The sequence below is a fragment of the Hibiscus syriacus genome, unplaced genomic scaffold (assembly GCF_006381635.1).
Source record: "Hibiscus syriacus cultivar Baekdansim isolate YM2019G1 unplaced genomic scaffold, ASM638163v2 tig00111792_pilon, whole genome shotgun sequence".
In the NCBI taxonomy this organism is placed as follows: Eukaryota; Viridiplantae; Streptophyta; class Magnoliopsida; order Malvales; family Malvaceae; genus Hibiscus; species Hibiscus syriacus.
The window spans coordinates 559,444-631,532 of NW_024063179.1; the positions used below are offsets into that span (position 1 = coordinate 559,444).

The following is a 72,089-nucleotide window of genomic DNA, read 5'->3' on the forward strand; positions in this document are numbered from 1 at the left end:
AGAGATCGGGGGGAAGAAGGAAACCACAAGGAAAGAAAGGATAGGATTCAAATAATAATAAAAAAAAAGTGAAGAGACTCACTTCGTTTGTCGTTCGTCAGAAAATTTCAAACATCGTCGGAGTTGGAGTGGCTGAGAGGTAACTCTTTAGATCTAGGCTTCTAGGGTTGGTTTAAAGTAAAATCGATCTAGGATTTGTCTTCTAGAGAAAAAATAGGATCGTTTAGGGCTTCTTATCTCGAGCACCAACCACCGTAGACTGTTGATGAGGGCGGCGGCGCTCGGTGGCTGTAGAGAGGCTTTATCTCTCGGTTGAGAGAAAATGGAAAAAAGAAAGTGAGATGGGAAGTAAAGAGAACAGCTGAAGAGAAGAAAATGAGGGCTAGGGTTCTACAATTTTTATAATGGGGTATTTATGCTAATCCCAAAATGACGTGGTTCTGGGGTTATGGTTTCTGAACCCTTATGCATAGGATAACCCCTTTGCTGCCCATCTTGGTTTTGTAAAGCTTTGTTTTAGTCACTGATAATGCTTAAAGGTTTAAATTAGTGTATTTTAGTCCTCTCTCGTGGCTTTTACATTTCTAAAGTTTGCTCCTTTATTTTTCCTACGCTTCATTTTGGTCACATTAGCTTATTTAATTCTGCTTCTGTTCATTTAATCTCTGGCGTGTTATTTTTAATACTTTAATTTTAGTCCTAAATGTTTACTGGTTTATTTCCATTCCTAGTGCTTATAATATATGTTATTCACATTTATATCCTTTTATTTTATGAATATTTTAATTTTTGTTCTTTAATTTCATGTATTTACATTTTAGTCATCTAATTTTCTGTATTTTTATACACTTTAATTTTTTTATTTCTTTTATTTTTATTTGTTGTATATATTTGTGTTTGTCTTTATTTTATGTTTATGTTATTTATTTCTTGTTCATCGTTGTGATGTGGAATTTTTATGGTTTGTTTATATCATTTTCCCTTATATTTATTATTCAATCATTTTAGTCCTTATACTTTTTATAAACGTGCTTGTTATATATTTTTAAAGATATTTTAACTTTTTAAATACTATATATAACATATATTATACAGTGTCGTATACATATATTTTGTTTATAAAGCTTTTTGTATATATGTGTAAAATATATTTATATTATTTTCTAGTATTCAATTGTTTTAATTATCATATATTTTTAGTATGTAATACATATTATCTATCATATTTCAAACCCCACTGTATGTTAAGCATAGTATAATATTTATGGATATTATAATGTTATTTTGCCTGTCTAAATATCATGTATACATGTTTGTACATATTAGTTTAGGTATTGATTTAGGGTACTGTGGGGGTGCTAATCCTTCCCCACGCGTAACCAACTCTCAAACTCAAATTTTAGGTAACACTGACCGTATTTGTTGTTTTAATTAAAATTAATATTTTATTAAAATGAAAAATATGTTTGAGTGCCCAAACATACCCTAATCAAAGATTGTTGGTGACTCCACGAACCAATTTTATTGTTTTTTAAACTCGAGTCACAAATTATTCGAGGCAAACGTTTTTACAAAATCTCGATTTTTAATTGACATAGATTTTTAAAAGGAATGTCTCGACATCTTGGTGACACCACTAGGGATATTTAAAGAGATAAGCCATTAGTTAATTAATTAGTTGTCTTTGCAATGAAAATTATAAACTCGCCTTAATTTAATTTTTGATCCCTTATGTTTTTGTATAACTTTGTGTTTATAATTTGATTAACCACTAAATAGTTGTATTGATTTGTTTGCTAATATTTTCATATTAAATAAAAGAATTGATAACTATGTTTTGTGTTGCCAGCTTTTATTGTATTTTTTTTGTTTTTCGCTTTTCCTCACACACTGCACAACTGCATTTTCATGACATTGAGCTAAAACTCCGCTCCGTCCCATTTAAGTGGGAGTGATAAACTATTCTCTCGTGATGGTTTTCACCTCCGTATGGGATAACATATTGCTCATGGGGAACACGCCTTATGGTCCTTGTGATGGTAATTAACTCCATGTAGACATAAGGGAGGTGTACTCCTCGAATTGAACTCGATCCAAATAAGTATGTGATGGGCCAAGATTGAGGGTCTGGCAGCCCAAGGGGCACCAATAAGGACAATTCGAGTACCTTTTTCCCTAGAGATGAAACTAGAATATAGTGAGCCCAGGACTATAGAGCTTGACCTACCCTTAGAAATCCTATGAGGAGAGTACACAAGGAAAAGTTTTTACGAATATTGAATAAATGCTTGAGAACTAGATATCATGCGGTTATGATTTTAAACAACGCATAGAGGTAGAAAGCATGTTCGGAGATAAATCCCATGAAGACAACTTCACATTGGAAGTAGAAATAGAGATCTCGTGATTAAACAACAAGTAATCTAAGGACAATAAGTGTCATCAAATGTGATAAAGTGTAGCAACAAATTTGGGTGCAATATTAGATCCCATGAAGAATACGACTCAAATAAACGAAGAAATGAATAATCATAAGTTTATTTTGACTACCTGTTGAAATAAAACCTTGTTGTCTAAATGAAGGTTGTTCTATGGTGGTCACTTTTGGAATTAACACCTTTTGTATTTTCATTTTGCATCTGTATTTGCATTCGCACTGCATTAATTTAAGCATTTTTACATGCATCAATCCTTGAGTATAGTGTAATTTATGGAGGACTCTATGACCCGTTCATACCTAGAGAAGAATTTGATAGCCATGTATATAAAGCTTGGAGCATGCCACTAAGAACTGTGGGGCTCCGAAGAGCAAGTTTTAGAATCTGATCGCTTCAGGGGCATGGTCCTTTCATGAGTAGTGGGTCATTTTGATGCTAATCAAGAAGAAATTATTCCATCTGCCATGAAACTTTTTTGTACTTGCATTGTTTTGTTTGAACTTATTTTTGTTCTTCCTTTCTTATTCTCTCAAATATTTGTAAAAATTTTGATGTCTAAATTTATTAAATAAAATCATACCTTATGAGTTTATGATCAATGAAGGAATTTTAATCTTGTAGCTCTGTAAATATCATTTGAATTAAAAGCTCTTTTGAGAATCAAGGTTATGGTCTCTAGGCAAGTGACAAGATTGAATCCTCGTAAAACAAGATCCCTTGATCCTACTCAAGAAATTACACCCGAAAATCATAACATTTTCTTGTAGGGGCCAAACTAGCCTTCTCCTCACATGAAAAGATGACCAAATGGCTCGACATTCAGGTATGTATAGGATAGGGGAAAATGGGGAATATTGCATATGAGGTTGCAAAATTGATTAGACCATACTTCTATTTAGGTGTTCAATGGTGACCATGATCTTCTCAAATGGAATTGTGGAATAGATGAACTTAGTTTAGGCCAGTTGCTTGGGAAGTGAACTCTAAAGATAATGTTTTTCTGACTTCCAACGACACCTAGGCTATAACATGTACTTCTCGATAAGCTTAAGAAATATTGAAGCCGGATACACAAAAGTTTAATGAAATAGTGATAGGTGGGTATAATAAAACGGGGCCACTCTGCTGAAAGTATTAAGTTGATAACTTGAAGGTAATTTCAAGCAACTATTGAGGTAAGTCTGAGCTTCATGAAGTAGTTATATTCAAACCATGACATTAATTGTGACGCAATGAATTCTTCGAGGTAAGGGAAAGAAAAGAGAGAAAAATAAAAGAGAAAAAAGAAAAATAAAAGAAAGAAAGAAAAATGAATGAAGAAAGATGAATTTGGGTAATTCAATAAAGGTGGCAATGCCTAAAGTTTAGATTAAGGAGTGTCGATGGATAATGGACTAAAGGAGTTGAGGAACACCTATTATAGTCAACTTCACACGAACACTCAGGAGTTTTTTCTTTAGATCGATACCTTAGGGCTACCTCTGCTAAAAGAGTCTACGAAACTTAAACAAATGGAAGATTTCAGACAACCGAAATAGAACTATTCTTAAAGGTCTAGCAATTGAGTATGTCAACTGCATCATTTTGTCTGTATCCAAATAAAATGTCAATCCAAAAATGGGGAATATGCCACAATGTTTACATGAACAGAAAAGAGAATGACAGCTCGATGACACAAACCATAGAACATTTAGGAAACCAACCTAAAATCAACCTGCCAAATCTTGCCACTTGTCAAAGAGCCATAACTTTGAAAGATTAAAAGCGTAATTAATTCTTTGATATTCTAATGAATTATTGTTTTATGATTTGTCTCAATTGCTATAGTAAGGGGCAACATTTTTCAAAATTCTTTCATCAAACATTTTTCAAAATTTCTTTTATTAATCATTTTCAGAACTTCTTCATTAATTTTTTTCAAGTTTTGAAAATAAAAATAGAGGAATAAAAACATTTTCAAACAAGATAATTTCTATGGAAGTATGTCTTGGAAGTTGTCGAATTCTCTTATACATAGAAGCTCAGAATCAGAATTTGGGGCAAAGAAAAGCGAACCTTGGGGGAAAAAGTCGTTGGGACATGAAGAACAAGCTATTGGGAACCAAAAATTGAGAAGATGCACTCTAATGTGAAAAAATGAAGAAGATTGGAGAATTCAAGAATGAAGACTTCCCACATACCTCTACATCTTGTTCTTTCATCATTGACATATTAGCATCAATCTTTCAGCATTCATTATTTTCCTCTCATGAGGATATTCTCAAAATTTTTGTTTCTTAAGACCATTTTTCTCTCATGAGAATAATTTCAAATTGTGTCTTCCTTAAGACCATAAGACTATATTCCCTGTCTTAAGGTTACATTAATTTTTGTTTCCAAAAAGTTGTCTTCCTCAAGATCATTTTCCTTTCTCAATGACATCTTTAAATTTTCAAAGAATCTCAACTTTCTTAAGATAATTTTTTCCTCTCTTGAGGATATCTTTAAAAATTTTCTAAAATGTTTGTCTTTCTTAAGATTGTTTCTCTTTAAACATAAATTTTATCTTGAAACAAAATTTCATCTCACTTTAGATATTTTCCCTTTGAAAATTTTCCATCTCATTCAAGACAGTTTCTCTCGAAACAAAATTCCTTCTCCCTTTAGATATTTCCCTTGAAAATTTTTCAAGATAGTTTTTCTTGAAACGAATATTTTATCTCCCATGAGATATTTTCCTTTGAAAATTTTTCGTCTCGCTCGAGACAGTTCCTCTTGAAACAAAAAATTCATCTCCCTTGATATATTTTCCTTTGAAAATTTTTGTCCCACTCGAGACAGTTTTTCTTGAAATAAAAATTTCATCTCACTTGAGATATTTTCCCTTGAAATTTTTGTCTTACTCGAAACAAGATTTTATCTCGCCTGATAATTTTTCATTAAAACAAAATTTCATTCTTCTCTATTAAATCACTTAAGGATTTGGATCAGCATTATCTCACTCAATATAGTTTTCCTCAAAATCAAACTTCAAAATCATTTCAGTTAAGATTTTATCTATCTTGAGATTGTTTTTCTTAGAACAAATTTCTTCTCACTTAAGGTTGTTTCCTTCGAAACTCAAACTTTGTGATTGTTTTTCTTAAAAAAATCATCTCACTCAAGATTGTTTTTCTTCAAACAAAATTTCATCTCAATTGAGATTGTTGTTCTTAAAACAAATTTTGTCTCGGTTGAGATAGTTTCTCATGAAACTCAAACTTTGAGATTGTTTTGCGTAAAACAAAATTTCATCTCACTTGAGATTATTGTTCTTGAAACAAATTTTCTCTCCCTTGAGACAGTTTTCATGAAATTCAAACTTTTAGATCGTTTTTCTTAAAACAAAATTCCATCTCGCTTGAGAATGTTTTTCTTAAAACAAATTTTGTCTCGCTTGAGATAGTTTCCCTTGAAAAACGAACTTTGAGATTGCTTAATTCAAAACAAATTTATATCTCCCTTGAGATAAAGATCATTTTCAGTCTCACATGAGACAACATCAAGATGGAACCGGACAACAACGCATTGTCTTTTTATCTTTGCCCTATTCTTGTTAACACAATAATTGACAAAGAGGGGCAGTTGTAGATGCCCACTTCGTTCGAGTTTTAATTCTTTATTATTATTATTATTATTATTATTATTAATTTTATTTACATCAATTTTGCAAGCCCAAATTACAAGATTGACCCAACCAAACTGACCCAGATAACCAGACCAAGCCCATAACCTAAACCCTAACCAAATCTAACCCTACCATCCCACGCCACACTGCACAGCCGATGAAGTTACTACCGGAGACTAGTCATCACCGAAGAGTCAATACTGCTACCATCAACTATGGTTACTATTCCAACAACCAAAAAAACCAAATCCCAAAAAAATCAATCCAAAATAGAAAAAACTAAAATAGTAAAAAATAATCCCAAAACATTTGAGATCCCCACCAACTAAGCCATGTCCTCATACCTTTGCCAACAACTTTCCGTCCATATCCTCACCAAATTGAGCCACCATCAACGATTTTAAAAGGAAGCATGCATGAAGAAAAAAAGATGAGAGATCGGGGGGGAGAAGAAAACCACAAGGAAAGAAAAGAGATTATTCGAATAATAAAAAAACAAGAGAAAATAAAGGAGAAGAAGAAGAGGAGACTCACTTAGCCCGTCGTTCGCCAGAAAATTTCAAACGTCGCCGGAGTTGGAGTGGCTGAGAGGTAACTCTTTATATCTAGGCCCCTAGGGTTGGTTTAAAGTAAAAACGATTTAGGATTAGACTTTTAGAGAGAGAGAAAAGATCGTTTAGGGCTTTTTATCTTGAGCACCAGCCACTGTAGACGGTTGATAAAGGCGGCGACGCTCGGTGAACGTAGAGAGCTTTTATCTCTCGATTGAGAGAAAATGGAAAAAAAGAAAGGGATATGTGAAGTAGAGAGAACAGTTGAGGAGAAGAAAATGAAGGCTAGGGTTTTAAAAATTTTATAATGGGTATTTATGCTAATCCTAAAATGATGTAGTTTTGGGGTTAGGGTTTTTGAACCCTTATGCATGGAATAACCCCTTTGCTAGCCATCCTGGTTTGGTAAAGTTTTGTTTTAGTCACTGGAAATTCTTGGATGTAAAGCTTCAAGGTTTAAATTAGTGTATTTTAGTCCTTTCTCGAGCCTTTTACATTTCTGAATTTTGCTCCTTTATTTTTCCTACACTTCATTTTGGTCACATTAGCTTATTTAATTATGATTCTATTTTTTTAATTTCTGGTGTGTTATTTTAAATACTTTTATTCTAGTCCTAAATTTTTAATGGTTTATTTCCATTCATAGTGCTTGTATTATCTGTTATTCACATTTTTACCCTTTTATTTTATGATTATTTTAATTTTTGTTCTTTAATTTCTTGCATTTACATTTTAATCATTTAATTTTCAGTATTTAATTTTTAGTATTTTATGCACCTTAGGTTTTAATTTCTTTTATTTTGATTCCTTTTATATATTTATGTTTGTCTTTATTTTATGCTTACGTTATTTATTTCTTGTTCCTCGCTATGTTATTACTTTTATTCGTTTTGCTCTGATAAATTATGCTTTAGTTCTTAGATATAGGTCCTATTTATTTATGTCATTTATTAATTTAATATGGATTTTTTATTGTTTATTTATATTTTTATCCCTTATATTTATTATTCAATAATTTTAGTTTCTTATACTTTTTATAAATTTGTTTGTTATATATTTTTAAAGATATTTTAACTTTTTAAATACTATAAGTAAAATATATTATACAGTGTTGTATACATATATCTTGTTTATAAAACTTTTGTATATATGTGTAAAATATATTTATATTTTTTTAGTATTCAATTGTTTTAATTATCATATATTTTTAGTATGCAATACATATTATCTATCATATTTCAAACCATACTGCATGTTAAGCATAGTATAATATATATTAGGTTATTTATGAATATTATAATGTTATTTTGCATGTCTAAATATCATGTCTATATGTTTGTACATATAAGTTTTGATTTTAATTTTAGTTAATTTGTATGATATCCTCATAAGCACTACTTGACTCGAATCAAAATAATTTGACTAAGGGTAATACCCATTTATTTTAGAATTGTTGTGAAATGATTGTCTTAAGGTATAAGAAGATCATTTCTGATGATTTTAAAATAAGAGGGTATCATATCAAGCGAAACTCTAAAAAATTATTTTACTTAAAATTTGGGAACGAGAGAAACAAATTATGTTCTCTTAATTAAATTCATCGAGAAAAGACTGTTAGATTGGATCTAAGGTCTGGTCTCGATGTCTTTAAATAATTGAACATCCTTATTCTTATTAAAGGTTGGTAAGATAATTAATTAGTTGTATTTATTTCATTGTGTACATTAGAAATAGATGTTAGCTTGCATGTGTTTAAAAGGGGTCCTAAATTATATTATATTTAACTTTATAAGTTTTATTGCAAGGACAACTAATTAATTAATTTGGTATCGATTTAGGGTACTTTTGGGTTGATAATCCTTTCCCACACATAAACGGCTCTTGGACTCAAATTTTTGGTAACATTGACCGTAAATTCTTGTTTTAATTAAAAATAATATTTTATTAAAATGACAAATATTTTTTGGGTGCCCAATCACACCCTAATCAAAGAATTTTTGCAACTTCACAAATAAATTTTGTTGTTTTTTAAACTCAAGTTGCAAATTATTCGAGGTGAACGTTTTCACAAAATCCCGATTTTTAGTCGACATAGATTTTTAAAAGGAACGTCTCAACAGTCTCTTTTAAAACAATGGAAAAAACATGTTGTATCGTGTAATCAATCCCAAAGGAAGTCTTAACAAAAATTGTTATACATGTTTTGCCTAATTCTATCGTTAATTTCCGCAATATTCGATTGAGTTGCAAGGCTTTTCATGAAGCCTCGAAGGAGGACTACATCTATCGCAACATTTCGATGAAGAATATTAGTATCATTCCACGGACTGAAGCCAAGAAAAGTTTTCAAAGAAGATGCAAAGCTAGTAATAATCTTGAAGCATTATACAGAATATGCATGTATGCTATTTTAGTAGAAATAACTCAGACTGCGGTCTAAATTGGTTGAAGGAAGTCATCGATAATAGCAATAATAAAGCCATATATGTGTATGGTATATTCCAAATCTGTTATGGGTTTGAAGAAGTAAGAGAAGAAGGAATTAGAGTCATGAAAGCTTTCAATACCGTCAATTATAAGAAAATAATTTTAGAAATTATGTATTCAGATATTCGAAGGTTTGTACGGTTAATGTGGTGGTGTCGTAACAATATCGAGGTTTGTGGTCCAAAACTAATCGGCTACAATTGTGATAAGAATTATCCTCGTAAATCAGTCAACCAAGGTTGACAACCAAGGACGGACGCAAGATTTTACGTCAGGGGGTGCGAACTTTTATATTTAGTAAAACTATATTGACATAACTAGTAAAAGAAATATGCACATCAAATAACATTCTTCCTCATTATCCTCTTTTTTGTTCCAAACAAACAACGATTTACAATTTGCACCAATATACTAGAGTTTTATATGTTAGAGAGAAGAAATATTAGTAACTATAGAAATTGAAGTTATAAGATAACTCTTAAAAAACTTAAAAACAAAGTAAAAACAACTTCCTGATTACGTAATAATTAGAAACCTATAAAATATTACAAATACTATATTCTTACTTATCAAAAGAAGGCATTCAAAATTACGTCGACCCTCTTTCATTAGTTCATAGTCATCAATAAGAGAATATATTAATAAACCATGTGCAATTTCCTTTTCAATATATGATATTAAGTAGCTTGAAAAAAACTCAATGTCCATTTTGCAACACAAGTGAGTCTTCACTAGATTCATGGCCGAGAAAGCTTGTTTCGTGGTCGTAGTAAAAGCCGGAAGAGTCAAAACAAGATGAACAAGTTGGCTAAGAAGAGGATAAATAAATGACTTTTGAGTCTTTACTAACAATTGACAAAGTTATGAAATTGTTGACGTCTTTCTCAATTCAAGGCTCCCTCGAGCTTCTAATTCAAAATATCCTAATTGAACTTTTAAGTGCAATCTTTCTTGCTCCGTAAAGTCTCCTGGGTAAAATTTGTCTGCAAGCTTGCATATATCATCAATGTAAAATGATTTAAAACCATCCCTTGAATCCAAAGGAGAACCAAGCTCAAGTAACTCAACCATGACATCTTTGAATTTAATGTTCATCTCATGCATTTGAGAATCAATAACAGAGAAAAACATATCAACACAATAGTGATGTCTACTGAGATGAAGTTTCATTGAATAAGAGACCTTCCTCTTCCACCTTTATACAAAGAATTCATATCAATTATTTCTATATATATCTTGTTTATCACAAAATGATGTTACTTTTTCAAGTAAAGGATCCCACCCTTCTTCTCTGAATTTTGTAAAAGCTTTTTTGAACTTGATACTAAATGTAAAGCATTTAGTATATATTGATATTTTCTTTGCAAAGCTTGACTAAGATCATCAGTGATGCTTAGAGTGTCTATCATGAGATGTAAGATGAATACAAACTCAAAAGATGTCATCACATCATAAACACTATCTGCTTCGCTTCTCTAAGTCAAATTTCTATCATTTATAATGTTATTCAGAACAAAACAAGTGGCATCAAACATCTTGAGCAAGCTACGAAGAGAAGTTAAATGTGAACCCCACCTGGTATCTCTCACATGTTGTAAAGTGCCAATATGATTTTTTTTCCATTTCCTGGATCTAACCCTTCAATAGCAATCATATTTGCAATATGACTTGCTTGTGCATCTCTTAATTGATCTTGTCTCTTGCACAAAGAGGTAACTAAATTTATGATGATAGTCAAATATGAGAAAAATTGTGTTACTGGAATCACTTCTTTAGACTTTGCTACCAAGGTCAATTGTAATATATGAGCAAGGCAATGGATGTAAATAAGAAAATGTACATTCTTTAAGGGGTAATTCTTGCAAACCATTGAATTCTAGGTGCATATTGCTAGCTCCACCATATCCTTGACCTCTTATATCTTTCACATTGAAACAACAATTTAAAAGAACATTACAAATTTCTTTCTTCAATGCGGATGAAGTAGTTTCCTTCATATGGACTAGGTCAAAAAAATCTTTCACGTATAAAACCTTCTTTATCAACATATCTTATCAAAATTTTCATTTTCTCCGTTTTTCGATTCATCACGAGCTTCATCAACTATGACACAAAAATTTTGTTCTCCAATTTCATCTCGAATATGCTTTTGTATTCGAGATCAAAAAAGACAAAGAATCTCAGTTTGGATTCTCGGAGAAACATACTTTGAATTCTTTAGAGCATTATTTAAAACCATAGTAACATCATCATTATAAGAAGCCAAGAAACTTACTAATTCAAGAAAGCTTCCAAGATAAGTTTCATTTTCCATTTCACCAAGACTCTGTAAAGCACAACCTTGAAAAATTAACCACTTCACAACTTCTATAGAAATTTTGAGTTGCAATCGATTTCTTGAAACTTGTTGAGATGTTTGTTTCTCAATCACCTTTCGATATGTTGAAGAGAGGTTATCAAATCATGATAAGTTTTCATGGCCTTCTTGTGGATAGAGTTAGCATCTTTCCCGACATGAAGAAGGAAAGAACAATTAGATCCTTTATTAACTTTCTTCGAAGATCGAAAACCATTACGAGTAAAAGCATTTGATCTCGGGTGTTCAAGAGGCTTATTAAAAAGAAAATATGAAAGACAATAAGTGTCATCATTGGTTGATAAATATTTCAACCAATCGGGAAATAACTTATTCCATGAAGTCAAAATTCGACGTCCATACTTATCAACATATTTCAGAGAAGAAATAGGTTGATAAGGACCTTTTCCAATATATGCTCTTCGAACTTCATCTTGTTTATTTGGAGGAAAATTCCAAATATAATTTAATATTCCAGGATCACGCTCAATAGCAGATGCATCAAAGGTTTCTTGTTAAACTTTTGGAGTTTTACTCGGACGACTATCTATCGTCGGAGAATTAATGGGTGTCGAACTTGGATTTGGAGAACTCTCACTAATATGAGGATAATTACTATTAAGTTCGAGATTCTTTTGATCAACCAAATTTTCAGTATATGAGAAGAACCAATATTACTTTCGGAATATCCCTTTCTTTTAAAAAGAGAATCAATTTTTCGATTACCCATATCGAGCTTCAGAGGTTATTCAGTTCTCCGCTTCTTGAAAGAAATGTCATATTCCACTCATTAATATCTTAACAATTATATTGTAATATTCAAATTATAAAAAATTATTTAATCTACATTGGATCATAAGTACTAATTTAGAAAGAATAATCTACTTAGTAACCATAGTCCCTAAAGATCATACTAACCCAAAGTCAAGAATTATTAAAAAAGAATTTTCAAAAATGATTAAAATATGGTAATTTTAAGTTAATAATAGGTCATAAATCTCTTATTGAACATATAAGATAACTTATAAAGTTCTAAAATCAAAGAAATTTAATAAAACTAAGATTTCACCATGGAAGCTCCTAAAGTAAACTTAAGGTTGAAGATAACAAACACATTTGAAAATATAAATGAAAATAGAATTTTAAAGTTTCAAATAACTTGAAAATACATCAAGAAACAAGTTTCTTACCTCAATTTTGTACTTCCTCTTATTGAAATTGAAAAATCAAGGAAAACTAGTCTATGAAAAGATTAAGAAAAATGGGGATTTGAGGGGTGATTTGTGATGCTCTCAATAATAATTTTCAAAAAAAAAAGTAAGATTTGATTCATTGATGTTTGAAATTTAAGAATCAATCAAGAAAACACAAGAAATTTAAGAGAAAGTTGATAGAAAATTAGGGCAAAATATAGGTCAAGTGATTTTTTCTTTTGTCGTGAAAAGTAGAACCCAAGTGCAATTTGCATTTGATTGTATTTGAAAAGTAGAACCTATAATGTTATACTTATAAACCCATTTTGTTTTAGTGTTTCTTAATAAAATCGGTTGCGAAAAATATAATATTAACAGTTGAGAATTGAAGAAATGTGCATCATATAGTGTTATACTTATAAACCTGATTTGTTTTATTTTCTCATAATATAAAAATTGTAAACATATAACGTAAAAAGTTGACAATTAAAAAAGGTGTTACCTATAATGCTAGAGTTATCAACTTGTTTTGTCTTATTATTTCATAATAAAATGATTTGAAACAAATAATCGTAATGGTTGCTAATTAATAGAATGTGCAACCTACAATGTTATACTTATAAACATGTTTTTCATGTATTTTTCATAATATAAAAGGTTTCGTGCCTATAATGTTAAAAATATTTTTCTTTCGTTCAAACATAAATAAACATGATTCTAGGGTAATGTTTTGTTTTCCAATTATTTTTTAATATTTGTTGTTGATTCAGTCAGTTAAAGGATGTCATCTACGTATTCTTTAAACAAAAAGGGAACAAACTATCCAGAAATTTTCTATGATTGTGGAAAAAAGGCTATAATTTGTACTTCCAGAAATGAAGCAAGCAAAGGCCAGCAATTCTTTGATTGTCCAAATTGGTTCCAAGTTAATGATTCTTCATGGAATGATGAAATGTGATGCAGTCATGAAATTTTATGTTATGGTTACGTCTTCTTTATTTTTAATGACTTTGTTAAATGGGATGCAGGAGGATGGATGTAGCTTCTTTTGGTGGGTTAATGAAGATGTCTAAAGAGATTGTTATGTAAATGATGGTTCAAAATTTTTGGAGGTGGAGGAGAAGTTGAGGAAGGCCAAGTGTGAAGATGGTATATACAAGTTTGTGATATTGTGCTTACTATTTTTGTTTTTGGTCTACTGTTTTCCAAGATGTGTGTCCCTGTCGTGTAATTGATACATAAGATATGCCCAGTAGTTGATCCCTCTCTTGTTCTATGATTAACTTTCATCTAGCATGCATATTATGTTTTGAAATTTTTAGTATTATTTGAAGAACTCATCCGGGGAAATATGCAGTAAGGTATATATGTATTGACATTGATAGTAAAAGTATGGAACATTTTAAGCCAATGTATTATCTAAAGTAGTAGTAATTTAAAAATGTATTGATATTTTTAAGGACAATTTATTATTTAAAAATGTATCGTTACCGATAGGAAATGTAAATGGAAACAACTTATTTAACATTTATGCTTCTACAACATTTTCGTATCATTATTTTGAGGAGACAAATTATTTAAGAAAATAGTTTGAAATAAAAAAATTAATAGTTTATCTATTTTGATAGTTACTCCTTACACAAATGATACATGAATCACAAGGCTCACATCAAAGGAAGATGGATTAACGCCTACAATTGATCCACATGACCAAGCCTTGGCAAATAAGAATGGAATAACAACATACTTGTGACTGCTTTTTGAATCGTAACTTGATGTTATTTGGTCAACATGACTTCTATAGTTACAATTGGATGTCTCTTACCTTTTCAACGGTTCTTTAACCGCATCAATCCGATATCGGGAACTCAATATACGCTCATTTTAGTGAAGATGATGCATGAAGAAATTCCTATACGGGATTTTGTAAATATTACGAATTTTCAATATTTCTATTGATTATTTGTAATATAATTTAATATATGATGATACAATATCTTTTAGTATTAGATTTATTATCTTATTAGGAATTAATATAGAGTTAAAACAATTATCTTTAGTTTATTATTGTTATTAGGAATTAGGATAATATTGTTATTGTTATTATTATTATTATTATTATTATTATTATTATTATTATTATTATTATTATTATTATTATTATTATTATTATTATTTTAAAGCAGTAGTCATACTACAACAAGGACTCATTCACCCTATATAAAGGATGTTACTCCCACTATTGCAATCATCAAGTTTTATTCTTTTTATTCAATATAACGAGAGATCGTTTTCCAAGAGTTGATTGCCTTGTTCCTTTGAAGCTTCTTTTTCTTTTAATTCTTCTGAGTTCTTGAGAGAGAGAGATCTTCACACTCCGGTTTGTTTATTCATTATGATTAGGAGGGCTGGTTAGAGTCATTTATTGAGTTTTCCTTTTCATTGCAACTATAAGGGTTCAATAGGATAATTATCCATATATTTTCATCTTCCACAACTCCTTCTTCATCACCAAATTACCATTATCACTCATCACCACCAAAACCCTAATTTTGGCTTATTATCCATATCCTATCCTATCCTATCCTATCCTATTTGTTTCTTTTTTATTTTCTTATTATATTTTTATTATCTTAATCTTATTTCCTTTGATCAATTTTTATCAACCCAAATTGTCATCCCCCTTCAATTTTCTTTTTCATCTCATTCTTTGATCGAGTCTAGAGTTTTCTAGGTTTGATTCTAGACGAGAACAATATATATATATATATATATAGAGAGAGAGAGAGAGTGATGTGGTAAAGATCCACAATTTTTCTTTTTTACCATATGCAACTTCAGTCTGATGTACGGTGAATGGCTGAACTTAGAGGCGTAAAACAATTTGAATAAGCTATTGATGTGTCTTGTATTTGTTAGCATATTGGTCCAGTAATTTTTCCATTAGAAGAGGATACCTTATGATAAAGAAAGGGATATGAACGCGCTACAGAAACCCAAAGGGCAATGCCAACCGTTAGTAAAAATGCAGTATGATTGGACTATTGCCATTTATCACGTGAATGTCACTAGCGCGAGAGCTTTGGTTCAAACCTCCCGTTGTACATTAAGAAAACAATGCAGATTGAATGCAAGGCAAAAAGCAAAGAATACAGAGAGATATTGTAGAAGATATTGATTTATAAGGACTTCAGCCTTATTAAGGTATCCTCTTCTGGTGGCATAATTTCTAGCACTGATATTGGTACAAGTGTGTAACAGAGTTGCGCTATGTTTCATGCCACCAGATGAGGATCTCTTTATAAGTAGGAGCCACGTTCATGCCACTAGAAGAGGATGCCTCATGTTAAGAAATATATGGAATAGAACTGCAAGACAATCTTTGGCTTATGGATTGAGTTTAAGCAACCTATCGATGACAACTACCTCAAGTTTGTTCTTGCCAACAGAAGAGGATGTCCTGTGGAACCCATACATGTATAGGAAAAGAGGTTAAGAGAAAACAAAGAAGCATTATTGTGAAGAGAACATAAGTTTGAAGGAAAATTTAATTAAGTTCAAAGCAAATAGTATTCCACAATTGCATGCCAGTAAAAATTCATGTCTCAAAATAAGTTTGTCATGGATAATTTTAGTTCTAACTAATTTTTAATCTTTTCACTCTAACAAAAATTGCATCCCACTAAACTTTGGCCCATAATCTACAACATGCACAATTAAATTTTTATTAGACTAAACTACAAGAAACATAAATATAAATTTCATGTACTACAATTCATCTTACCTTTTGCTCTTTCAGCGGTGTACGACACTCAGAATCAATGTCATCAATAATGAATGTATTAGGTGTCCTCAATTCAGTCGTAGATGCCTCCCCAACTTGTTTATAATTCAGTGCTTCTTCTTCCTCAGCTTCCCCCTCTACTCCTTCTAACAATCACTTCTCGATTTTACACATATCATCAATTTTCTTGTCAATTGATGCAAAAAACTATTTATCTCACCCATTTCTTCCCTCAATTCCCTAACCCCATCCACACTTTTTTTTTCAATTTCACCAATATAAATAATCACTTCATTTATTTCAGTCCTCATCTTATCAACTTCTTCCAACATGCCATCAAAAATTTTTTCTCCTCGGACTCTTTACCATCAAATTTTAGGCTAGCCATCACTTCCTCTATTATTATTTGTCTTTCACAAACCTCTGAAACAATTCATTTTATTTGCAGCAACTCAGACATGATTGCATCAGGTTTGTTCCTCCACGTTTCATTCGAGGAAGTCTCATTACCAAAATCTTTCTTTCCAATGTACTCTTCCTCCATAAGAGGACCATGCAAAAATAGAGTATAATGTTTAACAAAGTTATTTAATGCTTAATAAGAAAACCTCACTATTATTACCTTTTCTTTCCTTCTCGGTCTTTTTTATTTTAGTTTGGTCATAATTTTCACCACCTCTTCCTTTCCCCATGCAAGGATGCATGGAATCCCAGTTTTTTTAACGTCATAACACTCGCAAAATTCGACTAGAAATCAAACAAGACAACCTGGATTCCAAAGGAAATTAATCAATTTATCACTACAACTCTATTTATTTAAATAAATATTTTTAAAAAATACATCTTCAATACTCAATTACCTCTAATACTGTAATGCAACCTTGTAAGTATCTATACTTTTCAAACTTTTGGAAAATCACTAATGTATCTATCAATTTGTCTTCAACAAGTTTCGCCCAATTTAATTCACCTTTCATCCTTTCGTCACACAACAACTTCATATTTTCCGTTCTTAGGGATGTATCACCCGTTGGAAAATGAAATATTTCAACGACGTACAACAAAACTCTCACCTTCATATCATCACAAGCAAATTTATCGCTTTTAATCTCTACCTCCACTTCAAGTAACATAACTTTTGGCCTTATATTATACCTCCTACTATGTTCTTTCCACTCCTCCCTCTCAAACACTTCTTCCACACAAGTCCTTCATTTTTTAGCCCTAACACAGTTACAACTTGTTCAAACCCTACAAGAGAATGAAAGTCATCGAATCGAATCCAATGATTTTAAATATCAAAATTCTCAAACAACTCTCGACACAACTCCCTACGAATTGGTCGTGTCGTTACATCGATCAAACTCTCAAATTCTAATTCTTTAACAACATTGAGGTTTCCCCGTGCTTTCAACTCCTCCATCAATTCACACATTCTTATCAAGCTATATCTTATGGACATTGCCTACATTTATTTAAAAAACAAAAATATTGTTATTTTATGTTCTACAAAACATTTAAAAAAATGTTACCATTTTATATAGACGTGAAAATATGTGGAATACCTTCTTTTCATGTCCACTCCTCTATGCGTTATATAATTCTTTTTGTTTCTCAGTCAATTTTACATAGGGTTCTTTCTCCTCTTTGCTCATCAACTTCCATTTCGTCGTCTCTTCTTTTCTCACATGCGATCAATGTTGCTTTATCAATAATGTTTATAACACTCCTTCTCTATAACCTTATCAATTCAATTCACATACACATAGAACCAACCTTCATATCTAAAACTCCTTTCAACCGTCTACATTCTATCTCACTGTAAACATTTCAATTTTCTCATCAATACAATCATCTCTTATACTTTTATTCAATAACCATCATTCAAACAAGTTTCAGACAAATACATGGTTACTTACTAAAATTGCATATATATAGAGACATTGGTTTCTTCAGCCTTCCCTTTGTCTCAGTAGTCTCCTGCTCCTCCAAAACATCTTGTTCTTGAATAACAATTGCTATGTCACAGCCTCTCATTTTATTCATTTCATCCACCCTCAGTTTTTCAGCCACTGATGGCATCTTTTTCTATATATTCATTTTCATTCAATTATTGCAATACAATACAATACAATACATATTCCAGCAACATTTGTTGTAATAAATTGTTATGTAAATGTACATGTAATTGCTTCTCATGATCGATTATATCCATAACAGTTCATTACAGTCACTGATCGTGTACAACCTATAAAATTGTCTACAACCCAATTTTTTTCTTTCAACCTATAAGATTACATTTTACTTGTTTTACTAACCACAATAATTTGTCATTCCTTCAACCTATAACAATAATCGATCCTCTGTACTACATCTTTACCCTATACAATAAAACCTAGTCACTAAATCCGAAAAACTTAATTGAAGATATTGCAAACTAGGGTTTCGACAATGTACCTCTCTATTCTTCAAATTGCAATTTCAGTTATGTTCTTCTGAATTAATGTGTATTTCTCAGATGGAAAACATATTCTAAAGACGAAAACCCTCCTTTTGTTCTCTGATTCTTGCCTGTACCTTCACTAAATTGCTTATATTATGCATAAATACTTGGTATTTTTCCCTTTGTATCGAAATATATGCACATATCCGATACTTTTAAATATCATTCTCCTTTTCCTTGTTTTAATAATTCAAAAATATCGATACTCGAGGAAAAACTATCGATATAATCAGTTTGCAAAAAAAAAGTCTACCTAACAATAGGAAAAGTTATACGTTATTATAATAATAATTGTTGCAATTTAAAATTTTACCTTCTTACAATCACAACATAAGTAAAAAAATCGTTAATGTTATTGATTTAATTAATGTTTTAGGTTATGCCTTCAAATGTTACCATAATTTAAGCTTGTCTTGCCCTCTTCCTTCACAAGTTAATGTTATAAGTTGGTCGTTATCTGAAAATACAGTTTCGATCTGAAATGTTATAAATATAAAATATATCGATGTTCTTCTTAGTAAGTATCTATACTTGGTGGGAACATAAATTACCCGGTTAAGCCTTTTTTTAAACTGCATGAAACTTAATAGATTAAACTTATTTTAACATTTCTGGTATCGCTTAACCTATTTTATTAAGTTCCATTACATATTTTTGGTTGCACCGTTTTTTAGTCTTATATTATTTTGTCGTTCCTTAGAATTCCCTATAAAATTTATAGAAAATATGTATTCTAGTGTGTATCGAAGATACATATTAATATTAATATAAATAAGAAATAGATGATGATAATAATATTTGTATATAAAATATATATAAGAAACAAAAGAGTAATAATGATATGTAAGTATGAACGTTATCTTTTTTTATAGAAACAATTAATTTTATTCAAAATAAGAAATATGTCAAATTACAATAAGATTTGCAATTGCAATCGTAAATTAAACACATAATTAGAAAAATTTCCCATAATCATTGAAACAAAACTAGTAATTTAATATCACAAAAGGACAATACAAAGAAAGATTAAACCTAACCAAGAAACTCGAACAGAGATAGATACAAACATATCTGATTGCATCGGCAAACGAACCACAAAAGGAGATCAAACTATTGAAAGACCACCAACAAATCGCAAATCAAATTCGAGCGACGTGAAAAGCTATCCACGAACACAAATCTGGTACCCAAATCCAATTCGGGGGTCCAAAGCAGGGAATATCACAAGATATTAGATAAGCGTCATCTTAATCAATCGCAACGATGTCAAATCAACCCTTAGAAAAAAAAATATAAATGAAAAAAGGCCAAAGAACCGAAGAACATACCAAAAAACATAAGAAAATGTGCAATAAAGGCAGATGAAAACGTGCAACACATGCAAACTTATTGAAAATCAAAAAACAAAAAAAAAATATATGATATAAAAAGACAATAAAAAATATCGGCGGTCGACAACCAACATTAAAATTTGTGTCACTGCCGATCAACAAAGACGAAAAATAAAAGAGATAAGCGACACATCAATAAGAGAAAACTAGATTTTTTTTTACTTAGCGATCTTTTTTTAAGTATGAACGTTGTCTTTAATTACTCAATAAATGAATGAATACATACTACACATATTTTTTCTTTTTAAACAAAGTTTGTATAATTTAAACTCGTAAAATACATTTGATCAATTACGTTTCTATATCATCTAATAAAATTTATATCATACATAACGATAAAAAATATTATTTTAATAACTAATAGACATTATATATGTCTTTAATTACTCAATAAATGAATGAATATATACTATACATATTTTTTCTTATTAAACAAAGTTTGTATAAATTTAAACTCGTAAAATACATTTGATCAATTACGTTTCCATATCATCAAATAAAATTTATATCATACATAACAATAAAAAATATTATTTTAATAATTAATTGAGAATATATATATATATATATATATATATATATATTTAACTTTTAACGGTGAAATTTTAACAAATTAACCATAGCTTCTTCTCCTTTATTCTCTCTTACTAAGCCAACATCCTTTGGATCACACCATTGCGATGGTGTCACCGCGCCTCACCTTCTCTTCTTCATTGGAGCTTTTAGCCCCAGTTGATAAAACGTGGATCAGCGAGGGGATGTTTCCTCTTTCACCCAATGTTAATAATGTTGGTCTTGCTCTGTGTTCGGCTTGTAGTTTAACTCAAGCTATGGTTGCTTACATATTTGCCAAAGGATCGGATATCAATGCTTGTATGATAAAAGATCGTTTCAGATATCCAAACATTTTACGGAACAAGTAATGGATTTCATGAGCAGAGACGGATGCAAGATTTTATGTTACGGGGTGAACTTAAACTTAAGGGGATGAATTAAAATTCGGGATGGAGGCAAAACAATTTTTTAATAAAAAATACATAGAAAAAATTTAAAATATGAGAATATCTACTCAGTCGCATCATTGTGCAATTACAAGGATTTATCCCCTGCAATTTGTTATTGTATCCAGAACTTCATTCCTAAAGATCAGCCACAATCACATTCAATCAAAACTATACAGCAGAGAACCAGAAAACTAGACATGTTGGTTTGAAGGTTAACTAAGGCAACAAGGGAGGAAAAGAGAAACTATGCTTATTCACCAAAACATCCCCGGGACAATGTCAGCCAATAATTGCATGCCTGCAACTTGATGAATCTCCTTGCAGACTATTCAGTTAATAATTTATTGAGGTATAACTTATATTCATAATTTATGTTTTTAAACCTGTTGGGCCCAGAAACAGCTCCGAACTAACGCTTTCCTTTCCCTCGTCCATGTGGCTAGCCAACCGGAAGCGGAGGAGAAGGTTACGGAGTTAGAGACTATGCCATTGAGCTTGGTTATTTTATAGTAGCTTCACCAGGCTTACTGTCGGATGGATTTAGCGGCTTCTCCTCTGAAGGACCAGTTGGTGTTTCATCGTCATCATCTTTACAGAGCTCGAGCTGCAGTATGTGTATAAAAACATCATTTGCAAATTGCAAGAAGACAGAAAGCGAATGACTAATCTTTCCAATTCAATAGAATAAATCAACCTTGTAACCACAGCCAGCTAGACAAGCACTATAGCATTCCTGCATAGAGGAAGAAAAATGAAATTACTAGTCATGGTTGTCCAAAAATAGCGTTACTTTCATTATTTCTGATTATACATTCGCCATGTGATACAAAGCCCTATTCGTCATGCATCTGCATACATCCTTGTGCATTGAACAGAAGCACTTTAATCACCTAGTTTGGTGGGGAATTAGAAAACGTCGTCATTGTAACGGAGTTTCCAATTTTTGCACACTGAATTCAAGTATATATCCCACATTCTGTTTGAATTCATTGCACTTCCGAAAACATTCCAAACCAGGGACAGCGTTAGAGGGAGGCAGGCAGTGGCCTTGGACCCCAGAATTGGAAAAAATATGCTTTAGTCCCTTCAGAAATTATAAAACCTTTAATTAATATAATGATTATATTGTATGTTCGCCCCTCCTAAGAAATTTAATTCGGTTTTGTCCCCTCCAAAGTGATTTCTTGCTTCATCTCCTTCCGAATATAATCAAGTGGCATCAATAGTTATCAACTCCTAAGTGACAAAAATGCATCAAAGAAAGAATATTACCGCATTACAACCAAAATATGTGTGCCTCAACCTGTCTATATCAACAATCAATTGCAACCCTATAAGCTTCTAGTAACAGAAGGGGAGAAAGGCTACACTTGAAAACTGCAATATAATTTTCCTAGTACCAGTTTGGCATCGACTAAGTTGGCATAGCATCAGACTTCCAGAAGTTCATAAAAGATTAGCTCTCATTCTATTAAACAAAGCTCATGAAGAGAAGACATAATCCAGCTCATCACAATCTAATGGCTCACCAAACGGCAGTTAAATCATACTAAGCATGGAAACTAGAAGCAAAAGACAAACCTCAGGGTTTCTATGAGTAAAAATATGGGGTAAAGAAGGACTAAAAGATTAAATACCTCAGATTGTTTGACAGCTCCAGGAGAACGATCAATATAAGAACTCCATTGCTGATCCTTTAATACAGGAGCCTTATAGCATAAATCGGTGCACTCTGATATACCTGAAAAGCCCATGGTGTTTAGCACTTTTAGATATATAATCAGCTTCCAATGCATATATTACTTTGCTACTGCATCTTATTAACGTACAGCTCTGTCTATAGAGGTTGGTTAAAGAATTCTTCCATTGATGAAATAATTCTAAACAGAATAATCCAGATGAAACTGAATGCATGACACATTAATCAGTAATGAACAATAATTCTCAATAGCCTATAATAACAGTGCTATCTAGTGTCTGCTGTCACTGTAGCTCCAATGATCTGCTGTCTTTAACTTGCCTCATCTTTGGTGTAAGAACTGATGCTCAAAATATAATCAGAAAATCAACTTAATGAGACATTTTGAGACTAATTCTTAGCAGATACGAATTAAGCATTGGAATGCCAAACATGGAACTTCAAAACACTGATGCTATGTTGCTCGGACTCCATCTTTCTAGAAGAAGCTATGTGCGTTACTTATGTTTGACACATGAATATGGGGAAATGGCCTCCAAGGATCCTCAATATACACAAAATCAGAAAAATCTAATGATATCCATGTCGGATACACACCCGCATCCGACACTCACATCGGATACCGAGTAACATTGCACTGATGTTTGAAAATTATTTTACTAAACAAAACCAAATCCAATGTAACACGGAATTTTTCTTAGGAAACAGCTTAGAAATTTCAAGCACTACAGAAACAATACTGCTTACATTCTTCCCACGTATCAGCATCGTTGTCACACCCTTTTTTGCAGAACACTCTCCCTACAAGAAACTCAGCATAGGTAGTAGGATGAATGGACAACTGACACACAATAGATCTAAGTAAACTAAAAATCAAATATGTTGCAGCTCTATGAATATAATGTCATAATTCAATAATAGGTGAATTACAACAATTACAATTACAGCCAATACATCAGAACGACTACAACCACAAATCAATTGTTACAATGCATGATCAAACTTATAATCGGAATATGGCAAGCATAGGTTAATCAAGCAAAGTAATATTGACATCTTATTGAAATTAATAGACAATTCATCGTACTATATACACACACATCATACTATCATCACATTATCATTAATTAACACCGAAATTAAGGAACACACATACATTACTTTAATAAAACCAACAGATGCCATGCCAGAGCTAAAATGCAACCTATTCCAAAACTAAGTTAATTAAAAACAAATTAATAATCAAATAAATAAATCCATTTTAACGGATATTGAAAAACTCGTACAATTTAAAAGGAGACAATGAAGAACGATAGGAATTTTACAAGGAATTTCTGTAAGACTGGTGTATTTCTTAGTGCAATGATTTCCACATTGCGAACTCCATTGTTGAAGTAGCATTTTCTCTTTCGTTTTATCTTGCTTGCTTTCTTTTCTCTGTATCCAAACACGGCGTCTCCGATGATACAAATTATAACTGTTTTTTGTTATAGAGAGGGGGTAATTAGCGACAGTTGGTTTATTTTTATTCGTGGCAAAAACTATGCGTTTTCTGTTAGCCTCTGGCCTATCACCACGTAATATAATATTTAATCTATTATTAAATAAATATTTTAATAATAATAAGTGTTTAAGATAATGGGCAAAATCAAGTTATTAGCTACTTCGCCCTTTGTAACGATCAAGGCTAGTAAGCCCATCGGTCCACACGGTTGTCCATGAAAGATATATTGATAAAATTCATATTTAACATTTAACGAAATAGTTGTTTTGGTTCTTATATATTTTAAGTGTGTTGATCTTAACATTTTATTTTGAGACAAATTATCTCATGATTGGATAAAAATTATTAGTTGACTAATAATCAATGAATGTTATTGATGTTGGGTTGTCACATGTCCAAAGTGATGAAGTGATATATGTTAAATGTCAAAGAGTGACAAACTAACATGTCACGTGTCCAAAAAATAATGTGACACATGTTTTAAAGTGATATGTAACACATGTCGCATGTTGAAAGAGATTACATAACATATGACATATGTTAAAAAGTGTATTGTGGTATATGATTATCGAAAGTGATGTGATGGTGTGACACATATCATATATCGAAAGTGGTTACATGGCAGTCTAATATAAAAAAATTGATTGTTAGTCAACTAACAATTTTTATATAGCTAGGGATCATTTTTTCCTAAAATAAAATATAACGTTGAGGTCAAAGTACTCTAAAAAAATATGTAAAAAGTTAATTTAATTAATTTTAATATTTTAATTAAATAAAATTTTCCACCAATCAGATAGTGACACATGTCACCACTATATAAAGAGAAAACAAATTGAGATAAAATATTAAACTCGTTTTTATGTATATATACTTGTGTGAAATAATCTCAAACACAATATATAAAATATTGTACACTTTATAACTAAATAGAAGGCTTAACTTAGTGGCAGAGGGTTGCTTAAGGGACTTTTAGGGTTCATTGTATGAATCCCCTTAGCAGTTTCTTTTTATTTCAATTTGTTTTCCATTTACATTGGTGATGACACTTGTCCCACCAGATTGATGAAATTTTTATTTAATTAAAATATTAAAACTAAGTAAATTAACATTTCAATTATATAGTGACACATGAAACTTCTAAATTGGAGGGTTAAATTTTTATTTAGTTTAATTAAAATAGTGATTAAATTGATAGAATGCGTAAATATTAAGGATCAAATATATAATTATGTCAATTTTATTAATTATTACTTCATCACCTCCGTTAAAAATTAACTGTGATTGACTTAATTGAACGATTTAAATAGTTGGTGATCTGATTGATTACTTTTAAAACTTTGATGGTCAAAATGGTTTGTGATCATAGTTCGATGGTCACCAACATCCTCGCACATATAAGGGGATGGAAAATAAATTTCCTCGTAAAAATTATTATCAAATTATTTTTTGAACTAGGGTGTTATCTACAATCTCAAGGAAGAACTTATGAATTACCACGTAACTTTTTTTTTCATACCATGTGTCTTCGACTTTGTATAACAAAAAAAAAAAAGTTGGTAGGATGAATCTAGCTTGAAGACATGAAAATTTTGATGTCTTTAACAAGAAGTATAGATTATACGGCCTCTTCACACTCTATTATAAAATTTGATCTATCCTGATAAATAATTTGTCGGATGCATTATTTGGGAAATAAAAAAATCTGGTACACATTATCTCAGTAATTTTGTCGTTTACCCTATAAATTATTTAAACCCAATTTTAATCACGATTTCAGATGCATCTACAAGTGTATGAAGGCGTGGATCTCTCTCTCTCCCTCCCTCCCTCCCTCCCTCCCTCCCTCCCTCCCCTCACTAACAAAAACAAGATAGAGGAAGTGGAAAGCGGGGAAGCAGGCAGAGATATGGACTTGCTAAAATGGAATCTCTTTCCTCTGTTAGCGCTGCTCGCTTCTTTTCTTTTCCTTTTCTGCATTCAAGATTCCTCTAAGCTATCTTCTAATGTTACACTAATTCTTAAAACTTTGTATTTTTTTTAAATATTGATATTGAGGAGAAATTGAACGGATGAAATTGAAATTTTCAGTTCTCTTGACTGTCTTTAGTTTCTGGTTTTTCTTGGATTGTGGTTTTAGAATCTTAATGATCATGAAATGATTATGTGATTTTAGCTTAGCTTTGGTTTGCTTTAAGGAATGACTTAAGTTGACTTCCTTTCTGGTTCTCTTTAAGGCAATCTGCAGTTATAGATTATGGTTTTCGATATTGTAAATTGATAAATTGGAGAAGCTAAAATTATTATTTTACGTTTGACAGCCATCTCAAAGCGGTTGCAGTCTTCTTCCTCGCAGTCAGTCTTGCATTGCAACCAAGCGTATTGTGACCCCACAAGGGATTATTTCTGGTGCAGGTATGTGATTTGACTGGTTTTGCATATGAGGATTTGTGGGAGGAAACAATGGAATCTAGTTTGTTATGTTGTTGATAATATCAATGTTACTGCAAGATCATTTTGCTGTACTTGGTACTGAATAGTCATTTTGTTTTATTTATTTTCTGGATGCTTAAATGGACGGTGGAGGTAAAGGGAGGGAATATCATATCAGTAGTTGAGGACAAAGATTGGAATGGAAAATCTAAACAAGTACTTGATTATGGCAATGCAGTTGTCATGCCTGGCTTGATTGATGCGTAAGATGTTAGATCTTGTTTTCTTGACATTCATAATGCGTTCACAATTTGTTCATTTCTTCAACTGTAAATAGATATCATAGCACTGTGCTTGGTAGAAAAGGAAAGAGGAAGGAAAGGGAATGGAACTAAAATCGAACTTTCCCACCATTTCCTTTGAATACTGGGAGATAAAAAATTAAGACGGGAAAATGAGCAGATTTGTAGCCTTTTGCTCTGATTGAGTGATTTCATTCCTTCCATGAAGGAAACCTATTCAGCTTAATTTTTGTTCTTCAACTTTACCCCGTAATCTTTTTCGTTCACTTTAGTTTCATCTTTAAAAGCGAGCACAAAGAAGGAAAAACAGGTTACTTTCCTCTCCTTTCTTTTTTCTTCAACTTTTCTGTTTCCCTCCAATTTCCTTTCTTCCTATCAAACATAGTGTAAATTCTAAGCAATACTTGAGATAGATAAAACTGCTTAAGCATGGAAGTAGATTTGATCAAAAGGAAAATTTACAGTGATTACATTTTGTCCATGGTAGGCATGCGCATCTGGATGATCCAGGGAGGGCTGAATGGGAGGGATTTCCTTCAGGGACTAAAGCAGCTGCGGCGGGTATATTGCTTTATATGTATAAAGCATAATGAACTTGCACTGATGTCTCCTTTGGTAATAAGTACAAATTATAAATGCACCTTCTTTGAGCAAACTTTACAGTTTTCTGTAGTTTTTTTTGGCTACCGATAGCCTAAAGCGTTTATGATCGGATTTGGTTGTTCAGATAAATATGTTTTTCTTCCTTATTTTTCCTCTTTGGTCGAAGGATATATTCATGTTTTATTATTCCTTTGGTGTAGTGCTAACGGAATTTAGAATATCTCTTTCATGATTGTTTTGGTCTGCCACACTTTATGCACCTTAACTTTCTATTACTCTTTATGTGCAGGGGGTATTACAACATTGATTGGCATGCCTCTAAATAACTTTCCTTCCACTGTTTCAGCAGAAACATTGAAACTCAAGGTATGCCTAGTACTTATATGAAGGGGTGTGCAAATCCGGGTACCCGCAACATCCGGGTCGGTGATTTCTCGGCCCGTGTCCCGACCCGGATGTTTTTTTTTCATTTTCAAATTATTAATTTAAAAAAATATACACAAATTTAAATGTTCGAAACTTCGAATTACATACTCCAACATCCGAACATAAAATTTAAAAGTTCGAAATACAAAATCTAATAATCCATAATATAAATAATTCATTATATTATATTATATATATTATTATATATATATAATAAAAAAAATTAAAAACTAACTGGGTAACCGGGTACCCGGAAAAACTCAATTTTGTGACCCGGGCCCGACCCGGGAAATGTCGGGCAGGGTACCCGACCCGTCCGGGTAATTTTTTTTAGAAAATTACCGGTTTTTTTAAGTTCAGGCCGGCGGGTCGGGTCAACCGGGTCGGGTATTTTTGCACACCCCTGCTTATATGTGACAACATAATTGATATGCTATATAGCATATGTTTGAACAACTTTTTTTCTTGACAGATTGAGGCTCCAGAGGAGTATTTATGTTGATGTTGGTATGTTCCGTGAACTCTATCTTAATAAATCACTATTTCAAAGGCTCAAGTCTAAAAAACTAGCATTGCCAGGCTTTTGGGGAGGTCTAGTACCCGAAAATGCATTCAATGCAACAGCTCTGGAAGCTCTCTTAGATGCTGGCGCCCTTGGTTTGAAGCTAAGCATCTAATGGGATGATTTAGCTATACATCATTTGCGTAGTTATGCCACCAATAATATATTGAAGGCTGGGTCTTTGTATTTTTTTAAGAGTTATGCCTTCAATAGTATTGTATGAATAATCTTGATGTCATGTCATGTATGAACTTAAGTGATTCCCAATTGATGGATGTTGCTCTGGATCCTAGACATAATTTGCATTAAGTAAGTTGAGAACTTATTGACATCATTAGGACTTAACTCCCTTCTTTCTGAAACCGTTTTCCCCTTGCAAAGATAATAGGCAATATTCTGTTAATAGAGTTGTTGATCATTTTTGGCATTGGAATTTTATCCTACAACTTTTATGTTATATCTTTGCAGTCTTTTATGTGCCCTTCAGGGATCAATGACTTTCCTATGACAGATGCTATTCATATTAAGGTTTGTTTCTGATTACTGAATTGCACTCAACTGATAGTAATGTCAGTTTTCTTTCCTTTTGAACCAGAGCACATTTGCATAATTGCATTTCTGTCCCACTTTCCTTTTTCCATGTTCTTTGATATTGTAATAATGCATAAATAGTATTCTTTTGCTGAAGTGATTTTAATCAATTTCTAAAAAATTGGTAATGTTTAGTTTATCTACTGTAATTCTTATCAATTTGCTACTTTAGGCTGGCCTGTCCGTATTGACCAAATACAGGAGACCTTTACTTGTACATTCTGAAATTCAACCAGCTATTGAAAACCACTTAGAAACTGAAGATGATGGTGGTGATCCTCGATCATATTCGACTTATCTTAAGACAAGGCCACCTTCCATGTAAGTTTGAATTTCTTTTTTTCTTCTGCTAGGGATGTATATATTTAACTACTTTTCCTTAGGGCTGGTTCTATCCATGTATTGATCAAATTTGTAAAGCGTTAAATTCAGCCTCTTTACACCATTTAGTTTAATCTTGATTTCTCATCCAGGGAGGAGGCAGCTATTAGAGAACTTTTGACTGTTACGAAGGACACAAGCATTGGAGGTCCAGCAGAAGGTGCTCATCTTTATGTTGTACATGTCTGATGCCAGTTCTTCTTTTGATCTTATGAAGGTATTCATAGTGAAAAATCTCTCTTTAGAACTCCCTTGTTTGATCATAGCCCTATTCTTCTCACTGCCAATAAATTAGTGCTTCTGGACATTTCTGATCTTGAACTTTCAATGTGAATGGATCAGGAAGCAAAAAGGAGAGGTGACAGCATAACTGTTGAGACTTGCCCTCATTATTTAGCTTTTACAGCAGAACAAATTCCAGACGGAGATACTCGTTTCAAGTGTGCCCCACCTATCCGTGACGCAGGCAATAAAGAAAAACTATCGAATGCTTTAATGGTATTGCCAGCAATTTTTCTTCTGTAACTAGTTATCGTGTGTTCATTTTGTTAATACCATCACTTTTCCTTTATTTGCTTTTCTGTTCCAGGAAGGACATACCGATATGCCGAGTTCAGATCATTCACCGTCAGTCCCAGAACTTAAACACCTGAACGATGGTAACTTTTTGAAGGCTTGGGGCGGTATATCATCTATACAGGTCGGTAATTTTCCATATAAAGGAAAATTATCTCAAATAACTGTTTGCTTTATTCTGTATATAAAATTCTTATACCATCTTATGGTGACATTACTTTCTGAATATTATACTAATTTTCAAAGAAATTTGACTTGTAAACCATCATAACACTTAATTGTATCATCTCTCTCTCGCTTCAAGGTCGAAATCTGATGAATCCCACTTTTGTTTGCTTTATATTGTTGTGCAATTCCATCATTACCTCGCGTTCTCTCTTTGATCGTTATTTACTCTTACTTGGTACTGTAGTTGGTGGACGCTAATTGATAGCCTTTTAATTGAGACATCTGCAGTTTGTTCTTCCTGTGACATGGTCATATGGGCAGAAATTCGGAATAACATTGGAACAGTTGGTTTCATGGTGGAGCGAAAGGCCTGCGAAGCTTGCCAGACAGCATTCGAAGGTCAATTATCTTAAACCATTTTTTACATATGCAGTTCCATTGATTTTTTCTTTTCCGGTGCACTGTGAGTGAATGATCTGGAGATGGTAACTACATTGTTTAGGGATCCATTGCAATCGGAATCCATGCAGACATTGTTGTCTGGGAACCTGAAGTTGAGTTTCACCTCAATGAAGGTCATCTAATGATCGTTAAAAATCCGGTATGTATCACATATTCTCTATTATCCCTCTCCGTACTTGATTCTTGTTCCTGTTTGGTTCGATTCTTAAGTCGGAGAACGTTTCTCCCCTTTCCGTGTGCAGAGTTTCTCTGCCTACATAGACAAAAGACTGGGAATGTGTTGGCCACTTTTGTAAGAGGGAACCTTGTGTACAAAGAAGGGAGCCATGCTCTTGCTGCCTGTGGTTCTAAGATCCTTGCAACATAGAATTGCAAATGGGGAAAACCAATCTCGTTGTACATCGTTACCAGCAATGAACTTGTCAATTTTCATCAAACAATGGAAACAGAACATTTAAACACAATAAAAACCTTACAATAATAATACATGTATCTTAGTTTTGTTTATGGTTTTGACACATTTAAACGCTAGCGGTTCATGACGGAATAATTGGGAGCATAATTATTTAAATTAAAAACGATCAAACTTATTGGCCGCGAACACGATTCATATACTCCAAGTACACGAGTAGAGAAGCAAATCATAACGGTTAACAAAATTAGTTTGCCTTCATTATCAATTGATCTAGCTGTCCAGTCTGATTTTTTTTTCTGAAGGATCCCATCATTACTGTTGTTTTCTTCTCTTGGAAACCGCAAAGAAACCAGAAATTTTGGCCACTATTGCCGCAGGCAAGGCTGAGTTGTGCTACATGCACAGACCCCAATACAATCCGTTTTTCTGTAACCTTAAGGAACCGTCACCATTTCTTTCAGTTACAAAAGCTACAGAGATCAGAGATAAAGCATGGTGTGTGCATTCAGTAAGATTCATTCGTAAAAATGTTGGCGGTTTTTTAGAAGGCAATCGGAAATCCACCGGAGGAGCATGGATTTCCCTCATGTGGCTTGGATAGAAAGAAAACTCGGGAAGAAATCTCGGAGACTTTCAGGTTGTTGTGGCCGGAGTTTACCTTTTACCACTTTTCAGGTGTGGATTTCATGACACTGTTGCATGAATCTCGAATCCTTTCCACCAAAGGTATTCGAATTTTGATCCTTCTTCATGTCTGATGTGTTTGTTTCATTATTTGATTATGTCGGAATATGTAACAGCAGGTCCATGTTTGTCACGGAAGACATCTTTTGCATCTTCACCGGGACTCTGGTGAACATCTGCGAACTCAGGCGACATTACGGCCTGCCGAGACAAGCAACGGAAGCTATGCTTGTCTTCGATGCTTACAAGGTTCTTCGAGACCGAGCTCCTTATCCACCCGATCAAGTCATTAAAGACCTTGAAGGAAAATTTGCTTTCATTCTTTTTTATGCTAAATCTAAATTCTAAAACCCTCTTAGTGGCCAGAGTAAGCTAAAAATACTTAATAAACTCTTACACTTTTAGATGTTGCTCCGTGGTTTTGTTTAACAATGTTAATTAGGACCACGAAGGAAGCGTGCAACTTATGGGGAAGGCTGGAGATGGCTCCCTGGTATTATTTGATGATCCAAACGCCATAAAGCCACAATTTGGTAAGGTTGGACACATGCATACTCTGAAATATGAATTTTCTTCGATTAGTTACTTATTTTACTAATAATATCCGCCTTGAAATTTTTCGTGTCTATCCTGAAATTTGAATTTTCTTTGATTAGTTACTTATTTTAAGGAACGGTGCCCAACCTGAAATTTTATTTATACTAATCCCATTTAAAAATTTTATGTTGATAATATATGTATACACATCCTAAAAAGTATTTCTAGATCCGTCACCTCATACAAGAGGTTTGTGGAAAATCCTCTGCCTTATTTCCTCCGGGTAAAATGTATTGGTCTAATTTTTATTTTTGGTCCCTTTACTATGTTAAAATTTGGGATTTGATTTTTTGTTTTAATTTGACACAATTTTCTCCCAATCTGTATGATGTTATCGGTAGATTCAAATTGATAACACTATCAACTATTTGTTGCAGAAATGCAGATGTTAAAAAACTAGTCCTATTATCAAATCTCAAACACTTCTAATGTCAAGAGATTTATTAGAGTTTATGATCACTCGAATTTTATTTGGTCCAATTTAAAATATTTACGGTATGACTTGTTTGATGAATAAATAACTAGGAGAAAAAAATGGAGATTTATGGTGGATGCGAAGTCACTCGAGATGATAACTGGGATATTTGTGTCCATACAACTGTATATTAATGCAGTGTTGATTTTACAGGCTGCATTCTCATAAATGGCAACGGCAGTGTTTTGAAAATCGGACCGGATCAGTCGGTTCAATCGAGAATCATTGTCTAGTCCAGTTCAATCTACACCGGTTGTACCGCTACTAGTGAACCGGCCAAAACCGGAAAAAACAAGAAAAACTTGTCAATTTTGTTTTTAAAAAAAATTAAACCAAACGACTTCGTTTGTTAAACGAGTTAAGTCGAACTCGAGTATTGCTGAGCTCGACTCGAACTTGAAAACTTTAAAAGTAAGTTCAACTCGACTCAAACTCGCGAGCTAAAAATTATCAAATTCAACTTGAACTCGAAATATAATATTGAAACTTGAACTCGAAAAGGCTTGAACTAAAAAAAAATTAGAAATTCGATTGAAGCCTAAAATTCGAGATTGATTGAAGTGAAAGAATAACTCACTCAATGCTCACCAAAAGGCTCTATGATTTTGAATGTCAAATTATCTCTATTATTTATAGAAGTTAGTTGGGATGCTCTTCTATGTTTCTTAGCCATGTGAGATTGTTTTGTTCTCATATTTTTACTCTTTATACTTTTGAGATGTTATTCTATGTTTCTTTGCCTTGTAAGATTGTTTTAAAAAAAAATTAAATCAAACAATATCATTTTATTATTATTATTTTAGTCCCAAATTTATTTTTTTAATTATAGTTATATAATTATATTTATTATTTAATATGTTTTACCTTAAATATTATGTTGTAGTTAATTTGAATCATTTTGTTTCACTTAATTTTATGGTTTTTAACTTATATATGTTATGACTTGCTTAGAATATGACTTGTGATATAAAAAAATATTTTTTATTAAATATTTTTGGTATTTTTATTTAATTTTTTAAATAATTATGACGTCGTCCGATTATTTCGACCAATCGAACCGGTTCGACCGGTTAAACCAGTGAACCGATAGCATGACCGGTTCGCTAACCGGTCAGGTTCTGAAAACCATGGGCAACGGCCATATAAGCGTTGATCATCCACTTCACAAGGTAAAAGCAACAACTCATGAAGGAAGATGGGAACATCTGTGGAGTAATGTTTCAAGTGGACTTATTAACAAGACTGCCGGCCATTCCTCTTACAGGCAGTGCCACGAATTGGGCGGATATAAGTTGAATTCAGGGCCATATGTTTATGCTGTTATTTTCCAATGTTTTCGAGGTTTTCACGTGCTCGCATGTCGGACTCTGTTTTAGAACTTCGTTAATTCTGGTGATATGAACAGGGTTTAATGCACCTTTTGCATTAATAGTTAATATAATTAACGTTTTAACTAATGATGATCGTGGATCAAGTCAGGTTTTTTTGCTTACCCGAATTCTAACTCGAGTATATTTGATACCTGAATTTTGATTATATATAAATATATAATTTTGATTGTGATTCAAATGCATGCTGGTAATATTGTTAATAATTTGAGTATCATATTAAACATTTTCTAAAATAAATGAATAATTTTGAGGTCTATTCTCATTTAAATATGAGTTTTTATTTATAGTTTTAATTCTACAAATTTTATAAAATCAAAATTCTAAAGTTATAATGGAAAAAATAATTTATCTTTCTACAAAAAAATTCTAAAGGAAAAAGAATATGTTTTTTTTGCCCAATTTGCTTGGAACTGCTGCTATGTTATAACTTGAAAGTAATTATACAGGAATTAAATCCAAAATTTAAACATAATAGAGGTACCAAAACCATAATCTGACCTTAATCAAAGGGCCAATTTAATCATGAATAGCGTCGAAACAAAGCACGAAATCTAGGATCTGAAAAATACCTAAATGGAAAGAACCGAGTTCGACTCGGAGCTGAGGAACTATTCAGAGTGACCTAAGATAAGGCATTAAGAAAGAACCCAAAAAGGTGGAATATTTTGGCTCTCTATAAGCGCCGTCTAGAAATCTCTACTCTATTTTACTTTGAAGCGGAGAAGAATAACCAAACTCACTAATCCAAACCACTAAACATAGCAATGGGTGGAGGCGGTGCTGGTGTTTCAGTAAAAGATGTCAAATCAAAGGCTGAGCTCGATGGGTTGCGCCAGAGTAGCGCACCGCTTATCCTTCACTTCTGGGCTTCTTGGTGTGAGGCTTCAAAGCACATGGACAAAGTCTTTTCCCATCTCTCCACCGATTTCCCCAACGCTCACTTCCTTAGGGTTCCTCTTCTATCTCCTTTTTAAGCTTTGAATTTCCTTGTTTGAGATTGAATGCTTTTTTTCGTTCTTTTTCTCCTTTCTTTCATGGAAAAAATTGTTTTTTGCTTGATGGGTTATGATTTGTTTCTTGCAGGTAGAAGCTGAAGAACAGCCTGAGATATCTGAGGAATACTCGGTTTCTGCTGTGCCTGTCTTCGTCTTCTTTAAGGTAAATATTATGATGGGTGAATTTTCTTATTCAGTGTACTCTATTGGTGGGATTAAATCTTTTATAATTTTGAATTAGAGTTGGCAATTTCTAAGTACATGTATATACTGATAAATAAGCAACCTTTATCGAGTTTTTTTTATGGTGTTGATTTTTAATGGTTGAATGATATTGCTCTATTTTATGGCTGTTCCAGATGTAGACAATAGAGGGTAAATTTTAAAGGTTGATTTCTTAGCGCTGCTTGTATGTACTGGTCCGTTCGCTGACTTTTTATATATGCGAATGCTAGCACAATATTCAATTTTATTCTTGAGTGCGTTTTAGACCATTATATCAAAAAAAGAGCAAAAGATTTTGCGAAAATAATTGCCGAATATTGTTGTCTGATACTTATTTTGTCGGTAACAAGGTCTGCAATTTTGATTAGCTGTTTCTTCTTGCATTGGAGATTTCTAGGTATTGAGACTTGCATTTGGTGTGAAGACTATTGTTCATTTAGTTCTAGTGACCATTGAATACATACATACACACACACACACACACACATATATATATATATATATATATATATATATATATATATATATATTCACACTGAAGTCGATTTAATCCATGAATGTATATGTTCGAATGCTAGTTGCTAAATCAGCCCGATGACTTATTTTCTTGCGGAATATAATCATTAGCTGCTTGTTATTGCATTTGACAATCCTAGGCTGAGAGTATTTCACTGGACACACAAATGAAATTTTTCTCTAGTTAGATATAGATCATTGAATGATTTTCCTGAAAATATAGAGAGGTGAATTTAACTAAACTTGCCCCCGAACGCACTTATCCATTTTGAATAAAGGCAATAAATATTCATACTGATAAGACTAGACTATCCAATTGTATGCCTGTTCTTTTAATATTGCCCTTTGATAATTTGCTCGAAGTCTAGGTTTGATTAGCATGAGTTTTCGATTTAAACACTCTTGAAAGATGAGTAATGTTGGCCATTTAATTGTTTTTGTCAGGATGGTAAGGTTTTTGATAAATTGGAGGGTGCAGATCCTTCCAGTCTCGCCAACAAAGTTGCCAAGGTTACTGGGTTTATTAACCCTGGAGAAGCTGCTGCTCCTGCTAGTCTTGGGATGGCTGCCGGCCCTACCGTCCTTGAGACTGTCCAAGATTTGGCGAAGGTAAATGGTTCATCCCAGACAGGAAATCAAGTGCAAACTGGTTTCGACGACGAACTTAAGAAGCGACTGCAGCAGCTGATTAACTCTCATCCAGTACTGCTATTCATGAAAGGAACCCCCGAGGAACCTAAGTGTGGTTTTAGCAGAAAAGTTGTTGATGTTTTGAAGGATGAAAAAGTCAAATTTGGAACATTTGATATTCTGTCGGACAACGAAGTTCGTGAAGGTTTAAAGAAGTTCTCTAACTGGCCAACATTTCCGCAAGTGTATTGCAAAGGGGAACTTCTCGGTGGGTGTGACATAGTAATTTCGATGTATGAAAGTGGTGAACTTAAAGAAGTTTTCAGAGATCATGGAGTTGATATTGTTGGGAGTGGAGCGGGAATGGGTGGCACCGCAGAACCCACTGGATTAAGTGCAAACCTAAATTCTCGTCTGCAAAGCTTGATTAATTCAAACCCGGTTATGCTGTTTATGAAGGGAAAGCCTGATGAGCCCAAGTGTGGCTTCAGCCACAAGGTAGTTGAAATACTTAAACAAGAGAAAGTCGATTTCGGGAGTTTTGACATTCTCACAGATGATGAAGCTCGTCAAGGGCTGAAAGTTTATTCAAATTGGTCAAGTTACCCCCAGTTGTATATTAAAGGTGAACTTATTGGTGGATCAGACATTGCGTTAGAGATGCAGAAAAGTGGCGAGCTTCAAAAGACTTTAATTGAGAAAGGCATCGCTAAGAAAGAGACTCTGGAGGACCGTCTAAGAAGTCTGATTTCTTCTTCATCAGTAATGCTCTTCATGAAGGGTACTCCCGATGCTCCTAGATGTGGCTTCAGCTCTAAAGTTGTCAACGCCCTAAAGGAGGATGGTTTGAGTTTCGGCTCATTTGATATTTTAACGGACGATGAAGTGAGACAGGGATTGAAAGTCTTCTCGAACTGGCCGACATTTCCTCAACTTTATTACAAAGGTGAGCTTATTGGAGGTTGCGATATCGTATTGGAGCTCCGGAACAACGGTGAGATGAAAGCGACACTGTCCGAGTAAGGCTGTGGTTCAGTTTTTTAAAAATAAGACTTTGGGACAAAACCTTGACTTCAACTCCGGACTTTTCAGTCATCCAAGTTGAATATGTGCCAATTTACAGTACTTGAAAACCTTTATAATTTGTTTGTTTTAATTTGCCTTCAAACTATCTCTACTGGTGCTTTTGAGTTGGTTAAGTAGAACTCCTTGTATCTACGCACGATTTGCATCTTTGAGCATTTGGTATATTGATAAAACTTCATTAAGTTATATTTTGTTCTCGAGTTTCACTTTTTATTGAGAAATTGGTACAATTAATAAGTTTTCGGAATAATTTAGATTGACGGTCATAATTTGGAAATGAAATTAGAATGTTAAAAACTTTAGGGTCAATTTAAAATGAAATTAGAATGTTTAGAAAATATTTTCTGTTTTCATTTTTTGTTTTTGTTTCCAAAAAATAGTTTTCATTTTTTTATTTATGTGAAAATTAGAAAACATGTTTGATTAATATAAACAAAAATTTTAATTTAAAACTAAAATAGTGAGAATGTATGTTGTATCTAATTTTTTAAGGATTAATACAAAAATAAGTGATTAAATCTTGTCTCGAAAAATGTTTTAGTATCTAAAGAATTTTTCGCTAGAAATAGGTGCCTAAAGTTTTTTCTGCTACACTTTTAGGTGTATACCGTTAGAAAAAACCATTAAGTGACACATGTCACGACATATTTTTTTCAAAATAATATTTTATTTTTTCTAAAAAATATGGACATGACACGTGTCACTTAATGATTTTTTTTAACGGTAGGTTTCTAAAAGTGTAACGGAGAAAACTTTAGGGACCTATTTTTAGCGAAAAATTCTTTAGGCACCAAAAGCTAATTTTGAGTATAGTTTAGGCACCTATTTTTATATTAAGCCATTTTTAAAGGGTAAACTATGCCTATATTATCCCATGTTTTTTGTCTGATCGACTTTGGTTACTGAAAAAAATAAGGGGAAATGGTCACTAACGCCATCGGTCCGTCTGATTTAAGTCCCTAACATTATCGGTACATTCGATTTCAATCCTTAACGTTATCAGCCCGTTCTATTTTAGTCCCTCAACTATGTTAACGACTTCAACAAAAGGGACTTAAAATAAAAGAGGTTAAACAAAATATAGAGACTTAAACCGGACGGACGGATAACGTAAGGTACTTTTTCTCTTTAATTTTTTTCGGTAACCAAAGTCAGTTAGACGATAACAAAAGGGACTATCGACATAGTTTGCCCTTTTTTAAAATAAAAACAAATAAACAGGTATTAAATAATTAAATTAAACTATAATTATTAAAAAAAATTATTACATAAATTTAACATGTGAATTACGTAAATATAAAACAATAAAATTGATAAGAAATTTTGTTGAAAACATTTTGATGTTTCGATATAACAAATAAAGTGTTAATAAATTTTAAGATTTTATATTCGATTTAAATATTATATTCGATTCAATTATTCTAATATCACAAATATTACTTCAAGTTTTCAAATATCAATTTTTACTCCTTACTAGATGGAAAATTGAGATTTACACTTAAAGTATTTTTGAAATAATTTTTACAAAGTATTTCGAACCATAATCGAGTCAAAATTGAGTTTTAAATAGGGAAGTATCAATACTGTTAAAAACATTTTTGATATTTCGATATAACAAATTAAGTTAAATGAATTTTAAGGTTTTCACAAATGATTTTACAATTTATATTCGATTCAATTTATCGAATATCAAATTATTACTCCAAGTCTTTGAAGATCAATTTTAATCCTTACTAAATGTGTAAAATTGTGATTTGTACTTAAACTATTTTTGAAACAATTTTTCAAAGTATTTTAAACCAAAATCAAGCCTTAAATCAATTTTTCAAAGGCATGCACCGATGCATCAATACCATGCATCGATGCATCAATGAATAAATTGAAACATCGAATGCATTCCATGCACCGATGCACTCTCCATGCATCGATGCACTCTGATTTAATTAAAACATCGAATGTATTTGATGCATCGATGCACAATCCATGCATCGATGCACCAGGCTATTTTTCAAACATCGAATGCACTTCATGCATCGTTGCACTCTTAGTGCACCAATGCACTAGGAGTCCAACGGTTAAAATATTTGAAATTTTATACTGATGCACCGATGCATAATGGTCATGCATCGATGCATGAGACGCTCCCACCCAGAAAATTAATTGTTTTCACACAATAACGGCTCTATTGACTCCACTAATTATCACCAACGTTCAGAATTGATTCAAGGAGTATTTAAACAAGTTTATAAGCCATTGATCAACAACAAGAAACATCAAGCAATTAGAATCAAGAGAGAATCAAAGAGAAAGCATCAAACCTCAAGTTTGAGCATTTCAAGCCTATTTTTCATTCAATATTCATTTTGCTTTCAAGAACACTTATTGTGCTCAATTGTATTTATTCTTGAGTGTTCTTTCTTTGTTCTAGAATTGTGCAAACATATTTGCCTTGTGAGGTTTTTCTTGTAAGTTTGCAAATTTGTATTTCTCTTTGAGAAAAGAGTGTTCTCAAGAATTGGGGTATATTCTTGAGGGAGATGTAAGGTTATCTCTTTGGCCTCAAAAGAAAGAACAAATTAGTGAATTTGTTGGAAAATCCTTAGTGTGGATAGCTAAGGTAGTGGACGTAGACTTTGGTTGATAAAGTCGAACCACTCTAAATCGCTGTGCAATTTCTTTCAATTTTCTGCAAAAGCTTCCACCAAAATTTTTATTGCCAATTCACCCCCTTTTTGGCCATGGTATCAGAGCCTAACTCATTTGAAGGTTTAATCGCCTCTTGAGTCGATTCGGGAAGAGTTATATCGATAATCAAAGTCATCAATGGCCTCCTCTTCAAACTTCGACTCCGGTCTCGACTCGATGCCCGTCAATAAGCCTCATTTCTTCAATGGAGCTAACTATGCCTATTGGAAGAATAGAATGATGTACTTCATTCAAGCAAGTGACATGGGAGCATGGAATGCTGTAGAAGAAGGATACATCAAACCTCTCACTCATCCAAGGTTGTGGAGTGAAGAAGAGACAAGAATGTTCCAGCTCAACTCTAAAGCCATCCATATCATATTTTGTGCTCTTGGACCAGATGAATACGGAAGAGTTTCATCGTGTACAACCGCCAAAGAAATATGGGAAAAACTTCAAGTCACTTATGAAGGTACCGATGAGGTAAAGAAATCTAAAAATTAGTATTCTAACGCATAGCTATGAAAATTTCAGGATGAAACCAAATGAAGATATCAAAGCTATGACGGATAGATTTTCAACGATTGTCAATGGTCTCAAATCATATGGAGAGATCATTTCAAATGAAAAGCTTGTGAGGAAGTTAGTCTACTCCCTCCCAAAATCGTGGCAATCAAAGAAGACGGCAATCATCGAGTCTAAGGACTTAACGTCCTTAACTCTTGAAGAGCTAATTGGGTCACTCCTCACTCATGAAATGATGCTCAAAGATGTGGTGGACCTCGACAAGATTGACGAGACACCAAAGGAGAAAGAGAAGAAGAAAAACATTGGAGTTGCTCTTAAATCCACAAAAGATGAGAGTGATTCGAATAACGATGACGATGACGAGGAAATGACATTGTTTGCCAAACGATTCAGAAAAATGATGAGACCTTATCGAGGAAGAAAATTCAAACGAAATGAAGGCCTCAAAAATGAACCAAAAGAGAAGAACCCAATCATTTGCTACGAATGCAAAATGCCAGGGCATGTCAAATATGATTGCCCACAATTGAAGAAAAAGGTTCAATCAAAGAATAAGCACAAGGCTCATGTGGCTACATGGAGCGATGAAGAAAGTTCCGATGAAGAGGAACAAGAAGTAGCTAACTTGTGCTTGATGGCATTTGGGGAAGATTCTAAGGTAACCTCTAACTCATCCGATTTTGATGATTTATCCTATGATGAGTTATTAGAGGAATACAATGGGTTGGCTTCGGATTATGAGAAATTATTTTTAAAATATAAAAATGATATTTCAAAATTGAAAAATGAAAACAAACTCATATCCAAAACCAACAACGATCTTGAAAGTAAAATCAGAGATTTGCAAATCAAACTAGAAGAGTTTGAAAAGAAAAATTTAGATTTGCAAAATTTACTTTCAAAGATCAATGATGATCATCAAAAGAAAATTGATGATCTTAAAACTTCTTTTGATAAAGTTGGAACAAAACATTTTGAAAAAGGTGGAAATTCAAAATCCAACTTTGTTAGAAAAAGTTTTAGAAACTACAATCATAGAGGTCCCCAAAGAACCTCTAATGGAAAAATCGTTAGAAGTATGTGGGTTCCTAAAGAACTCATTACTACTAAAGATAAAAATATCCTACACAAATGGATACCTAAGGGGACTAGGATTTTGGAAACTAATGAATATGGACCCAAAAGAATTTGGGTACCAAAACTAAAAAATTAATCTATGTTTGTAGGGAAAGGAGCATTGCTACAAGGCACGGGAAACAAATTCAAATTCATGGTACCTTGATAGTGGATGCTCAAGACACATGACCGGAGACAAAAGCCGGTTCATTGAGCTTAACGCCAAAAATGGAGGAGAAGTGACTTTTGGAGACAATTCAAAAGGTCACATTGAAGGTATTGGTACAATAGGTAATACCTCTTCCATACAAATTAAAAATGGTTTATATGTGAATGGATTAAAGCATAATCTATTGAGTATTAGTCAATTATGCGATAAAGGATTCAATGTCTTATTTGAAATTAATGGTTGTAAAGTCATTGACATTGTATCTAATCGGATTATGCTTGTTGGTCATAGAATAGGAAACATATACATGGTGCATTTAGATTCTTTTGATATGACTAATTTATGCCTAGTTGCTAAGGATGAACATGATAGTTGGTTATGGCATAGGAGACTAGGACATGCTAGTATGAGTGTTTTGCAACGGTTAATTCAAGGAGACCTAGTAAGAGGGTTGCCTAAGCTTAAATTTGATAATGATAAAATCTGTGATGCTTGTTCTAAAGGAAAACAAAAGCGAGTTTCTTTTAAATCCATTAATGATGTATCAACTAGTAGAGTTTTACAATTGATCCATTTAGATCTTTTTGGGCCAACTAGAACTACTAGCTTGGGTGGAAAACAATATGCATTTGTCTTGGTAGATGACTATTCTAGATATACTTGGGTTCTATTTTTAAATACTAAAGATGAAGCATTAGAACAATTCATCACGTTTTCAAAAGTAATCCAAAATGAAAAAGGTTACTCTATAACTAGTGTTAGGAGTGATCATGGAACTGAATTTGAAAATCTTGGATTTACTGAATTTTGTAACTCTAACGGTATTAACCATAATTTTTCAGCACCTAGAACCCCTCAACAAAATGGAGTTGTTGAGAGGAAAAATCGAACTTTAGAAGAAATGACTAAAACCATGCTTTGTGAAAATAATTTGCCAAAATATTTTTTGGCGGAAGCCACAAATACCGCTTGTTATGTTGTAAATCGAGTAATGATTAGGCCAATTTTAAAGAAAACTCCATATGAAATTTTCAAAAATAAAAAGCCTAACATTAGTTATTTTCATCCTTTTGGATGTAAATGTTTTGTTTTAAACAACGGTAAAGAAAACCTTGGCAAATTTGATGCTAAAAGTGATGAATGAATTTTTCTGGGTTATTCCTTAAATTCTAAAGCCTATCATGTATTTAATAAAAGAACTTTAGTTGTAGAAGAGTCTATACATGTTGTTTTCGATGATAATCCCCTTCCGATGAAGGATTCTTGTGTGAATGATGATGTAGGTGTTATAAATACAAATGACGTTAAAATGAAGTTGGAGAACCATCATCAAAGGAAGAAACGAAAAATGAGGAAACTCATGATCCTCTTGAGAATCCAACCATTGAATAAAGGGAAGTATCTTATCCAAGAGAGTACAAATATGTCAAGGATGGTGAAATTATAGGTGATCCATCAAAAGGGGTAACAACTCGATCTTCTCTTAGAAATATTTGTAATTATGTTGCATTTATCTCATGCATAGAGCCTAAGAATATTAAAGAAGCATTAAATGATGAACATTAGATTATGGCTATGCAAGAAGAGTTAAATCAATTTGAGAGAAGTAAAGTATGGACATTAGTTGAAAGGCCTAGTAATAAATCTACTGTAGGTACTAGATGGGTATTTAGGAATAAGCTTGATGAGAGTGGTAATACAGTGAGAAACAAGGCTAGACTTGTTTCTCAAGGGTATACTCAAGAAGAGGGCATAGACTATGATGAAATATACGCTCCCGTAGCTAGGATGGAAGCAATTAGAATGTTATTAGCATTTGCATGTTTCAATGAATTTAAATTATATCAAATGGATGTTAAAAGTGCATTTTTAAATGGTTTTATAAAAGAAGAAGTGTATGTGGAACAACCTCCAGGTTTTGAAGATTCAAATTTTCCGGATCATGTTTTAAAATTGACAAAAGCTCTTTATGGTTTAAAGCAAGCTCCTAGAGCTTGGTATGAAAGATTGTCAAATTTTTTAATTGAAAAAGGTTTTTCAAAAGGGAAGGTTGACACTACATTGTTTTTGAAGCATAAAGGTAAAGATTTATTAGTAGTTCAAATTTATGTTGATGATATAATATTTGGTTCTACTAATGATGTTCTTTGCCAAGAATTTTCTAAGCTAATGCAAAGTGAGTTTGAGATGAACATGATGGGGGAGCTCTCATTTTTCTTGGGACTCCAAATCAAGCAAAGAAACGATGATATCTTCATCAATCAAGCTAAGTACGTCAAAGATATTCTCAAGAAGTTTGGACTGGAAAATGGGAAACCTCATGACACTCCAATGAGCTCTTCAACAAAGCTTGACTTAGATGAAGGAGGTAAATGTGTAGATGTTAAATTATATAGGTCAATGATTGGATCTCTACTTTATCTAACTGCAAGTAGACCGGACATTATGTTTAGTGTTTGCTTATGTGCTAGATTTCAATCATGCCCTAAGGAATCACATTTACTAGCTGTTAAGAGAATCTTTAGATACCTTAAAGACACTCCTAGTTTAGGACTTTGGTATCCTAGAGACTCTAGCTTTAGCATGCATGCTTTTTCTGATGTGGATTATGGATGATGCAAATTAGATAGGAAAAACACCTCCGGTACTTGCCAATTCCTTGGAAATATGCTGATTTCTTGGTTTTCAAAGAAACAAAATTGTGTTGCATTATCTACTACTGAAGCCGAATACATTTCAGCTGGTAGTTGTTGTGCACAAGTTTTATGGATGAAACAACAACTTTTTGATTATGGAATTGAAGTTGGTACCATTCCTATCAAGTGTGATAATACTAGTGCTATTTGTCTCACTAAAAATCCCATCCAACACTCTAGAACTAAGCACATTGAAATAAGACATCACTTCATTAGAGACCATGTCACTAAGGAAGATGTAGTTCTAGAATTTGTTGATACTTTGCACCAATTAGCGGATATCTTTACAAAACCTTTAGACAAAGAAAGATTTTGGACACTTAGGAGAGAATTAGGTTTAGCCAACCTATCTTCACTTAGTGTTTAAAATAATTTTTAGCACTTTTAAGAATAAATGAAAAATGCTTATAATAGTAATTTTTGATTGCATTAATTGCCATTAGTTAGGGGGAGTTTATGTTATTTGGTGAAAATTAATTTTATGTTCAAATATTTTTTAAGAGATTAACTTGATTGATTGAACATGGTTAATTTTCAATATATGAGTTACCAAAACCACTAGAGCTAAATAATTTAGCATTTTAAGTGTTTAAAATGGATTTTTAACATTTTTGTGCTTAATGCACCGATGCACTTAACAATGCATCGATGCATCCCTTTGAATGTGCATCGATGCATCCGCATGATACACCGATGCATGCCTTGAATGTGCATCGATGCACAAGATCATGCATCGATGAATCGATCGGGTTTTGGGTTAAAATGCCTCATTTTCTCAAAACCTAAAAACCCCTCTCTCAAATCCGTTCGTCTCTCTCTCTCTAAAATCTACATTCTTGCTCAAAATCAACAATTTTTCGACGGAATTTTCAAGCTTTTCAACTCCCAAACCTGCTTCAATCATTAAATCGTGCAAAACAACTCCTCATCTCTCTCAATCCGAATTTTCAAGGTATTTTTCTAAAAATCTCTATTTTACAAATTTATGATTTTAGAACTAGTTTTAATTAGTTCTAGGATGTACATTATATCAGGCATTGATTATTTGTTGGTTCTAAACAAGATTTTACTACCAATTTCTTCCAAAACAAACAATTTTTCAAAAAAAAAAAATTATTGGATTTCGAAAATTAAAAAAATATATATAGTAAGATTTTTGATTTAATTGTTTTTTGTTTTCATGAAAACTATATTATTATGATTATCAATTTTTAAATAGTTTTCAAAACATGCCCATTAGGATTGATTTAAATAACCTTGAAATATTGAGGACTCAATTGAGTTTTGGGATTGATTGTACATACATACGTTTTCAAATTGCAGGTAATATTCCTTATTCTGTTTCCTTTAATCATGTCTAATCCAAAATGTCCTAGAACTTCGTCTAGTCATTCTCGTTCAAACCAACCGTCAAATCCCGTTCCTCCACCACCCACTAGTCTATTAGGTTCTTGTTTTAACATGCCTGAGCGTCGTAGAGACGAACTGTACTCTAGGTACAGAAATTCTTTCCAAACTTATAGAATTCGTGAAGAGCGTATTCCTTCGCTTCAAGCTATGGTTGACATCAATTTCGAATACCTTCCTATTCTTAAAGCTTGGAAGTTTGATAAATTGTTTAAGCTTAAACCTATTGTCTATCAACAACTGGTCCGCATTTTCTATTCCAATGCTGTCTGTATTCAAAATCAAACCTAATGTGGAACCATCGGAATTAGATCCTATCTTCTAGGACAATACATTGTTGTTGATTCCGCAATTATTGCTTCTTATTTCGGGTTAGATGATGATTGTGTGTTTGACGAAAAAGAATCTGTGGCTTATCCCTATACTCCTAATGCTAGTGTCAGTACCCTTCGAACCCATCACGACCGTTTCCTTCATTTTATTATTTCTTGGTGGTTTCGTCCTTCTGTTGGTAGGTACTCCACTCTACGTGCTAGGGATTTATGGTGGATATATTGTATTAAAAATAAAATCAAAATAAATCTTCCACAGGTCATATTTAGTCAACTAGTAGACATCGTAAACATTGTTCCTTCTAAACATGTTGAAACATTAGCCTACGGATGTCTACTTAGTAACATGTTTATCAAATTTGGTCTAGACATTTCTCTCGACACTCCCATTCCTCTCCAAAATCAAATCAATCTCACTTCTTTAAAGAAAGCGGATTGGGTTCAAGATGAACGCACCAGTTTTTGGGTCTTCCGACCAAATAAACAAACTCCGGGAGCTAGTTCTTCTCGTGCTCCTCCTCCTCCTCCGGCTGCGAATGTTGATCCCGAGCTTCAAGGGATATTTCAAGATATTGACGATCCAGCTAATGCACCGGAACCCGCTCGGCAAGAAGATCAAACACCTCCTTATTTCTGATCTTTTTTAGAGGCATTTGATCTACGATTTGCTTCCATGGAGTCTCAGATTACTGAGTTTCAGAGGGAGATGCGTGATCGTATGGATGATCTGACTCTTGAAGTTTGAGCTCATTATCCTTCTCCTCCCGATCCTCCGATGGAGTAGATTTGTATTTCTTGTCATGCTTTCTTAAAATTAAAACTTGGATTGATTTTGATATTTCTGGTTTCTTTATTTTTGATACTTTGACTGGACTTATTTTATATTTATGGATGCTTGAACTTAATATATATATTTGGTTTGGTTAAATTTTCTTATTTTTGCATCATTAGACATATATGACCAATTATCCATTGCATGTTATATGAATATTGATTTATGAAACTAATGGCTAACCTCTCTTTTGATTGTGATCTTAGCAGCTTATAATTAATAAATCAATTGGCTTAAGTTTTTCAAAACATTCTTGTTTAAAACGTTTTATAGAGTCTTTTTGATTTAATAAAAAGGGGGAGAAGATGTGTGTCATAGTAAGGGGGAGTAATTTTTCAAAAGCTGATTTCAAAAATAATTTTCTAAATCTTAAAATTTCCCAAGTGTTTTGTTATATCAAAAAGGGGGAGATTGTTAAAAACATTTGTGATATTTCGATATAACAAATTAAGTTAAATGAATTTTAAGATTTTTACAAATGATTTTACAATTTATATTCGATTCAATTTATCGAATATCAAATTATTACTCCAAGTCTTTGAAGATCAATTTTAATCCTTACTAAATGTGTAAAATTGTGATTTGTACTTAAACTATTTTTGAAACAATTTTTCAAAGTATTTTAAACCAAAATCAAGCCTTAAATCAATTTTTCAAAGGCATGCACCGATGCATCAATACCATGCATCGATGCATCAATGAATAAATTGAAACATCGAATGCATTCCATGCACCGATGCACTCTCCATGCATCGATGCACTATGATTTAATTAAAACATCGAATGCATTTGATGCATCGATGCACAATCCATGCATCGATGCACCAGGCTATTTTTCAAACATCGAATGCACTTCATGCATCGATGCACTCTTAGTGCACCGATGCACTAGTAGTCCAACGGTTAAAATATTTGAAATTTTACACTGATGCACCGATGCATAATGGTCATGCATCGATGCATGAGATGCTCCCACCCAGAAAATTAATTTTTTCACACAATAACGGCTCTATTGACTCCACTAATTATCACCAACATTCATAATTTATTCAAGGAGTATTTAAACAAGTTTAGAAGTCATTGATCAACAACAAGAAACATCAAGCAATTAGAATCAAGAGAGAATCAAAGAGAAAGCATCAAACCTCAAGTTTGAGCATTTCAAGCCTATTTTTCATTCAATATTCATTTTGCTTTCAAGAACACTTATTGTGCTCAATTGTATTTATTCTTGAGTGTTCTTTCTTTGTTCTAGAATTGTGCAAACATATTTTCCTTGTGAGGTTTTTCTTGTAAGTTTGCAAATTTGTATTTCTCTTTGAGAAAAGAGTGTTCTCAAGAATTGGGGTATATTATTGAGGGAGTTGTAAGGTTATCTCTTTGGCCTCAAAAGAAAGAACAAATTAGTGAATTTTTTGGAAAATCCTTAGTGTGGATAGCTAAGGTAGTGGACGTAGACTTTGGTTGATAAAGTCGAACCACTCTAAATCGCTGTGCAATTTCTTTCAATTTTCTGCAAAAGCTTCCACCAAAATTTTTAATGCCAATTCACCCCCCTCTTGGCCAATTCAGTCAATCGATGAACTCAACAAATACCTCTTTAAAGAGTACCGATAGCCCTCAAATATCGAATGCAAAAGAGGTACTGATACCCTACAGGGTATTGATACCCCTATATAAAGAAGTATCGATACCTAGCCAAAGGTACCGATACACCTCTTTTGATTTTGACTCTGAGAAATAATAGAATGCAAAATGGGTACTGATACCATGACCAATATCGACACCTCTTTAAATAGATGTATCGATACACCCTTGAGAGGTATCGATACCTCTGAGTTTGCAACAGTCAAAATATTTGATTTTTTTTACAGGTATAATAGATACCCCTATGAAGGAGTATCGATACTCATACGCTCCCAATAGCTTTTTGAAGTGGAAAACATACAACAACAGCTCTATTGACTTCATGATCATCCCCAACGTTCAGAATTCATTCAAGGGGTATTTAAACAAGTCTTGAAGCCATTGAAGAATAACAAGAAACCAGTTTTGAGAAAGAATTCAAAGAGAGAAAGCCTTAAACTTATTGTTTGAGCAATTCAAGCCAAAATCCATTCAATATTCATTTTTCTTTCTAGAAAACCGTTTATGCTCAATTGTATTCATTCTTGAGTGTTATTTCTTTGTTATAAAATTATGCAAACATCTTACCTTGTGAGGTTTTTCTGTAAGTTTGCAAAGTTTGTAATTTTCTCTTTGAGAAGAGAGTGTCTCAAGAATTTGGGGTATAATTATTGAGGGAGTTGTAAGGTTACTCTTTGTCCTCAAAAGAAAGAAAAATTAGAGAATTTATGGAAAATCCTTAGTGTGGATAGCTAAGGTAGTGGACGTAGACATTGGTTGAGAAAGTCAAACCACTCTAAATCGTTGTGCAAATCTTTTCTATTTTCTATCAAAGTTTCTACCAAAATTTTAATTGCCAATTCACTCTCTCTTGGCTATTTCATCTGATCGATTAACTCAATAATTGGTATCAGAGCTACACTCATTTGAAGGTTTTACCACCTTTTGAGAAGAAATACGAAGAGTTCAATCGATATTCAAGTCATCAATCGCCTCTACATCAAACTTTGACTTTGTTTTTGATTCTCAGTGTAATATCCCAAAATCAGGGTCAGTGACTAAATTACAATTTTTAAAAATTATGTGTTTGATTTCGAAACAAGTTATAAGTTTAATGACTTAAATAAGAATATTTTAGTATTAGATTAGATGGTAATTATGGAAAGTTTGAAGGGTATAATGCTAATTTGATAAGAAAGATTTTTATTTTCCCTTTATATAGGATGATAAACGTGGGAAATGAGGAAAAATGAAAGAATAGTCTGGAGAGTGGGTTCTCTTCTTCTCTATCGTGGCCATGAGCTCCAAACAAAGGCGAGTTTTCCAGATAGTTAATTTCTTGTTGAATTTTTGAGTTGGTTATGATCATTAGAGTATAATTAAGCTTAAAGAAAGCTTAAGTCAAATTTAAATCAAAAGATGATAGATTTATGAGAGATTAAGTAAAAGGAGTTTTTAAGTGAATTATTGAGATAAAAGGAGTTAATAGATTTTGAGGTTGAATTTGACTTGTCAAGGGTTTAATTAAAAAGTTAGAAGCAATAGAATTGAATTTGGAACATGTTGAAAATCGAGTGTAATTCTTGAATTACATATGGAGGATAGGATTTTGAGGTTAAAGATGTGATAAAGGAGTATAAGTAAGTTTAAGCATGTGTATGTAAGTTAAGAATATAAAAGGGAATGATACATGAAGTGATTGAGCTGAAATGAAGTAATTTTTGGAATGAAAATGTGATTTATGGGCTAGGGGTATCGATACCCATTCAACAGGTACCGATACCTCTCAAACGGAAAATTCCAGAATGCAATGAGGGTACTGATACCCTAAAGAGGGTATAGATACCCCCTAAAGGAAAAAATGAATATTGGTTTATTAAGTTCGTTTAAGTTGTTAGTGTCAAATTACAAGGTGTAGGCATCTAATAATTGCCTTAAAATGTGTAATAATGTAGATACAGAGCCTAAACGAGTTCTGAAACCATTGACAAGTAAGATCGATCAAGGGAAAAGATAAGAGATCGGTATTGACTAGTGGGGCCAGGTGAGTGCATATTATTAGAATATGCGTATTGTATATGGAAATTGGATTTATGACAAGTATGTTTCCAATATGTTGAATATATGATTGTATGATTAGAAGTATGATTATGTTTGATATTACATGAATATGCTTTGTTCGTATTACATGTTATGTGGTATGAATTTATATGATAAGTTTTATATGGCAATGATTTATGTATTATAGGAAAAATGTTATATGAGCTATATGAACATGAGATATAAGTTATAGGATCGCGAATTATGTAAAATACCAATGACTTATGTGATAACAAGAGAAAATGACATAAAATATGAAACAATATATAAATTACTTGATTTAGAAATAAGAGAATTAGTATATTCAACTTAAGGGATTAAATAAAAAGTGAGATAAATTAAATAGCATTGACCTATAGAACAATATGAGAATAGTATATATATTAGGAAACATTGATAGAAGTGAATATATGAACATGTAAGATAAATTATATGGGAAAGGTTTAGAGTCTTAAATAAACTTATAATAAATAAGATATATAGTAAAGATCTATAAAACCATAAGAAGATGTTATAGGAGCTTTTGATGATAATTTATTAGAAGACTTGTATAGGTGATAAGTTATGTGAAACTGAACTAGGTAAATATGTGTAAAGGTTTTATAAACAATAGAAACATGAACGAGACAAGTACATAGTAATATGAGTAATTATGAGAATTAGTGCATTAGAGTTATATGATTTATGGAGAATTGAAGAAAACTAAATAAGATTGAATTATAGAATGAACTGAGAATAATATACCACTTGAGAAATTTGAATATAAAATGATGATATTCACATATAGTATAAGATATATGTTTATAAATATGACATAGGTTATGTGTTATATGATAAATATGAACATATGAGAACAAGGGATAAAATAAGTGAATTTGTGATGGAAGTTATATGAACATGAATGATGTAAATATGAATAATTTAAGTACTATGTAACTATGATTATTTGAGTATGTATCTATGTGATGTGATATATGAGACCATATGAAATATGTTATAGAAATTACATGATGGCATGTTTGTTTCATGGTATATGATATGTATATGGTAAGAAAAAGGGGTTAATGGTTATGATAAGAATAATAATAAGGATAATGAAATGACATGTATATGCGAATATATGTCTATGAGAAGATATAAAGAATAAGATATAAACAATATAACAAGAAGAGTGAAATGACATGAAAAGTTGATATAAGCTATGCAAAAGTGATCTACGTGACTATATGTATATGAGATCCAAATTATGTGAACATATGAGAATACATGTCTATGTGATGAGTTATGTGAAAGTAAATACATGAATATATGAAGCATAAGAAAGATGCCCATGTTATATGATACGAGAGCTATAGGTATAGTTGGCATGCTAAGAGTTGAGGGTTTACGCGGTCCTTCGGGACAAATACATAGGTCTTTCGGGACAAATACATAGGTTCTTCGAGACAAATTTCATATGTCACTCAGTGGGACTTATACGAGCTGTGGTGACAGTAATAGTGCACAACCTCAATGTACTCACATACGTTAAGTTCTCACAGGTGTACATGGGTTAATAAAAAGATTAGACAGATATATTGAATGTGATATGTACATATGATTTGTTATATGGAATAAATTACAGAATTCATATATTGGAGTATTGCTTGGTTAGTGCATGATATATTGATATTGATAATGGTATATGTATATGTGTGTATTGGTTATATGCATTTAGTTATATGAACTGTATTACATGAATTATATGATGTTAAGTGTATTTTTTTATGAAATGATATATGATGGGTATAAATGATAAGTATATGATTATACGATAAATGTATTAATGATAATAATAGGACCGAGGGTTTTCTTTGTTGATCGAACCCATTGGTCTTTGTCTCTAGTCCATCATAATTTTCGTAAAGATGTTAAGTTGATTTCGGTGGTTAGAGGGATGGCTACGTCTAATTCTAACTTAAGACCAGCTTTCATAAACATATTACTAAGTAGACATCAATAAACTAATGTTTCAACATGTTTAGAAGAAATGTTGTTGACGGTTTCTACAAGTTCTCGAAAGATAATTTGAGGGAGATTTATTTTCTTATTTTGTTGTATACAATGTATCCACCATAAGTCAAGAGCTCTAAACATGGAGTATTTTCCTCCGAATGGTCTGAACCACCAAGAGATTATAAGATGAAGAAAACGTTTATGATAATCTAAAATACTCACACTAGACTTGACTTTATAAGGTGAAGGCACTAAATCTCGCTCATTATCTAACCCTCGATTATCTAGACCAAATGCGCTAGCTATATAGTCCGAGTCTATAAAGATGTATTGCTCCAAAAGATAGGAGCGAATACTTACGGTTGCGGTTTGGGACTCATTTTGTACACACACCGCATTGGAGTAGAAAATACGAACTAGTTGGTGATAAACAACTGGTTCAACCTTAAAAAGATTATCAAATTTCCATGATTTGAGGGTAGGGATGTATTTGAATTTCATCTCTTCCATATCTTGGAGAGATGGGATACGCTCTTCCCTAATGTTATATGACTCAAAAAGGTTAATGTACCTAGAGTAGAGACCTCTACGATTAGGTTCGTTAAAGCAAGAGTTTAGAATGGTATCTCGGGTTCATTAGGGATATGATTTTGTGGTGGAATAGGAGGTGGATTTTGTGGTTGGGAGGAACGACTAGAAGATGTACTAGCTCGTTTAGACATGGTTTAGGAAATCAGAATGGTAAACCTGCAATTAAACAACATATGTATGCAACACAATTAATCCCAAAACTCAATATGAGTCTTTAATATTCAGGGTTCTCTAACTTAGTGTCTAATGGGCAATATTGAAAACTATTTTGAAAACAAAGTTTCAAAATTCATAATATAGTTTTCATGAAAAGAATATAATTAGATAAAAAATATCAATTTAAAAATGATTTTTTTTATTTCAATTTTTTTTTGAAAAAATAGTGTTTTTGATAAAATTTCTTGTAGATTCTAGTGTAAAACCATAATCTACTAAATGCCCGATCACTAATTTGAACTAGAACTAACTAAAACTAGTCATATGTTCAAAAATCAATAAAATAGTGTTTTAGAAAAACTTACCTTGAAAAATCGGATTGAGATGGAATGTGGTGTTGTTTACAAGAATTTAATGATACTAGCAGGATTTGGACTTGAAGAACTAAAGATTTCCAACTTAAAATCGATTTAATGGAGCAATGTGATGATTTGGGTAGGAAAAAGAGAGGAATGGTGGGCAGAGAGTATTTTGGGGTTTTGGCAAAATAATGAAATTTTAAGGATTTTAAAGCCTAAACCCGACATGGGGTATCGATACCCCTCGAGGGGTATCGATACACATTCAAGGAGAGTATCGGTACTGTATGAACAGTATCGATACCTATTGAAGGAGTATCGATACTATGCTAGTAGTATCAATACCTAGCAAGAGGAGTATCGGTACTGGGTGACCAGTATCGATATCGAGTGCACAAAATTGTCAAAAATATGTATTTAAACACTTAGCATGCAAAATTAATCAGCTCTAGTGGTATAGGCAACTCATATTACGAAAATTAACTATGTTCAATCAATCAAATCTAACCCTAAATTTTATTTGAACATATTATTAATTTTCACTAAAGATCATAAAACTCCCCCTAACTATTAGCATAAAAGGCATTAAAAAATGTCATGCATTTTTCCTTAATCATTAAAAGTGCTAAGATTATTTTAAACACAAAATCAAAGTAGGTTGGTTAAACCTAATTCTCTCCTAAGTGTCCAAAATCTCTCTTTGTCTAAAGGTTTTGTAAAAATATCCGCTAATTGATGCAAAGTATCTACATATTCTAGAACTACATCTCCTTTTGTGACATGATCTCTAATGAAATGATGTCTAATTTCAACGTGCTTAGTTCTAGAGTGTTGTATGGGTTTTTAGTGAGACAAAAACACTATATGGTTTAAAACAAGCTCCTAAAGCTTGGTATGAAAGATTGCCAAATTTTTTGATTGAAAAATATTTTTCAAAAGGGAAGGTTGACACTACATTATTTTTAAAACGAAAAGGTAAAGATTTATTAGTAGTTCAAATTTATGTTGATGATATAATATTTGGTTATACTAATGATGCTCTTTGCCAAGAATTTTCTAAGCTAATGCAAGGTGAATTTGAGATGAGCATGATGGGGGAGCTTTCATTCTTCTTGGTGCTCAAAATCAAGCAAAGGAAAGATGACATCTTCATCAATCAAGAAAAGTACATCAAGGATATGCTCAAGAAGTTTGGATTGGAAAATATCAAACCTCAAGCCACTCTTATGAGCTCATCTACAAAGCTTGACAAAGATGAAAAAGGTAAATGTGTACATGTTAAAATTTTGAACTTAATTGAATGATTATTTCATTAGTTTATGTATCATTTACAATTTAGATAAATTATGACCAATTCCCAATTGCATATTGTTTACGAATATTGATTATGTGGACTAATGACTAAAAATTCTCTTGACTTTGATCTTAGCATCTATATACATATATACATCAATCTGGCAAACTTGTTTAAACTTTATAGAGTCTTTTTTGATTTAACAAAAAGGGGAGAATATAGTAAGGGGAGAGTAATAAACTTTTCTAAATGATATTTCAAAAAGAAAATCTTAAAATTTCAAAAATGTTTTGTTATATCAAAAAGGGGGAGATTGTTGAAAACATTTTGATGTTTCAATATAACAAATAAAGTGTTAATGAATTTTAAGATTTTATATTTGATTTAAATATTATATTCGATTCAATTATTCTAATATCACAAATATTACTCCAAGTTTTCAAATATCAATTTTTACTCTTTACTAGATGGAAAATTGAGATTTACACTTAAAGTATTTTTGAAATAATTTTTACAAAGTATTTCCAACCATAATCGAGTCAAAATTGAGTTTTTAATAGGGAAGTATTGATACCTCTTTAACGAGTATCAATAGCCCTCAAACATCGAATGCAAAAGAGGTACTGATACCCTACAGTGTATCGATACCCCTATATAAAGAAGTACCGATACCTAGCCAAAGGTACCGATACCACCTCTTTTGATTTTGACTCCGAGAAATAACAGAATGCAAAATGGGTACCGATAGCACGACCGGTATCGATACCTCTTTACATAGAAGTATCGATACACCCTTGAGAGGTATCGATACCTCTGAGTTTGTAACGGTCGAAATATTTGAATTTTATACAGGTAGTATCGATACCCATACGCTCCCAACATCTTTTTGAAGTGGAAAACATACAACAACGGCTCTATTGACTTCATGATCATCCCCAACGTTCATAATTCATTCAAGGGGTATTTAAACAAGTCTTGAAGCCATTGATGAATAACAAGAAACAAGTTTTGAGAAAGAATTCAAAGAGAGAAAGCCTTAAACTTTATTGTTTGAGCAATTCAAGCCAAAATCCATTCAATATTCATTTTACTTTCAAGAACATCATTTGTGCTCAATTGTATTCATTCTTGAGTGTTCTTTCTTTGTTCTAGAATTGTGCAAACATCTTACCCTGTGAGGTTTTTCTGTAAGTTTGCAAAGTTTGTAATTTTCTCTTTGAGAAGAGAGTGTCTCAAGAATTTGGGGTATAATTCTTGAGGGAGTTGTAAGGTTACTCTTTGTCCTCAAAAGAAAGACAAATTAGTGAATTTGTGGAAAATCTTTAGTGTGGACAGCTAAGGTAGTGGACGTAAACTTTGGTTGAGAAAATCGAACCACTCTAAATCGCTGTGCAAATCTTTTCTATTTTTTGTAAAAGCTTCCACCAAAATTTTAATTGCCAATTCACCTCCCTCTTAGCTATTTCATCCGATCGATTAACTCAACAAATTTTATAATAGAATATTTATTTTAGTTTATAATAAAAAAATATAATATTAATGCATATTAGACATAAATTAAAAAAATACACAAAAATTTGTTATAAAAAAGAGCACAAAAAGTGTCATTAATATAAAAAAATGTTTAGTGGTAATTGAGACCCTCAAACCTTTGGAAAAAATATTTAGCGCAGTGTCTGAACATTATTTTGCACCAAATATGATCCTTAAACTTAGAAAAAAAATTTAACCCTTTAAATAGAGGAATCAAACGTTGATAGTCACGACGCTTATATGATAGTTCATAAACTTACATAGCAATCTACAATTTTGATATGACAGTTCACGATATTATTGTGGTAGTACTCAATGGTCAATGATGTGGTATATAGACTTAATTTATTATTAAAAAGATTGAGGACTTATTTAATTTTACAAAAATTATTTAGATTAAAAATATAAATTATAAACAATTATTAAGATAATTAATATATATAATATAAAAATATTACAAAATTAAATTATTAAAAAAATTTAATTTAAGGACTACACTGAGTATAAAAAAAGTTTTGGAATCATATTGATTTTTTGTATAAAAGTTTAAGGGTTTCAAATATCATTAAATCAAAATATTATTGTTAGAATGATTTAAACTTGTGTAAGTTAAGTTAGAATTCTAGATATCATGTTTCCTTATTTTTCAAATTTTCAAAACAATTTTAATTAAAATACTGAAAATATTTTTTTTATGTTTTTACATTTTTACTTATTTTTGTCTCCATTTTTAAGAAATCATTTTCTAATTTTACAATCAAACAAGTTGTCTTCAACGTTTTCTATTTTCTAAGAAAATAAAAATAACCTATGTTTTCTAAAGATCAAACGGACCACGGACCATTAATGTTCAAAACTTAAGGCTCAATTTAAAATGAAACTAGAATGTTCAAAACTTGGTCAAAGTCAATTTTGGTCAATTGAAAATGAGAGAGATAACTTGGGGATCAAATTGATATGTTCAAAAATTTGAGGAATAATTTAGAATGAAAATCATAATTAAAGAATTTGAGGAATAATTTAGAATGAGAGCCGTAATTTAGGGGTACTGCAACGCAGTTACTCTTAAAGTATTATTCCATCAAAAGTAGAAATAAGCTAAACAACAATACAAAGGCATTTAGTCGAATTTAGATGTGAAAACATCACAGTGATCGACAAGTTCACCACTATTGCCTAAAGTAAATTCACATTAATCGTTGATGCAAATTAGACACCAAAAGGCGAATTCCGAGTCTAGATGATTACAATGGCTAGCAGATGGAAAAACATGCATGGATCCATGGATCCATCTTAATGTGAGGTTGATTTTCCATCTCTGTTAAAATTTCTTCCATAGCCTCGAGATTTGACATGACGCCAAATGAATTGATGCAGATTCTGTAACTGAAGTTGTCGGGGGAGACATTCTTCTCCTTCATCTCCCTCATCACATCAGGTACCTTCTCATGCCGTTCGGTATTCGTGTAAAGACGCATAATATCATTGTAAGAGCATTCGAGGCAAAACCCAGCTCCTCCATTTTCCGCAAATGAGAGAGGGACTTGTCTGTCGCTGACGCACATAACAGTTCAGAAGAGCACCATACGTCTTATTGGTTTTATCTTGGTCCTTCAATCCATTAAAATAGTTTTCTGCGGCAGCAAATCCTCGAACTTTACCGATGAGATCCAATTGCACGGCATGTTCGGTAGGTAAAAAGGCACAAAGACCCTTTTTATTCACCCATTCAGAAACCTGGACCCATTAGACATCAGAGTAACAGAAAAGAAGCAAATTTAGCCATAATCTAATGGTTTGAAGTTTGAAGATTCAATTACAAACTAAAACCGCAACTCCATATCTGAAAATTTCATGCAAATATGTATTCAAACGCCACCCAAAAAAATAAAACAATTTAAGCATCAAGTTACTTGCCACAATCAACCTTAACTAACAAGTTTGTATTTGCAGGTCTAGAAACAGTTCACATTCATTCATTCACCTCCACTTTAGGCAACAATGTGGAGCAACCAGCAACAATCGAAACAACAGTCTCATAATTTCATTCTTCTCTTGAAGTTGCAAACTGCAATTATATCAACAGTTACGAAACAGAATCAATTATTACAAGGATAGACCTAAATGACAAACTCAAACTAATTCAGCCGAACAAGTCAATCATTCTTTCAAAACTGTAACTTTTTCTCTCTCTTATCTGCTATGTTCATTATTCCATTCAAATACATACAAAATTTTGCAGGTCGAGAGTTGACTCTAGAAAACAAAGTCTCACGTTTTACTCGATCATCTCCATTGCATCAACTACCCTATAAATCGAGTCGAATTATGAAAACAAATCTCGGAAACTAGTTGACAGTGATGATATCAAAATATGTCTTGGCTTTTTAAAGTTAAAAAATTCAAATCAATAGCATCATTCAGTTTTCACAAATGCTAAATACTTAATATGGCATGTTGTTCCCATGTTTGAGCCAGTCTTCAAGCTCAGCTTCGATGCTTTTGTAGGGGCCTCCCAAAGGACTGATTCTGGAATACAAAGTGGCTTTATTGACCCTGTCTGTATAATAAAATCGGCTAAAAAATCCACATTGAGCATGGGATTTTGAGTTTAACAACAGCTTTGTGGAGTTCATGCATGTCTTCTGGGGATTTTAACAGAAATGAAACGAAATATCATAAATTGCTTTGGCAGATCCTTCGAGTTGGGTTTATGAGACATAGGGGTTAATGAATATGGGCCTTTTTTCTCACTAATGGGTTAAGATGTTGGATTTTTATATAAAATGGGCCTTAGAAAATGAATTTAGAGTGCGACTTAAATTTTAATTTAGTTCGATTCAAAAGTTTGTAGTACGTTTCAATTGATGAAAAATAAATTGTAAGAAGAAAAGAGAAACTTGTGATAGCTGTAGAGATTCTTAAGATTAGAGTTAAAATCAAGTCAAAGACCTCTTGTAATTTTAATATTATAAAAAATTTCTTTTTATTAGTAATTTTTTATTTGATGAAAATAAATTGGTGCCACTTATTGTTTACAATTCATCTTTTTTAATTTAGATGGAGAACCGTAGTAGATGAAAAAAATCAATATTTTTATGAGAAGGCTAAATGTATAAAGAAGATTTAAACTATGAATAGTGTAAAGAGAGTCTCTAACCCCTTTTAGTTGTGATTGAGAGATATTTATAATAATTCTAATTGAAAGAGTAAGAAAAATCAATATAATTATTGTAAGTTGACGAATTATAAAAAAAATTTAGATTTCGTTCTAATAGAATACATAGGTAGTTGTTATGAATAAGAGATTCAAAGAGAGCAACCAAGTCAGCAATTATAACTACTACTACAGCTGTCCAAGAGAACACATGTTAAGAAGGTGTCAAGGACTTTGGATGAATTCATTTATCATGCATTTAGTTGCTTAACTTATAAGGGAAAGGGGGTAACAGAATAGGCATGAAAATTGTTAATGAAATACTTCCTTCTTATTCCTACTTCTGTTTTTCCTTTTCTTCTTCATCTCTTCTCTACTTCTTCTATCTGAAAGTGGATAATTGTTCTTAACATTGGCGCTTCCGTTGAGAGTTGAAAGAAACGGAGACACCTATTTACGTTGGGTTATCCATAGTTGAAGGCACGAATCCTGAATCATGGATTTCTCATGCTGAAGAATACTTCAAGTTCTACCAAACAGAAGATAATCATCGAATTACTATGGCTGCGTTTTACTTTGAAGGAATTGCCTATCGATGGTATCTATGGATGAAGCGGTATCAACAACTATCATGTTGGGAAAATTTCATCAAAGCGATAATGGCAAGATTTCAATGCAATACTCGAGACAATCTAAGCACAATGGTCCCCTACGTGTTCGATAAATTGCCAATATCGATAACGATAAACACTGGATTTGTCGCTCAATCGATTAAGAGTAAAAGTGGAGATGATTTTCAAAATGATGAAACAATGATGAATGAAACAGATGCCATTAAAAGTTTGCAGGAGACTGTCGCTTGCCACGAACGACAACTAGACTCTTTTAAAAACTCATGCCGAGGAGCAGAAGCAAGCAAATGAAAAGAACCAACAACTACTTCAGAATGTACTGCGTCAAATAACGACAATCTCAATGAAGTTGGGACTGACGTTCAAGGAACACTATGAAATCGATGGATCAAAAGAGGTTGAGCCAAAACAAAATTATTTCAGCAGAAATTTTCACTATGTGTTCGATGAATTGTCACCATTGACTGATAATGAAATTGTAGATCCAGTGATTCAGGATAGTGAGAAGGTTGATTTTCAAATTGGTACAACGGCGATTATAGGTTCACCCAAACCCATCGAGATCTCAGAACATCATGTTGAAGATAAGGCTATTCAAGCACAAAAGTCATCATCGATTAAAATTTCTAAAAACTCTTGATAATTACAGAGAATCATCTCAATGAAAGTAAGTGTGGCAACCTTCAGATTGAATTCAATTTTCAAATTACTGAATATCTAACATTGAAATCCTTGAGGCTGTATGTACCGATGTTGTTGATGATATTGGTACTATGCTTATGAGAGTTGCATATAAGAGATTATTGATTAGGTTCTTCATGTTTACAACTGTTAATGCTGGGGGAAATCTTAAAGGGATTCATTCATTGGTGTTTACACACAAAAATGTACTGATTAAGTTTGATGATCCTTTTAAGTTTAGGCTTTTGCTAATGGGGAAGTGTATGACCCAATTCTTTGGGAGTTTTGAAGGCAATGATGTTAGCTTTGTTTTAGTGGTTTCTTCTTGGGAGGCTACAACTAGATATTTGTGGGAGTTTTGATTTTTCCCTAGTGCACTAATTAATATCGACAAAGGTGATGGGGTAGTTGAACTAGTAAAAGTTATTGAGACACTTGATGTAGATTCGAGCAAGGAGGTTGTCTGACCTTATATAAGTGCAACAAAGGATTTTGTTTTTGTCAAGTTAAAACCATATCGGCAGGTACCTCTTAGCTTTCTTTGCTTCTGGATTCACACGAATATTGGTATTAACTTGTTTGTACATCCCTTCAATGCTGCTGGGCTGGATACATCTCTTAATCAACTTGATGAAGTTAAATTGGTACTTCTCAAGCTCATTTTCCATCAAAAGCCTCATATATGCAGCAACATGGCCTCTATAAGGGTATATACGGTGAACTTTGGGATTAAATTGTTTAGTGTATTTGTTAAATGTAGTAAACCTCTTTTCATTGTGAGGAATATATCTTCTACTATCCAAAGCACCTTTGAGAACACCGAAAGCATGGTTTCTGGTAATAGTTGTGACAAGATCAACATCGAGGAGAGCAGAGGCAAAGTCAAGGTACACTTTCATTTATCGATGGCAGAGAAGTTTCAAGGATGTCTTCCTCGGAGGAGATGTGGCTGTTGAATATGCAATGAGAGAGTTTGCCAAGCAAGAAGTTCAATCTGGGGAGCTAGCAATTATTTTCGAGGAAGCTGTGGCTCCACATGAATGTCTTGCCCAAAGTAAAGTGTATTTCTTCCCTAAAGGAGCTGCAACGTGTGTTGGTTTTCATGTTTGTGTTGAAAGCGGTGGAGAGATTTTGCTTCTTCATTGGTACAAGGTAAAAGGGATTCAATTGATCCTTAGCACTGAAATAGTGAAAGCATATCTTATTGCAAGACCCTAGTTAGCACAGCCGGAGAAACATTGAAGTATCAAGTTTTGATCTTTACAACTAGTTCCACCGTTATATGGTTGACAGAGTTTAGAGTGCAAGGAGCTGACGCCAAAATCATAGTTTACTTGAGAGAAATTGATGGTGATGCCAAAACAAAGAGGAAGGACAAGGTTGCTATCTTTGGGGGAGGCTATATTGGTCTTGAGCTTGGTGCAACAATGAACATTAACAATTTTGGTGTTAACATGATGTTCCCCGAACCATGGTGCATGCACCAATTTTTCATCTTGGATACCTCCACTTTCTATGAGAATTATTATCCTAATAAAGGGATCAAAGGTATAGAGGAAACCGTGGCAATTGGATTCATAGTCAAGTCAAAACGAGTGGTGAAGGAAGCTGAACTCCAGGATGGCAGAGTCTTGAAGCTGACCATGTCGTTGTTGGTGGGGTGCTTCGAGCATATGAGGTTGCAGTGGATTGAGATTAGTACTTGGATGCCCATGGATGATTTTCGGCGAACAAACCCTTCTAAGAACCTTGAGGACAAGGTTCTTTTCCGAGGGGATGATATTGTAATGAATAAGAGATTCAAAGAGAGCAAACAAGTCAGCAATTATAACTACTACAGGTGTCCAAGAGAACACATGTTAAGAAGGTGTCAAGGACGTTGGATGAATTCATTTATCATGCATTTAGTTGTTTAGCTTATAAGGGAAAGGGGTATCAGAATAGGCATAAAATTGTTAATGAAATACTTCCTTCTTATTCCTCTTCCTGTTTTTCTATTTCTTCTCTATCTCGTCTCTACTTCTATCTGAAAGTACAGAATTGTTCTTAACATACGTTAGATGTCATATATGAAGGCTCGGCACTTCTCTTATGAAGGGGCCCCCTCTTGTAGTTGTACTGCGGGGTTGCTTTTTTGCTTAGCTGCCTGTCCCGCATCCCTTTCTTGGGTACTCGAAAGTTTGCAACACTTCCTTACCCCAGAGATTAGAGGTGCTTTAACAACTTTAATGAGCGGATAAGTCTGCCTAAAACTCTGGGTGAACGTAAAACTGATGGTTTTTAAATGTCGTTTCTAAAAGTAAAACTTTTAAGGTTTATCACCGTAAATATTGTGGTTTTGTTTTGTTTTTTATTGGTACAAAAAAGTTTAGGTTAGGTGTGGTTTTTCCGATTCATGGTTAGTACATACCTAAGATCCAATTGAGATTTTTTTTTGAAATTTATAAATTATGCACTAAAAATAACGGTGATAAGATTCGAACTTAACATTATAAACTCAAATTTCTGAATCCCTAACACTTACACGAACGTACAATGGACCACGTGAGCTACAAACAATGAAACCCTTTTTCTTGGGTTTGTTTTCCATTTTGCTCATTTTATCTATCAGACAATCACCAAACAATAATAGCCTTTGACTACAAAAGAAGATAAAGAGAAAACAAATCAAGCTAGCTATATAGTCCCCTAGCAGTGCTGGTTTCATGGTGATTACTTTCGGTTGCCGTGTGTTGAGCAAGGCAGTCCAACAGCTTAATTTGCAGAGCTTTGAATCGATCTATTCGGGTCTGCAACTCCACCTTCCCCTCCTTAGATTCTGGTTCTCATCCATCAGTGTTCGACGATAAACATTCGTTTCATCATCGAAACTGCCATGAATGATCGGCTGATGAAGGTGATGATCTTCATCAGAGGAAGAAGAAGCCTTCAAGAAGGCAGGGAACACACTTGGCTCGCTCTTCTTTCTTGTTATCTCCACTAGCATTCGCTTGTAACCTCTCTGGAACTTCTCGTGCTTTAATTCCCATCTTGATTTTTTTTCTTAAACCCCTGTTAATTATACATACAAAAATACGAAAATTTTTAGCTCAGGCCTGGACGTGATCCCCTGCTAAATTCCAATTTGAGTATAACAAAGGGACTAAAACATAATTTGACCGAGATCAATCAAAACTCTCTTCGCTTCGCTTCGCTTCGCTTCATCGGATAAATGCACAATAAAAAAAATAAAAAAAGTAGGTGATATCAACTCACATATGTATTAAGTTAACGAATGAAGCTAGAAAAATTATTGTGCTTGAAATATCTGGGCAAAATCAGCTCGGAAAACTCCACCGGCGACCACACCATGAACCCCGTCCCCTCATCGTTCCACGATACTATTTTCTTGCCGCCGCCGCTGTCCTCTGCACCACCACCACCACCACCACCACCTTCTTCACCTTCCTCGAGCAAAGCATAAGTATTTGACAAGAATGGAGCTTTCCCTTTGTTCCTCGGAGACGAGCTTGTCGGATTATTATTCATTATGGACTTTTGATCATATTATGTTCCTTTGGAATGATGATGATTAGCTACTACTACCCAGTCTTTTGTTTATATACCCTAAAAAGCTAGAACTTCTTTGTTTTCTACAACTTTCTTTGTTTCGTTGTTTATTTTATGTCACGCCTCTTGGAAACTACTAGTGCCGTGGAGAGTGGTTTTTGTTTTCTTAATTTGTATTTCTTTTACTTTTAGTTTTTTTTTTTTTAATTTAGATAATCTAACTTGTCACGGATAATGGTTTTAAGAAACAATAATTTTTAGATAAATTATAGTCCATGTCACTTCGTTTCAATTTCGTTCGATTTGACCATCCAATTTTAATTTTTACGTTTTGGTTATTTTATTATTGACTAGTTACAATTTGATGATTGAAACTTTTTTTCATGTTACATTGTTAATGTTACGCGTTAATAAAAAGAATTACATTTTAATTTGACTCCCAAACAAGGATGCATCTACAGGTACTGAGGTGCGGTTCGAGCCTCTTAGAAAATTTAAGTTCCCTTATATTTTAGGGCTTTTCTTTTCTTCACTTTTATTAATTATTTAATTTCGTACCCCTAAAATTTTATAACTCCACATCCCTAAAATTTATAATATAACATATTTTGTTCATACCCCTGATATAAATTCCTGCTTCTGTCCCTACTCCCAAACATTATAAAATGATGAGAGAAGACCCTTTTATAAAAGAAGGTTTTTAAATTAATTTTAAATTTATATTTTATCTGCTTGAACATTGATGTCTTAATGTCATTTATCATAAGTTTTGATCCTATCGGAGTTGTGTTCCGCTCTAACGATGGTTGATGGATCATTGAATTTCAAAAAGTTCTTGGCATCGTCACAGTAACACCCTTACCCCGTATATGGTCTCATATAAGAGGTAGAATGTAACACCCCAAATATCAGGTCAGTGACCAAAGTGTAAGGATTTTAAAGTTAGCGATAATCTTTTGATAAAATAAAAAGTTCAAGTATTAATTTTGGGAATTTTTGTTTAGGACTTATTATCAAAGATTGAAGGATTGAAGGTAAAATGGTCTTTTGACAAGAAAGGAATTAAAAATTCATTTTAAGGGTTATTTAACACGTGATTAAGGGAGAAAGAAAGAAAGGAAAACTTTGGAAGCTTGCTCCTCTCTTCTCCCCTTCCACGTGAACCTCTATGCTAAGGTAAGAGATTTCAAAGTTGATTATTTCTTTCATTTCTGATTTGGTTTTGGTTCTTTGGGTGATGTTGAAGCTTAATAAAGCTTAAGGATGAATTGAAACTAAAAGATTAAGGATTTAATGATGATTTAATAAAATGAGTTTTTAAGAAAATTGATTTAGATTGATTTTTTTGGATCTTTAAAGATATATTTGACCTGTCAAGGGTTTAATTAAGGGGTTAGAAGTGTTAGAAAGGATTAAGAACAAGTTTAAAGGATTAAGAACAAGTTTAAAGGATTAAGAACAAGTTTGAAGAATTGATATGATTTTTAGTTTCAAGAGTTTTATGGAGAAATTGAGGTATTAGAGGGGTTTTAATGGATATAAGTTAGTGGTAATAAGTGTAAATGAGTTTAAAGGCATGAATGAAGTCTAAGTTGGAGATTTTAGTGAAGTTGGGTAAATTTTCGAAGTGAAATGGATTAATTCTGGGTAAAGGTATCGGTACTGGAAGAACAGTACCGATACTATAAGGTTAAATTGAAGGAAATAGTATGAACTGGATTAACAATATCGATATTGGTTGAAGAAGTATCGATACTGATGTGAAGGTATCGATACCAAGGATAAGGTATCGATACTGTAAGTAAAGAAGAAATTCCAGAATGTCGAAATTGTATCGATACTGAAGTAGGTATCAGTACCATATAAGAGAAGTATTGGTACTACAAGAAGAGTATCAATACTATTTAGGCTAAAATGTTAAATTTGGTGTTTCATTTTGTTTAGGTAAAAGTTAATTGGTTCAATGTAATGGAGTTTTGATATTCATGGGTCATATTAAATGTGTAGATTTGATTGAAAGCAAGTGCTGAACTAATGAATATGTAAAGTTAGTATGCTACAGTGAAAGGATGTCTGCTTAGAACTTATGTGAGGCAAAAGTGAGTGTATCTTACTATTCTTTTAAATATAATAAGAGGAAAACTCGCGATGAGTCAACCTCGAATGTTTTGAATTTTACCATGAAACACTTTTATCATACTTTGATGAATAAATTGTGAATAATTTGGTTTGTGAAGAGCCAAATCTTGAAAATTTGTTAATGTAAATGATTTGAAGTATGATATAATCTTTTCTGATATTTGATATATTTTGTTTATGAAATTTGACATGAAATGATATATGGATTTAAATATAATACTATGTGATATACTATGAAAAGGTTTATACGTGAAGATGATATGTGAAAATGTTCTATATGAAAATAATCTATGTGCTCAGCAAAAGAGATATACGTGAAAGTAAACCATTTGTGAATGTACTTTATGAGAATAAGATACACTTTAAATAGTGAAATGAAAAATGATGGTAAAGCTAAAGCCCAAGGTATATGTATGAGAATTAGAGGTATAGTTGGCATGCCAAAAGTCGAGGGTTCTATGTGGTCATTCGGGACAAAACTATGTCGTCCTTCGGGACAAACCTATGTGGTCATTCGAGACAAATATGTGGCACTTCGGTGCAAATTATGTGAGCTGTGGTGACAACATTAGTGCACAACTTTAATGTACGCAAATACCTAGTATTCTCAGTAGTTTGCGTTGGGCTATTAAAAATAAAGTAATATAAACTGAATAATTGATTAAAATATACATTTTTGTTATGAAAAGTTACTTGAATTCTTTGAGAAATGTTTTCTATGAAAGGTGTAAATAAATGTTTTATGATTTTATTATACTAATTATGCCTCACTAAGTCATAGCCTTAGCATGTGATTGTTTTCACACGTTGGATCCGTGAGCTTCGAGGAGTAAGTTGAATAAGCAAGGGCTTGACATCATACTGGTGAGAATTATTAGATCAGAGAGAAATTTGAATTATATAAGTTTTGATTTGAAAGGTTATTAGCATTTACTAATTCTATTTTAAATTGTAGATGCTCTAATATGTTTTATAAATGTGTTTTCATTTTTTCCAATAAAAGTATAATTTTAGTCAAAATTTTCAAAGAGTCAAAGAGCTAAAAAGTTAGTATGACACATCAGATTCGTATCCGGGTCAGGTATGGGTCGGGGGTGTTGCATTTATTGGTATCAGAGCTTAGGTTGATTCAAGTTTTCGAAATAGACCGGCCGATCGACTGTAAAAAATGTTTGGTTTGTACATGCCAACGAAATAACAAGTATCTCTGATCTGATGGTGTAATGAGTATGTTGTCCTTGCTAGTATAGTTAAGAAATTAAATATTAATAGATGTCAGACTACGAGGGCTCTCGAGGTAAAACATGATATGAAGTTCAAAAACATTTTATTGTAAGAAAGAAGTTGAGAATTGATGGATTTAAATTTTATATTTGAATAGAAAGTGAGGGTTAAATGTTTTAGGCCACAAAAGAAAGGATGAATAATATATAAGTCTCTACCGAGAATTCAGGATAAATTCGATTACGGATTAGACCTCTCCCGTATTAATCCTTAATAGATGGTTGTTCAAGGTTAATTATTAAGAAAGGTTCAGAAGAAAAAGATTTTATAAGAAACAAGTGCGAATGATTAACTTTCATGATAAGATGCAACAAGGTTTGTATTGATAAAGATTCTTGTTAAAGATTGATGAGTTTCACAGTTAAAAGTATAGAAACATTTCTTTATAAATTTGATTGAATATTAGAATTAGAAGGGATTAAGGCTAGTTTGGTAAATTTTTTTGGATTTGAACTAGATTTTGTTGATGTTTATGTACTAGGTAATTGAATTCCCAATTGTACCTGAAAGCCAACAATAATTGTACTTTTCAATGATATTGGATTTGAAGAAGATAAAGGAAAGACATGAAGTAGAGTATGGATAAATAATAGAAAGTATCGTGTAAGTATGAACAGTGTTTGAGTAGAAAGTAGAAAAGTTATTTTGAATTCAAAATCTTTTGGAATTCTCTTATTATTTAAAAGATTCATAAAGAACTTTTAGTAACCCTTCCCCACTAAGCAAGTTATTAGTAAAGGAGGCAATAATTATTTGGATTAGTAAGAAAAAAGGAAATGAAAGGAATGTAATAATAATAAGATCAGTTGAAATTTATAGTTTGGAAAAGTAAGTTGGAGAAATAAATGCAATGTATCAAAGAATATTTGAAAATGATTATAAATAGTATCGAAAATAAAACAAGTGGGTTTCATTTGAAGTAGAGAAATTATGAGTATAAGGAATAATAAAGAATGAGATCTTTTATAAATGATTGTAGAATACCAAATTTAAGAAGGTGCAATAAATTTGACAATCAGTAATGATTATAAGTTGTATGAAGATGTTTTTAGTATTGTTATGAGAAGGATATTGAAGTATGCAGAAAAAGAGATAACCTATGTTACAATGAAGTTTTAAATTATTATTTTTGTTTAAGGATGATGGTAAATTATTGGATCAACGATATTGGTGATAAAGAGGAAAAACTTGAAGTGTTGGTGAAATTACCAAGTCGGAAATAAAATAAAGAAATGATAGAACTTTCTAAGGATATTAAGAAAGTTATAGAAATTCATATGCTATGTCCATTGGTTTTTGGAAGAAGAAGAAGATAACACCAGGAATACTAAGATAAAGTTTAATTTATTTTGTTAATTAAAGTGAATGGGTTAGAGCACTAAGTATGAAAAAGTTTTTTTTTTAAAAAGGTTTAGCTCATAAGCTAGTTATGTTAGAAATAAGGTATTGCATAAATTTGAAAGGAAAGGAAACAATTTTTAGTTCTCAGTAGAAATGAGAAAAAGATGACCATGGATTTTGTTACTGGGTTACCTTTGACATGAAATAAAAAGAACTCAATTTGGGTATTGGTGGATCATTTAGTAAAGATCACACATTTCATTCCAGTTTGAAAGGAATTTTCAATGAATAAGTATGCAGAACTATACATCCAGGAGATAGTAAACTGCATGGAGTGCCAGTTTTAATTGTATCTGATGAGATCTAAGGTTTACTTTAAGGTTTTAGAATTATTTGAGCAGGGCCTTTAAAATTCGATTTAAATTTAGCATTAATTTCCATCCATAGATAGATGGTTAATCCGATCAGGTTATTCAAATTTTAAAAGTTATATTAAGGCATGTGTGATTGAGTTTAAAGGATCAGAAGAAAATTTGTATGCTAAATTGACCAAGCATAAGTGAGGGTTTTCTAAGGTTATATTCCTTGGCCATGTAAACTCAGCTAAGAGGAAAAAGATATGTGTATTAAGGAAACTTGAGATATAGTTGAATGAAATTACAAAGATTGATAAGAATATAATCAATGATTGTATTTTCTCTGACTAAGTTATTGAGGATATACAAATTACTTAATTGGATTGGTAAGTGTCAAGAAATGTTAAGAGGTTACAAAGAATATTGTTATAAATAGGGTGATCTTTACTAAATATGAAATTGCCTTTTTAGATAGATAGTGTTTTGATTGTATAATTAAATTTAAGCCTTTGATGTTGGATCGATTTAAGGATCTTAAGAGAAAGATGGAATTTCCGTACTTGTTAAGTACAAATAAGTAGGAAAAGAGAGGAATAAAGTCTGATGAATGTTTATATGCCATGGATAAAATTGTCATTGAGTTATTTTTAAGTGAGTGGCATTTAGTAAGTTTAAGAAAGATATCAGATAGCTTTAAGTGAAGTTTTGAGTAGAAGAAAATATAGGACACCATTAGGTTGGTTCGAATTGAAAGATCGAGACTTAGTGCGACTAGATTTGATCAAAGAAGTTGAAGAAAAAGTGAATATTATTTAAGACAATTTTTAAGATAGATGCTGATCAACAAAATTCCTAAATGGATTTGAAGAGAAAGGAAATTGAATTCCAAATAAGTGATGAAGTGTTTCTCAAAATCTTGCCTTGGAATTAGATCTTATGAGATCTTAAAAAATTTGGACCAGTAGCTTATTAGTGAATGTTGTGTAATATCCCAAAATTTTGGTTAGTGACCAAAATGTAAATTTTGAGAGTTTGAGGATCAAAGTAAAAAATTGAGAAAAGTTTAAAGACATAAATGATGTTTTTCCCAAAAAGAATATTATTCCACAAATGGATTTAGTTAAGTGATCAAATTATAAGATTTTGAAAGTTTGGTGACCAAAGTATAAACTTTAAAAAGTTTAGGGACCAAAATGTAATTTTAAAAAGTTACAAATTGGTCAAGAAAATAAGGAAAATAAATATATTATTTTCACATTTTTAATTGTTGGAAAATAATATTTAATGGTTTAATTCCATGTTTAGTTTGGATTGTTGGATTAAAGTGGCAGAATTGTAAGTTTTGGAAATTGCAAGGGCAAAATGGTAAAGTGGGAAAATAGTTTGTCTATCTTTGACTATTGAAATATGATAAGGTTATTGTGACTTGGTATTAATGTAAATATCAAGTTCATTAA

The 72,089-nt window shown here is 32.5% G+C and overlaps 2 protein-coding genes, 1 long non-coding RNA gene and 4 pseudogenes across 3 annotated transcripts in view; 4 read left to right on the forward strand and 3 right to left on the reverse strand.

The window, feature by feature from the left end:
- Positions 1-372, reverse strand: part of LOC120170783 — an 851-nt gene extending 479 nt beyond the window's left edge. The window contains exon 1 of the long non-coding RNA XR_005520818.1: positions 83-372. This is a non-coding gene — a long non-coding RNA (uncharacterized LOC120170783). The remainder of the gene's footprint in view (positions 1-82) is intronic.
- Positions 373-22,029: 21,657 nt separating this feature from the next.
- On the reverse strand, positions 22,030-24,453 carry LOC120170758. The gene is made up of 4 exons (XM_039178634.1): positions 24,378-24,453; positions 23,800-23,853; positions 22,991-23,094; positions 22,030-22,086 (listed from the first exon to the last, which is right to left on the reverse strand). The coding sequence occupies exons 1-4, from the start codon at positions 24,451-24,453 to the stop codon at positions 22,030-22,032; spliced, it is 291 nt and encodes a 96-aa protein (XP_039034565.1).
- Positions 24,454-26,406: 1,953 nt separating this feature from the next.
- LOC120170782 lies at positions 26,407-31,537 on the forward strand (annotated as a pseudogene).
- On the forward strand, positions 31,436-34,607 carry LOC120170760 (annotated as a pseudogene).
- Positions 34,608-35,226: 619 nt separating this feature from the next.
- Positions 35,227-38,264, forward strand: LOC120170786 (monothiol glutaredoxin-S17-like). Its single transcript, XM_039178650.1, has 3 exons — positions 35,227-35,572; positions 35,706-35,780; positions 36,803-38,264. Exons 1-3 carry the CDS (start codon positions 35,387-35,389, stop codon positions 38,009-38,011), a joined length of 1,470 nt encoding a protein of 489 aa, XP_039034581.1. The 5' UTR covers positions 35,227-35,386; the 3' UTR covers positions 38,012-38,264.
- A 20,482-nt stretch (positions 38,265-58,746) lies between these two features.
- Positions 58,747-60,130, reverse strand: LOC120170761 (annotated as a pseudogene).
- A 1,495-nt stretch (positions 60,131-61,625) lies between these two features.
- LOC120170762 lies at positions 61,626-63,879 on the forward strand (annotated as a pseudogene).
- The last annotated feature ends 8,210 nt before the right edge of the window (positions 63,880-72,089 follow it).

Excerpts from the sequence above, each read along its gene's own strand:
- LOC120170786 (XM_039178650.1), top strand. The coding sequence starts at position 35,387 with ATGGGTGGAGGCGGTGCTGGTGTTTCAGTAAAAGATGTCAAATCAAAG. Across the intron at positions 35,573-35,705 it reads CCAACGCTCACTTCCTTAGG|GTAGAAGCTGAAGAACAGCC; the intron begins GTTCCTCTTCTA and ends TGTTTCTTGCAG. Across the intron at positions 35,781-36,802 it reads CTGTCTTCGTCTTCTTTAAG|GATGGTAAGGTTTTTGATAA; the intron begins GTAAATATTATG and ends TGTTTTTGTCAG.
- LOC120170758 (XM_039178634.1), bottom strand. The coding sequence starts at position 24,453 with ATGCTACTTCAACAATGGAGTTCGCAATGTGGAAATCATTGCACTAAG. Across the intron at positions 23,854-24,377 it reads CAGTCTTACAGAAATTCCTT|GGAGAGTGTTCTGCAAAAAA; the intron begins GTAAAATTCCTA and ends AGTTTCTTGTAG. Across the intron at positions 22,087-22,990 it reads GAGCTGTCAAACAATCTGAG|GAATGCTATAGTGCTTGTCT; the intron begins GTATTTAATCTT and ends TCCTCTATGCAG.